Source organism: Cryptomeria japonica, chromosome 1, assembly GCF_030272615.1.
Source record: "Cryptomeria japonica chromosome 1, Sugi_1.0, whole genome shotgun sequence".
Classification (NCBI taxonomy): domain Eukaryota; kingdom Viridiplantae; phylum Streptophyta; class Pinopsida; order Cupressales; family Cupressaceae; genus Cryptomeria; species Cryptomeria japonica.
The window spans coordinates 105,880,641-105,952,729 of NC_081405.1; the positions used below are offsets into that span (position 1 = coordinate 105,880,641).

Below are 72,089 nucleotides of genomic sequence, written 5' to 3' on the forward strand. Positions count from 1 at the left end.
TGATTCACAACTCCACAATCACCGGAAACCATCTAGACCCAAATTCCTTTGTTCATCCTGAAATATCGGTTAACTGGCTACCAATTGACATCCTCTTCTAGAAATCAAGATCCATGATTATCGAATGGGAATCTCATGAAGAGTTGCCATCAATGACAACCCTAAACCAATAATCAATCATCAGAAGCCATCAAATGAGTGTCAATTGCCAACACATTGCGGAATCATCTTTGTTGCACATATTGAATCAATCGCGCGACTCTTATGACTGTTGACATGGGCATAGTTGCATGGTGAATATGGATCCCATGGCAAAGATAAATTTGGATGGCTAACATCAAGGGGTCAGTCACTGACACGACACAAAAGGCTTCAAGAAACAACTTAAGTGACTGAAAACATGCAATCGACAGTCACCGCCATAATAGAACAAAAAGAACACATAGGAAAAAGGACCCAGGGTTTACGATTTTAAACCTGAAAGGCTTGAAAAAGCAAAAGATAAACCCTAGACTCTTCAACAAGAAAAATAAAAAAGGTGCTCCAATACAGACCATTTGTCCTTACATTGTCGAAGTTTGATTAATCCTTTGAGGGTCTCCACTATGATAACAAAGAGGGAAGGCGATATAGGCTCCCCCTAATGTAATCCTCCAAAGGAAGTGAAAAAACCACAAAGGAATCTATTGATTATAATTGCAAATCGGACTATCGAGATACAATGCAAGATCCTATCCAACCACATCCTACAAAACCCAAACTTCTTCATGACGAGCATAAAAAGAAATCCAACTTACCCTGTTATATGTGTTGCTAATGTATAGCTTGAAAAACATGCTTCTTTGCTTCAACATAATGATGGAATGCATGACTTCATTGGCAAGGATAATACTATCCATGATTTCTCTTCGTAGAGCAAAACCATTCTAATATTTCAATATTACTTGATCGAGTAATATTTTGAGTCTATTAGCCATCGCTTTTGATATAATCTTGTAAATCAATATGCATAGATAAATGTTTATAGTCAACAAATGAATAGATTTCATTTTTTTTATATTAAATTTATCACCATGTTATTTAGGTCCTTACAAAACTTATTCTTATCCTAAATTCCTTTGCCACTTCCCAAGTCTCTCAACCCAAAAAATTGCAAGCATTTTTGAAAAAATAAAGTTGAAAAGTCGTTAGGATCGAATGCTTTATTGGGACGCAACCCAAATATTACCTTTCTTATCTCATCTTTTGATAAAGATCCATTAACATCTTATTGTCCTCCTTGAACACCACCAAATTAATGGCATTCAAAATCTCCCAATTATTCATCTTACCTACATTGTCCCTAGGAGCAAGGAGCTTAGAAAAAGAAACTAAATATTACGCCCTCCACATTTGATGTATTCGTTATCTCCCTACCATTTTAATTTGCTATCTTGTTAATTCTATTCAGAATTCACCTTGTTTTTATTGAGTTATAAAAAAAATTGCATTGTAATCCCTTGCCTCAAGCCAAAATTCCTAGGACTTTGCCTTCCAAAATTCCTATTCTCTTGCTAAAAGTTATGATTGTTCCAACAAGAAGTGTTTTTCCATATTGTAATCCTCCTAGAACATTTTGAATCTAATGATTTTTTTGTTGAGCACCCCCAATTCCTCTTTCAAACACTATTTCTCCTTGAATATATTTTTGGAGTACGCATTTGATTCCCTCAGTTTTTTCTTTGAATGTGCACATCATCTTTCTACAAAGAATAAAGCTCGTCATTCCCCTATCCTTGAGATATCTTTCCACCATTCCTCCAAAAGGCCAATAAGTTCCTCACTCATGAGCTGGATGCAGTTGAACTTAAAATGTTTTTTCCTTGGCTTCTCATCTATGCTAATTTTTGTAGCGTCATAAATTATATGTGTATACAATTTTGTCCTCACCTAGATCTCACCTTGGTGTTTTGTCTTTTGATGCCCGACGTCTGCATTGATTCTACTCATACACCCTTCACAGTCTATATTTTCACCTTCTCTCATGTCTCTGCCTAAAAGTTGAGTCTTGTTTCTCAAGACCATGATACTACAATGCCCTGATCCTCTCAATTAGAACCCAAATTTGGTCCTCACAACGGTCACATCAAGTGAGTAGGAATTTAGATCCTATGTTGGCCTACTCTAAAAATTCAAATAGTTTTTGGATAGTCAAGTATAAAAGGAGGCATACCCCTCTCATTTGAAAGATAAGGAAACCTAAGTCGTCTATGTGATCTATGATCTATCTTTCAATTCAAGTGAGAAATAAATCAAGCATTAGAGGAAGAAGTGAATTCACAAGCATTCAAGATGGAATCCATGATCAACATTCTAAAAAGACATTCTATGTGACATCCTAAAACTCTTGTGTGAGGATTCAAGTAAGCTTCATCAAGGTATACATTTCAATTACAAGAATTCAATTTCAAATTTAGTCATTCCCTCAAAAGGAAAGCATCTTGCTACAATTTAGTACTATTTCCATTACAATTATCATTTCAATTTTGAGGTTAATTCCCAAACTACGGTTTGACCCAAGGCAAACCCCTATCCACAACCCCTTTTTCCTCTCTTTCTATGTGGAGGACATTGACTCGGGAGTTGAGGTTAAGGATTTCAACTCAAGTGACGATAACAAACAGGTTCAACTTTTGATGGAGTGAAAAGTAGAGGACTAGGGTGACCTACAATCTCAATCTCGACAATCCTGCCCAAGCTTTCAACAATGGATCTAATGCGTCTGATCCAGAAAAGATCCCACTTTCCCATCTCAAAGTTACAGGACTAGGATGACCTACCATCCCGATCCCAACAATTCAGCCCAAAATTTCATGAATAGGTTCTAATCTTATTCCTCTACTTATATCCCTATCTGATATCTGTAGCAATCTATTATTATTGTTTCACTTCAATTGCCCATTGTTTTACCTTAATTTCACAATCTACATCCAAATTTCAACTCAAAAGAGGGATACATCAAATTGCAAATTTAATTAGTGTTTCAGCCCCTTTCCTAATTAAATTATGGCTAGATCTATTTAATTTGCCCACCTCTTTTAATGTTCTGGTCCATTAGTATTATTAGTGATTTTATTATCTTAATTGGTGAAACCCTGATTTTATAACCAACACATTTTGGTGAACCCAATTTTTTCCATGCTTATCTCTTATTTAATGTCTCAAATTTGATTTGTATACACTTTAACATTCAAATTTGCACTCACGGATCATATTTGCAATTGAATTACATAAATTTAGAGGTTAATTTCATAAAAAACTTTAATTTATTCTTGTAAAATTGACTTGTGGGTTGCATGATAGTTCGATTGTATTTTCAGATATGATTGTCATGACATGTTATGTTTAGATTTAGATGCATCTAGTGTTCAAATTCATTATTCATATTGTTTATTTCATTGGTTAATCAATCATTTTACAAAGAAATTGCATTGTTTAATCGTAGTTTCAATCTTTGCCTTCAATTTTCCTCCTTTGTGCATGAGTTTTGTTACCCTTAGTCCTACATACAATATTCCATTGAGAAGAAGTTATAGACTTAGGGCTTCCCAAGGTTTAAATATTAAGGATATGGAGCCTCAGTTGGATAACTTATTCCATGTGTATGTTGGTGCTTCCTCTAATCCAACAAATAACATCACATATCCCCATTCACCTCATATTTCTCATGATGAGGATGAATCACTAACTAGGGTTACTAGTGACCAATTGGAGAAGATTGATAATGATTTTGGAAATCTTTGAACAATGGATGGGTAAAAAATACTCGGACAGTAAGGCAATCCCCTTGATTCAAGGATTGAAAATAATGGTGCAAAGTGATAAGATAGGTGTGGATTTTTTGTGTGGCCTTTCTCATATTGTTATACTAATATTATTTCAATCAAAAGTTGTGGTGACGTCCTTGGTTACCCTCAACCTCCTAACCAAGTCAACCATTTCATTACTATGCCTACATCCTTGCCTAGTGTGCCTATGTTCACATCTTTTAACATGATTACTTCCACACAAAATATCAATCTTACATATGTTAGTGATGGGGGCAATCCTATTAATCATTTTTTTTATATACCTCCTTCTATGAGTCTTCCATTTGTTTCACAACCATCTCCCATACCATAATGTCCCCCCTCCTTATTCCCAACCTCCACCTATGTACAACATTGTTACTACTCCATCACAATACAATGTATCCTATTTGAATCCATCCACTGAAGAAACTATCAATAACCTAGCCCAAACTGTTACATCCCTACAACACCAGTTGGCTCCTATAACTCAATCCAAATTCAATGTTCCCACATTTGCTGTAGTGGGCCCACTATTTGATGACATTGTTCGAGTGATTCCTCATAAGTATATGGAAATTCTCCAATTGGAGCTATACAATGGAAAAGGTGACCCCATGACTCATATGAAGACATTGCAAACTTTGTGTAGTGATTTCTCTCATGATCAAAGACATGGTAAAATTGTTTACTCAAACCTTTAGAGATAAATCCTTGCAAAATGGTATTGTTATTTGTCTCCTTATTATATTACTTCTTTCCAACAATTGGCTAATAATTTCATTCAACAATTTTAAAATAACATTGTTCATAAGATTACTTTGACTAATTTGATTCATTGTAAGCAAGGAGTTAAAGAAAAAGTGTCTGATTTTATTGGTAGATATAAACATTTGCTTCACAAAATGCTTATCATATGCTTGATCACAATGTTCAAAGAATTTTTATTGCTAATTTACAAAAGGATATTAGAGACAATCTTTTGTTTTCTGAGTTTACTTCTTTTATGCAATTGTGCACATTACTTCATAATTATTAGCTTCAAGTGAGTCAATTTGAACCATCCTCTTCAATGGCTCTGGCTGATAATAATGAGAGTGCTCAACAATCGTTTATGAAGTTCAAACACAAAAAAGGTTTCATCAAAATAAATGATAACATACTTTAGAATAGAATCAACTCCTCCTTCTAAGTCTTTGCATAGTATAATGTCAAGGTTGATGAATGCTAATGTGTTGCAACTTCCTCCCATCAAGCCAATTGACCATTCTAAATCATTGCCAGCTTCCCATGATCCTAAATCTTTTTGTCAATATCATCATCAACTAGGTCATGATACTGAGAAGTGCTACCAGTTGAGAAACAAGATTCAATACTTTATTGATAATAATACTATATCCATATCCGGTGTGAATGACAAATGGAATAAATCTATAGCTCCTCCTAACCAAAGCCTCCAAATATTCACCAGCCTATTGCCTTCTCATTCTACCAATGTTGTTGAGTTTGAGCCACTTGCTTTTTCTCCTAATGATCTTGGTATATAATCTAATAATATTGTGAACTTCATTGACAAACATCAACCTACAAATGACTTGCGCATTACATTTGGTCCTAGTGAAACTATTGTTGCACCTGATGGCCCATTATATATTACTGCGAAGATTAAAGATAAACTCTCATGACGAGTGCTCATTGATCCAGTATGTAGGTGAATGTGATGACTGAAGAATAACTTTTTACTCAACAATTTCATCAAGTAACATATGATAAATCTGATCTTATGGTTAAGGTGTATGATGGTTTCTCTTGCCCTACTTTTGGTTCTATTACTCTCCCCATTGAGGTTGGTACTAAGTTCTATTACTCTCCCCATTGAGATTGGTACTAAGTTCTTAGATGCCACCTTTGTTATTATTCCTACATTAGATTAATTTTGTGTCAATTTGTGACATCCTTGGCTCTCTTCCATGAAAGCTATCCCTTCTAAAATTCACAAATGTTTGAAATTCACTCATAATGGCACTATTGTAACAATTAATTGTGGCCTTTATCAACCCATAACAAAGTGTGGATTTTTCACTCTTGATTAATTTTGGCCTAGACAACCTAAGCCCTTAAAGCCTCAAAATGACATCATTTTCTTATCCTATCAAAAATTTAAAAAATGAGATGATAATGGCCTTGAGTAAACCTAAAGACCCTTCACCCATGGATATTCCTCCTCCTCACAATGGACCTGGTGTTCTTCCTACTGCTATTCCTGCTATATATGCCATAGTCCCACCTCCTATGTCCTACAAAGGAAAGCATTTGTAATCATCCTATATCTCTCAACCTATTGGGGTTTCTTTCGTTCCTCCCTTATAAGGGAAGAAAAAAAGCCTATGTCAATTAATCCTCAACCTTCACAAGTCTCGACTAAAACTAAAAGAAATTATTGCACGAGAGAACACTAACAAAGACATTGAGCTAAGGCTCATGAGCTTGATTCCCAAACCATTTCCTCCCTAAAGACACCAAATGTTTACTTGGTCCCATTTGTCCAGCCTTCGGATAACCCTAGGGAGGAAGTTCAACTCAAATCACCTAAATTAAAAATGCTTAAGAAAAATGATGGTTCGACTTTGTTTTGTGTTAAAGATCCTATTTTTATTTATTTAGATAATGATGTTGTTCATTCTAACTCTGATGATCCTAATGATTTTGATGATATGTATGAGCTTGTTGAGATTAACCATGAGTTATCTTCACAGTTTTCAAAAGTATTAACCCTAGCTCCTAGCAACAAACAAAGTGATTCATCATTAGAGCATGTTCCTTGTTTAGAACTTGCAGTAGCTCCATCTACTATGCATGATGTGGATCCTCTTGCATCTTGTTTACCATCCCTAAATGATGTTAAGCAATATTGGGAGGTGGATGATTTGCTTGACTAGCTTCATTCGTGATGTAGATTCTTTTTTGTGTGTTTGCTTGTTCGTAATGTCTTCCATGATGATGTTTTTTGTGTTGTGTTAGGTTCTCTTTAGATGACCCTTGTTACTCTATTTGTGCAAGGTAATAAAAGGTCAAATCTATTGTGACATTCCTATCTATTTGTATCTCAATTATTTTATATGTCATATCTATGTTATGTCGTACATGTGCTATTGTTTGTAAATGTGTCTTATGTTGTCTAGGGGATGATGCAAAGCATTGGGATCTCTTTTTGGTCTCTTCCATGTTGACTCAAAAATACATTTGTTTGTTATCTCTTGTGGTCTTCTTCCATTGTGTTCATAGTTCCACTACCTTTGGGTGATGAGGTCAATTCAATGCAATTATTTTTTATATATATTATTTTATCACAAATGCATATTGAACCCAAAGTTAGTGGATCTTTTGTGTGCTTTTTCCTATATGTTTTGTCACCGTTATCCTTTGATTTATCCTTTCTCGAGTGAATATTATTTTGGTAACATGCTTGTCTTTTGGATGAATGCTACCTTAAAGTTATTACTTCTGATAAGACATACACTTGCTTTAACGTGGGGTATACACTCTGCTCAATGTTACACTTTACGCACACACCATGATGTGTTCAATATTCAAGTTACTTTACAAATTGAGCCTTTTGCTTTGTAATTTGGTATTTTTTCATGACTCTTAAGCAAATCTTATTAGGCCAGTATAGTCATGCTCTCCCTTTCCCTTTCATGTGTTGTTCCTTCTATCTCGATATTAGAGTAATGAGATCCTAAAGTCCCTGGGAGCTTGGTGTGTCTTGTCTCTTTGGTATCTTAGTGAAAGTTTTTCAATGCAACTTTGTACTTTACCGAGAGTATGGGTGTAGTCTCATACTCCCACTAAAGTGGGGGCTAAATTTAGCATTGTAAATTGTATCTATATACAATTTTATCCTCACTTATACCTCACCTTGGTGTTCCATCTTTCAATGCTTGATGCCTGCTTTGATTTTGCTCACACCCTTCACACATCTGCATTTTCAACTTCTCTGGAATATCTCTACCCCAAAGTTGAGTCTCGATTCTCAAGACCAAGGTGCTAGGGCACCTTGGTCCTAGCTCATCATGGTGCCACAACGCCCTAGTCCTCTCATATAGGACCCAAATTTGGTACTCACAATGGTCACATCAAGTGAGCAGGAATTTAAATCTTGTGTCGACCTACTTTGAAAATTCAAATAGTTTTTGGATAATCAAGTGTAAAAGAATGCCTACCCCTCTCATTTGAAAGCTAACAAAACCTAATCCATCTATGTGATCTATGATCTCTCTTTCAATTCAAGTGAGCAATCAATCAAAAATTCATCAAGCCTTGGAGAAGAAGTGACGTCGAGTTCAAGCATTCAAGATGGTATCCATGATCAACATTCTATAAAGACATTCTACATTGCATCCTAAAACTCTTGTGCGAGGATTCAAACAAGCTTCATAAAGGTATACATTTCAATTACAAGGCATTCAATTAAATTAGATCTAGCCTTTCCCTCAAAATGAAAGCATCTTGTTGCAATTTAATACTATTTCAATTTGAAAGTTAATTCCTAACCTTGGGTCAAACCCCTATCCACAACCCCTTTTCCTCCCTTTTTGTGTGGAGGAAATTGACTCAAGAATTGTGGTTAAGGATTCCAACAGAGGTAACAACAATAAATAGGTTCAGATTTCAACGAAGCAAAAAGCAGAGGATTAGGGCGACCTACTATCCTGGTCTTGACAATTCTGCGTGAGCATTCGACAGTGGATCCAGTGCATCTCCCTGATCTTGAAAAGATCCCATTTGCATGTCTCAGAGTTACAGGACCATGGCGACCTACCATCCCAACCCTAAAAATTCAGCCAAACTTTTAGGAACAGGTTCTAATCTTATTCCTTTGCTCAAATTCTCATTTGTGGCTCTGTCTGATATCTGTAGCAATCTAGAACTATTGTTTCGCTTCAATTGTCCATTGTTTTACCTTAATTTCACAATCTACATCCATTTTTCAACTCAAAAAAGGGAGACATCAAATTGGCAAATTTAATTAGTGTTTCAACCCCTTTTCCTAATTGAATTATGGCTAGATCTATGGAATTTCCCCCCCTCTTTTAATGTTTTTGTCCTTTAGTAAGATTAGTGGTTTTATTATCTTAATTGGTGAAACCCTAATTTTACAACCAACACAATTTCAAACATCATCAAGAAGTGGTCCAAAAGCGACATGAGTAATATACAACACTCCAACCTAAAATGTTACTTGGTCCAATCTAAGGATACTAAAAATTGATCCAATCTATCATTAATATTGGTAAATCCTTCTCTTCTATTCTCCAAGTAAAAGATCTCAGCTTTTATGGGATGTCGCCCAAGAAATTAGATTCCACAAACCAATGAAATGCCACATTTTCCTTTTTTAGAACCCCACTTTTCTCATTCAAACATAGATTTACATTAAGATCTCCTCTCAACACAATCTTGTTTTCTTTTAATCACTTGATAACTAAGGATAGTTCCTCCCATACCTTTTGTTTTTCCTCTATTTTAGTGAAACCATATATATTGATAATGAAAAAAGAAAGATCAACATTTAAACATCTAACCTTGCACATTATCCATTGTTGGTTAAAAGTGTTATTCTCCATTTTGATCACTAGTTGTTCCGAATGATTTTGAGTCCCCCTGCATTACCTCTTGGGTCGTAAAAGGTCTAATTCCATCTTCTACAATGACCTAAAAATTGGTTTGCTTCTATTGATTCCAATTTGGTTTCTTGCAACAAAATAACGTCAACTGGCATTTTTTCCAAATGGTGCTTGGTCATGTGCCTCTTGTCGGGAGTTTGAGCCCTTAACATTCCACATGAAAAGATTCATTGCCCCTCCATGAAAGGGTTTAATTCCCCTGGATCTTAGCATGTATTATTTAATATTGGGTAAGCCTTTTTTTATTACCACTTCCTCTCTCTTTTGTTTGTTGGTTTTCCTTCCCTTTGGCTTCTTACCAACCCCATCAAGCCACAAATCCTTAGCCACCAATTGGCTTATACATATAAGTTCCTATCTCATCTTATTCCTCCATTCCATCTCTAGCCATTGATCCTCCTTAGATCCAAGAGTTGATTCATCTCCAATCTCTGCATTGTCCTTGAGGGAATTCAAACGGAGGCCCAAAGGAGCATCATTATTTAGGCCCATCATTGGGGAGGTTGTACCTACCCCACTTGACTCAGGTTCTAAAGCCCTTGAAACTGTAGCTTTTCTTGGAAGTTGATTAGTATTTCCCTCGATAAATCCCTCCTTTGCCAAGAGAGCCGGCACAATGACCAATATTGTACCACAATTTGATCTATCTTTCATTTGAGTAGAAGATATTCCTTGATCATTTTTATTAAAGTTTCTTTTGCTTGCCATATAATGATTGGAGGTTGCATACATTTTTCTTCACAATGATTTCTACTTCTGCACCTAAGGTAAAAAAACAATTGTTCTTCAATTTCCACTTCTTGGATCCACCCCCCCATCAAGGTGTATAGACATAGTTGAGAAGATCCTTTTTATAGAAATCAAATTGATTCTAATGAAAAAGATCGAATCTCCATCCCCCATGTCTAGATCAAGGGCATACATACATACATACATATATGTGTATATATACATATATATTGACCATTATTGTTCCCTCCACCTTGTTTCCTTCCCCCCCCGCTTTCACTCTATCCTCTTCCTATTTTCCCTACAAAACACAATCAACCAAAATAATAGTATGTCCTTCTCTTCTTCCAAAATTTCCTTTTTGAATGCCTTTCCAAGCCTTCTCTCCTCAACTTTATCTTCATATGCAAAAGTGCCTTCTTCTTCCACTCCTTTCGATTTATATCCTCTAGTTCAAATTTATTTTTCCATCAATGCTACTTGAGTAGTTAGTGGACTGACAACGACCTCAAAGGAGTTCATTAAATTCTAGATATTTTACATTGAAATTCCCACATTTCTATGCATGTGGAGCTTTTTAACTTTTAAGTTATTTTCAGTTTAAAATATTCTCAAACAATTAAAGACTTAATTTTAATTTATCTTTACATAAAAACAATTTTTCACTTAGAGAACAAATGTCTCTCCTACTACCAAGTAAGTAACCAAGAGACATGGTGAACATGAATTAATGTCAAGAAAATACAATCAAATCAACAACATACTAATTTTGTAACAAAAAAGGAAACAAAAAAAAAAGATGACTTTTGACACTCAAAACATTAATGCCAACATAACTAACTTTGCATATTCTAATATAGACAAACAACTCTTACACAAAATACCATCTCTAAAAATATATGAAATATTATTGTGTGTGAGAGAGAGTAACTTGTCTTGAAAAAAACAATATATTTTTTTCCAACCACCTTGATCTACAACCCTCTCCTTAATGATGCTCTCCCTCCTCAACATGAAGGGGGAACTAAACTATCTCGCATCACCCTCATTCAACCCAATAGTTAACCCATTACAATCGTAATCATATTTATACTTAATTTTATCATATTTCAAATTAATTACCAATTCACCATAATTATTGACAAGATAAGATCTTATCAATTTTTCAAGAACATCATTTAAAAACTGATTTTTATTTTCCACATGTATTTGAATATATATCAAAATAGTCATATCATAGAAACCATTTGCTATTCCAAGATTCTAATGGAACACTCATTAAAGGGAGAATTCAAGAATGATTAACCACATTATTATCCTTTTTATCATGTCAATATCTTTTGATTATTTAAAAGATGTTTAGTTTACATGTTTACTGCTTACTTTACTTTAGCATGCACCTTCATAATAGTTTGCATGCATGTAAAAGTGGAGAATAATATAATGAAAACAATTGTATACCATGTACCCATTTTGATTAGAGTTTAGTTTATGTAACGACAAGTCTACAAGTGGCATGTTATTGTGTGATTTTGGCTCAATGACATGATTCTATGTTGATCCCATCATTATTCACCCCCATGAATTAATATTGGTACCCAAATCCCCATCACCAAACTTGATTAGATCCATGATTCTCGAATTGATCTAGGTCGTTTCATTTTTCATACATCTAAGCCTCAAAATTATAAATTCAATTTTTAAATTTAAACCTTGCCAACTTCTTCCTACTAGCCATTGTAAGATGACCTAGTGCACATTTGTGTGTTATATTGTGTTATTTAAAGAGGCTCATAAATTCATTTTGAAATGGTGCTAGATTAACCTAAGAATCATTAGAAGAACATTAATAAGAGAACATCATAGCAAAATTATTACATCAACATTTACATCGTCATCCTAACCATCCTTACATGCTCATTGGCTATCTTTAATAATTGTTCAAAAACTATTGAAATTCCATTTATATGAATTTGATTGAGGAGAAAACAAACCTCATGATTGAATATCTTCCCTAAAGGTGTTTGTAAACATTACAAATTTCTTTTTGAGAATTAGAGCGTAGACACCAAGGTGAGTAATTTTCAAGAATTGGATTTTTTATTATTCATTCTTATAGTTACAAATTTAGGTTTACATGCCAATTCATTTACGTGAACACAAAGTTTGGGTCTATGGACATGAACCTAGAACAGAATAAACTACAACTAATTTATAGATTTAAAGGTAATTGTTTGATTGTGACCTAAACTTCTAGCATTGTGACACATTGATTATCAACACCTTCAACATCATGTTCTTCCATCTTAAAACATCAACCAAGTATTTATATAATTTCATTTAAATAGGACATTTGATTTTAGTATTAGTCCCAAACCATTTATCTAGACTCATTATTAATACATAGTTGATTTGATTAATTTATCATATTATATTATTTATGTAAGTGGTGGTTTATTCTCTACATTGTAAGTTAGATTAATTATTTTATTACCTTGTTTAAATCAATTAATGATATTTTTACCTTAGTTCTTTTCTTTCAAACAAAAAATAAACAAAAACATTACAAAACATAAACAATCAAACAAAGTTAGCCCATTGACACCATTCAACATTATCAACACATTTAACACGTTAGTCACATTCTTAACATAAACAACTCCTTACACATTCAAAATGCACTTATCCATTCATAAGCATCCATGCACCATCCTCATAACTTTCTTGCTTTAGAACAATTGGGTTTTATGGTCCTGGTTGGATATCATATAGGGTTGCAAGAGGAGGAATTTGCTCCTGCTCCTATCTTATCCCTCAACACTAACTAATTGAACATCATAAACAAACAAGAAATGATTTTGATGTAGTTATAGATCAGGTAGCGTAGTCATGCAAACAATGTAACCATTTTAATTGAAAATAACATTCATGCTAAAATAATTCTAAATTCTTTATTATTTGAAGACATTCATTACAAGTGTACAAATATTTCTTATTACATTTTTATTTATGATCTTCTCAAATACTCTCTTTTAACATTTAATTAGACACCTCAAAATATTTAAAAATTTAACACTTTAAATACTTTGGAATTTTTTAGTTATCATAAACAAATTGTCAGTAGAAGTTGAATGGTTTAATGATTGGAAATGCCATAAAAAATAATAGTTTCAACGAACATGAAAGTTTTGATAGCCTTGTTGGAAGTTGACATAGTTGTGGAACCTCATTGAAAGCTAGCAAGGTTGTGGAAACTTTATTAGAAGTTGGTGGGGTTGTGAGAACCATTCAAAGCACCAACAAACATCAACAACTTTAACACTTTTCTCCCTTCATCCCCATTTTAGTGACTTTTCTAACTTCCAAACCTTTGTCATACATTCAAGATTTTTTTACTTTTGAACTTGTCTTCAATTTTACTTTTTGAAAATCCATGCGAGTTATGAAAACCCCTTTAGAGGTTAATGGGATTTTGAGAACACTATTGACATTCTATTTGATTTTGAGTAACTCTCCAAACCTCGTTGAGAAGTACTTTTGAACTTGTTAGCGAAAGGAAACTTTGAAGTTGGCGGCAAAAATAAAGGTTATGAAACCCCTTCAAATATCTAGCTTGCTCTAGAATTTGCCATTTTTCTCCAAATTTACAAGTTGAAAATATAGATACCCATTTGGCCCTTCTATAAGATGATTCCTTCAACTTGACTAGAAATTGAATTCGAGAATTTCTCTTGAAATAAGCTACTAAAAACCTAAAAAAATATAATAAAATAGTTTAAAGCATGAGATGCTCTTGCATCATACATGTTGAGTAAGTGAAAAATTTCATGATTTAAAAAACTCATAAACATTTGAATGAGTTTGGAATATGAATTCCACACTTTATACACTTTGAGGTAGTTTTTTTTTTTTTTTGAATAAAAGGGTAAAAACTTTATTGAAAAACAGAATCCAAAATTACAAAGAGATCCAAAGCCCCAAGGCCCCAGAAGAGGACCACCAAAACAACCCCAAATTAACCTACTTCATAACCATCTATGTCCTCAGTACATATCTTCTGCAGGTCTTGACAGTAATCCCCGGAAAGATGCTCCCAACCTTCAACTTTCTAGTCCCTACCATGTTCTGAGGTCCACTTGGCCAAACAATCAACTACTCTATTCCATTCCCGAGGTATGTGTACAAAAGACACTTGCTCCATTAAAGAGCTAATTTGGAAAATCTGTTGAACCATCCCTGCCAATTGCCACTGAATCCCACTCACCCTCTGCTCAGTCAATAAGTTAACCACAATTTGTGAGTCTGATTCACGAATCACCTTCCTTCAACCCAACTCCCAAGCACGCTCAAGGGCATAGAGAATCGCTAGTCCCTCCATAAAGTTGTTAGACTGCCACCCTTTATGCACCGAAAAGAAGAAAACAACCTCCCCTCTGCTATTCCTGCCAACACCGCCAACTACAGCAGGGCCTGGGTTGCCCCTAGACGAGCCATCAGTGTTAATCTTTATAAACTCATCCTGAGGGGGTATCCACCTTCCCCCCTTTGCACCTTCTTCATGGCCCATCTACCTCTCTTGACACAAGCTGAGGCCGGAGACAACTCCTGCATACCAAGCCTACTCACAATGTCAGCCTCCTCTCTACCCAAAGGAAAATTCACCTCACATTTCGCTTCCATAGTCTCCCGGATCATTGCAATGATCCTATTCCAAACTTGTTGAACAAACAACCTGACCTCACGAAAAATCCTCTTGTTCCTCTCGAGCCAGATCTGCCACAGAATGAAGATGGGCCCAATATACCATACAGTCTGAAGGAAGGAGGACAGGATAGGAGGTCTACCCGAACTGCTCCAGAACTCCACCAAAGAATCCGCGTGAATACAAGGATGCTTCCAAACCCCCCACCAATAATGCCAAATAAGTAGAGAGAAGGGGCATATGAAGAATAGGTGCGAGGAATCTTCCTCCCCATTACCACACAAAACACAGATAGAGGGCCCCAAAAATCCACGTTTGCGGATATTGTCCCAAGTAAGACATCTATTCAAAGCCAAAGTCCAAACAAAGCAATTACACTTCGGCCAAGACACATTACTCCATACCTACTTCCACCAGTTCACCTCTCTTCCCTAAAATCTTCGGTATAACAATTCCCGGTATCCACTAGCCACCGTGAACACTCCCTTAGGATTTGGAGACCAAGCCAGCCCATCCCCACCCTTTAGAGAGCTACAGTGTCTACTTGCCAAAATGCCCTGCAGCTTCGCACATTCTTCCTCCGTCCCAACAACCGGCCACTCATCAGGAGTCTTCCACCTCTCCAAATCCAGCCGCCCACACCTATAAACAACCTTGAAGTCACTCACCCTTGACCGTCCAGCTTCCAAAAACCTTTGGCACAAGTTCCCAAGGTTAGGGAATTGATCAAGAATGGGAGGATATCCATCCCAAGAGTCATTCCAGAAAAGTACCTCTTCCCCCTCCTGCAAATCCAAAAGAGACCTGCCTTAATAAGAGAAGCCCCTCTCTTGAGAGTATACCAGATCGAAGAGCCCTTTCCCTCGAGTGGATATCTAGGGATTTCCTCCATCAGGACCCTTTGCATATATTTGTTGGCCAAAATTCTAGCCCAGTTTCGATCTTGCTCCACACACCACCTCCAATACAATTTAGCTGCCAGCGCCTCCCCAAAAAGAATAGACTGTCTTAACCCAAGCTCCCCCGACTTCTTCGGGCTACAAACCAAGTCCCAATTGACAAGGCTCCATTTTGAAGAGGAGAGATTGCCTGCCCATAAGAATTGCCTAGCCAGAGAATCCAAACCCTTCAAGAACCACTTAGGAGCCACTTGAAGCATACAACGATAGATCGGAAGAGCTTGTACCCCCGACTGAATCAACTGAGCCCTCCCAACAAAGGATAGCCATCTATGAGTCTAGTGTTCAACCTTCGAGTGAAATTTATCCAAGATACCCTGCCAAGAATCCCTAGGAGGTTTACCAGGGGATATAGGAATACCCAAATAGTTCAAGAACAAGGAGCCAACTTGGAATCTCAGGATAAGAGAAATCCTCCTTTGAATAAATTCAGGAGTGTTGAAGAAGAGGATAGAAGATTTGTCCTCGTTGATCAGTAGGCCCGAAGCCACAAGATAAACATCCAGGACCATATGCAGATTATTAGCTTCTTTGATTCGAGCGAGCCCCATAAGAGTCGTGTCATCCACAAATTGCAAATGGGACTGCAGTTGCAAGTCATTACCCCATCTCCAACCCTGAATAATACCCTGACCCACATTATGTTTAATCAGCCTCCCCAGACCCTCAGCCATGAGAATGAATAAATAAGGGGAGAGGGGGTCTCCTCGACGAAGACCTCTAGATGCACCAAAAAGCTCAGTATGATCTCCATTGATAAGCACCGAGAAAGAAGTAGTCGTAACACAGCTCATAACCCACTGGATCCACTCGTCCGCAAAACCAAACGCCTTTAGGATCTTCTGAAGGAAGGACCATCTGACTTTGTCGTATGCCTTAGCCATATGCAGCTTGATAAACATAGCTTTTCCTTGGAGGTTGCCATAAAGTGAATGGTCTCCGTCGCAATAGCCACCCCGTCCAAGATTTGATGCCCTTCCACAAACCCACTATGTTCCTCAGAGATAACCTTCCCCAAGCACTTCTTCAATCTATCTGCTATCAGCTTAGAGATGATTTTATAAATCACATTGCAGAGAGAGATGGGGCGGAACTGGCCTAACCGGTCAACCCCCTCACACTTGGGGATAAGAGCAATAAAGGTCGCATTCAGCGCCCTAAGCATTTGCTTGTTCCTCTGTGATTCCTGAACCACCTCCAGCAAATCCAACTTGATAATGTCCCAGAATTCTTAAAAGAATTCAACTGGGAACCCATCCGGTCTTGGAGCTTTTCCTTTTCTCATCTGAAAGACAATCCTCTCAAGTTCATCCAACAAAATAGGACACAAAAGCTGTTCATTCATCTCCCCCGAGACAAGAGAAGGAATGCAAGTGAGAACCTGGTTCTCCTCCCACGTTTCCCCTTGGGGATCCTCCTTGAAGAGGGACCGGAAAAACTGAGACGCCTCCCTAGATATCTCTGGCAAGGATAAGCACTACTCTCCTCTATCATTAATCAGAGCAGGGATGGAGTTTCCATGCCTTCTAGCTTTCACTAAGTTGAAGAAGAAAGTTGTGTTCTTGTCCCCCTCCTTCAGGCAGTCAATATGAGCTCTCTGCTTCCAGTAAATTTCTTCCCTAAGCTCCCATTCCTCTACCACCTTGACCGCCCTGTCTTCCTCCTTGAGCAATTCCTCTGACAAACCTTGCTCTCTGATTACGCTGGTGATGCCATTCAGCACCATGTGAGCAGCTTTTTTGGCATGAAAGATGTTCCCGAAACCCTATCGGTTCCACTGTTTGAGTTGAAACTTAACATATTGCAGCTGCTTGGCAAAAGAGTACATGGCAGTGCCAAAGGTCGGCCTCCCTTTCCTCCACCACTCCGCTACAAGAGCCTGCAAAGAGGGATCTCGAAGCCACATAAGTTGGAATTTGAATGAAGGTGAGCGAGCAACCCGAGCCAAAGAAGATACCAGCTTGATGGGCCAGTGATCTGACCCTCTCCAATCAAGAATCTCCGAGTTGGTGGACCACCCCCCACCAATCCAAAAATTGGAAACCAGAAAATGATCCAACCTCTCTGCAATCCAATCCTCTCCCACCCTCCTATTGTTCCAAGTGAAAAAACCATTACCAGGCTTAATGTCAACAAGCTGCGGCGCTAAAATATTATCCTGAAAGAGGAAGGAAGAAGGTTCCAACCTCATCACCCCCCCCTTCTTCTCACTCAGCTCAAGGATGGCATTGAAGTCTCCTGCCATAATCCAAGGATGAAAAGGGGCCAGCCTTTGCATACCGGAAATATGAGACCATAAGTTTTGCTTACCCAAAAGATCCATGGGGGCATAAATGTTAGAAAACAAAATGAGTTCCCCAGTCTCAAGACTGGAGAACACCCCGGATAATGACGATCGGGAGGCAACCCACCAGATAGGGCAAAACCTTAAGGGGTTCCAAAGACAGGCTACCCCTCTAGAGGATCCTACTGCCCCAACACGCTGACATTCTCCTCGATTCCACATCTTCAGCACCGGGCCCATCATACTCTCCACTAGAAGTTTAGTTTCTTGCAAAAAAATGACTTCAGGCGAATGATTCCTAATCAAGTCCCGAACAACTTTTTGTCTAGGGCCACTGTTCAAGCCCCTCACATTCCAAGAGATCACAAACATTTCGAAGGATTGGAAAAGTGAGAATCCAAAGTCTTTATCGACCCTGACTCAACCAAATTCTCCCCCATCAATATAATCTTGTCCAAATCCTTCTCTCTGCCTACCTTTGAGCTCCTCTCTGATGCATTTTTCTTAATATCTTTCTGATGTAAACCCAGATGAGCAACAGACTTATTGCTTTTGACCCCAGCCAGTTCCAACTTTGACGCTATCGAAGAACCCTCCCCTTCAGCCACAATCACCTCAAACCCAGGAGTGAGTCCCAAATGAACCCCTACTTGTTGATCCATCTCCATCTGCTGGCTTCCAACCCCTAGTAGGGCCTGGGTAGGGACCTCAGCTACTCTTTCTAGGGCCCCTCCTGACGCTCCTTGATCCAAAGGGGTTAGCCCCGGATTAACTTCCTGATGCCCAAGATCATCCAAAACATAAAATCTGTTGAAGGTATCCTCCTCCTGTCTCTCCTGCAAAGGCCTCTTTTGTCCTTGGTTCTTATTCTTTGTCCTAGCTGGGACAAAACCATCAGTACCCCCAGCCTCGACAGACATAGGAGCTTTCCCTTTTTCAGTTCTATCTAGGCTCGGTTTCGACTGCTGAGGTTGACGCATCACCGGTTTATATCTAGGGCACTTACGTTGTAGATGACCATACTCATGACATAATTGACAGCGGAAAGTTAAAGTCTCATAATCTAACCGTTGAACCTAAGAGTAAGATCCTACGCACATATCTATAACATCTGGCAAGGGTTTACTAAGATCAATTTCAACATAGATACGCGCAAAGGTCATTACCTTTCTCCCCAGGGTTTGCATAGAGGATCCCACTGGCTTCCCAAGTAGAGTGGCAAGCATCTGGAGCACATCTTCTCGATAGCATTCCACAGGGAAACATGGTAAACGAACCCACACAGGCACCCTATTCGGAAGCTCCTCCGAAGGGTTAAACCCCGCATGCCAAGGTTTGATAAACAACCCCACCTGGTTGTAAAAATATAGACCGCCTTCGAAGACCCTATTGTGATCCTCCATGCAGTTCAAGGTAACCATGAAGTAGTTGTTTGCCAGTAGAATAATCTCCATTTCCCCCTCCGGGGCCCAAGTCCTTTGCGCCTAGTTTTCCAAGAACTGCAAAGAAACCCTCATTCCCAAAAATTGGCAATATAGCGAGTGTTTTGAAAAATATTCGATGTCCTCCGCTATCATCTCAAGAGGAACTATCAACTTTGGCCTCTCGTTGCATCTCTCCAAGCAACCATTAATCTTCAAAATGCGCAAACTCCCCGCACTACCAGATCCCACGTCTAAGGAATAAAGGTTATTATTGAATGTCTTCATGCCCTGCGGTGGGGGTTTTGATCCCATCGCCGCCCGAAAATCCAAGGCTGGCTGGTCCTTCGAAACATCCCCACCAATACTCGTCATAAGACACACAAGGACAAAGACCTAAAACCCAAAGGGGCCCGAAAGAGGAAACCCCCCCCCCCCCCCCCAAAAAAAAAAAAAAAAACCCCACCCCTCCCCAACACTCCCGGGATGGAGGTCCCCCGTGGTCCCCAACCCCACGGGAGCTCATTTTTTGTTTGGAAAGGCGGCTGAGCCGCTCAGCTTGCACCCACACGCAGATCACCACACTTCTCCCCTCCGCCCTTTGCTGCTCCCCGCACCACCCAGACCCCCCCGCACTGCACCCCCTTTGCCGCTCACCCTGGACACCCTGCGGAAGCCCCCAATCACGAGCTAGGGCATCAGAACCCTAGCTCGACCCTCTGCAAAAACCACCCGCGTGACATCCTCGGGTCCTTCCAAATCATATTATTACGCTTTGAGGTAGTTACCAAGGTAGCCTCATCTGCTATTTTATTCTTTCATTGGAATATATACCCCTTATACTCATTTCTCCTTGTTCTCTTGATCACTCAATAATCCACCACTTTGTCCAATTCTTCTAATTTATTTTTAAGCAATTGGTGTTGGGCATATGTTCCCTTGTACACTTGTTTCTCCTGCATAATATCTATGTAAATCAACAACATTAAGATTGGAGAATTATCTATCCCTTCTAGAATAACAATTTTATATTTTTTGGATGAAAACTTCCTCAACACTTTGCATGGTCCCTATATTCTTCCAATTTAATTTATTATATGTTCCTTGAGGGAACCTTTCCTTTTTTCGTATGTACCATGACTAGATGACCCACTTGAAACTCTTTCCCTCTCCTATTCTCATATGCATACTCCTTAGATTTTATGATACTCTTCTTTGATTTATTCTTCACCTCTTCATGAGACTCTTACAAATAGTCAATAATTTTTTCTACAACTACACTCTTCCTTCTCAAATAAATAATATCTCTTAATACATATACTCTATTCAAGCTACACCCATAAACAACTTAAAATGGGCTCTTTCCTAAAACCCTGTTAACTAAATTATTGTAAGAAAATTCAGCTTGAGATGGTATTAGATCCCATTAATGTGGTTTGTCCCCTACCAAACATCTCAACAAATCACCGAGATTTCTATTTACAAATTATGTTCTCCTATCATTTTAAGGATGCTAGGTCAAACTAAGTCCAAGATTTGTTCCCAAATTACTCCATAATGTATTCCAAAAGTGGCCAACAAAATTGTTATCCCTATCAGAGAGACAATACTTTTTGGCAACCCATGCAATCTAACTACTTTATTAAAAAATAATGTATATATATGGGATAAACGATTAGATGTGTTGTAGGGAATGAAATGAACGACTTTTTAAAATCTATCAGCCAGAACAAATAATGAATCGTTACCTATAAGAACAAAATTCATGAACATATAAGAACAAAATCCATTCTTATATGTTCCCAAGGTTTCTCTGGTATAAGTAATGGTTGATATAACCATGTGTTTTGTCTTACTCCTTGGCATGTTGGCAAATTTTGTAACCTTGCACCATATTCTTTACATCTACATTCATCTCAATCAATAATACCCTTCATTTAATATAACCAATGTTTTTTCCACTCCAAAGTATCCACTCAAATCATCACTATGATTTCCTCTTATCAAATTACCCCTTATTAATCCTTGAAGGTATACACAATCTCTTCCCTTTGAATAATAATCCTTCTTGAATAAAATAATCCAACCACAACGTTCTATCTATCTCTACTAGAGTTTTACTCATGCTTCTTTGAAATCAACATCTTCTTCATTTAACTCCCACATAAAATCAAAATCAACAACATTAAATCTCATTTCATTCAACAATAAGAATCTCCCACTTAATGCATCAACTATCTGATGAAATCTTACAATTATGTGCTTCAAAATAAAAGAATAACTTCACAAAAAATTGACCCATTCACTATAATTTTTCTTTAACTTACCTCAAGTGGATATTTATGAACTATAATACATGATGATCAATATACAACACAAACTCCTTAGGTAGCAAACATCACCATTTATTGAGTTCCCGTACAATTGCATAAAAATCTCGATTATATATACAATATTTCATTTTTCCTCATTCATCTCCTCATTAAATTAGGTTATTGGTCTTCCATCTTGACTTAGGAATCCTCCAATTGCTATCCCATTTTCATCATATTCTACTTCGAATAATTTTCCAAGATTAGGCAATGCCAACATTGATGGTTTATTCACTTTCTTCTTCAACAATAAAAATCTCTCTCCGCACTACAATTGTCCAAACAAATTTCTTCCTATTATCCTTCATTGTATTTATAATAGGTGCACAAATTCCACTAAATTTTTTTATGAACTTCCTAGAGAAACTCACCAATCCACGAAAACTTCTAGCTTAAAATTTAGTCCTTGGCAAAGGTCAATCTACATTTTCTTTTATTTTTTGGGGGGTCCATTTTCAGTCCTTCCTTAGAAATAACAAATCGTAAATATACCAACTCTTTCTTCATAAAACTATACTTATTTAGATTTACCATCAAAATTTCTTCCTTTAACCTTTGCAAAACTACCTCGAAATGCCACAAATGTTCTTCTTTTGTTCTACTATACATTAACATATCATCTAAATACACAATGAAAAAATTACCCAAATATGGCTTCAACAATTCATTCATCAACCTCGTGAAGGTATTGGGGCTTTTATCAATTTGAATGGCACTACTAGCCACTCATACAAACCATTATTTTTCTTGAATATTTCCTTTCTACTCATCTCCTCTAATCCTTATTTGATGATATCCATTCTTTAGACATATCTTGGTGAAGTACTTGGATCAACTCAAAAAATCTCAACTATATAGGGTAATAGAAATTTATACTTTAAATTTATCTTATTTATAGCTCTTGAATTTGTACACATTCACCATTCTCGATCCTTCTTTGGTCTCAACACTACTAGTACAACACATGAGCTCCAAATTTATCTTATCAAACTCTTATCTAATAACTCCTACACTTATTTATTTATCTTCTTATTCTCCACTGGGGTCATTGTATATGGTGCTTTAATAAAAAAACTCACAATAGGTATTAAGTCCATACAATGACTTATACTCCTCATGGACGACAACCCATCTAATAATTCCTCATCGGTATTCCTATAAATTCATTTAAGTTCTCTTGGATCTTCACATGGATTTATTCCTTCTTCTATGTTATTCTAACCTTTGTAGGCTTAGAAATAGAAGAAAAACATGTCTTCTCCTTCTCCAAATCCTTCAAAAATTATTTCTTGCTTACCAAACAAACTCAAAGATTATTTTCTACTTCCTCATCTCTATATTTCATAGGATTTAAAATATATTCTTTCCCATCCTTCTTTATCTTATAACAATTTATTTTACCATTATGAATAACTTGTGTATCATATTGACAATGTTTGTCCAATACAATGTGGCATGCATCCATTAGAATAATATCAGTTTATAATTTGTCCTTATATGACTACCAATTCAATTAATATTCTTCTTGTAGCCAAGGGACTTTGTAAGGACTCAAGTGTTTCATCCTCTTCAACTTTAACTTTTCCACCATTTTTTCTAGCGTCGAATTGTCAGTGATACCGCTATCCACAATAACTCTACAACATTTTTCTCCATACTTACAACTAGTTTTGAATAGTTTTTTGCTTTGCATTGGTTCTTATTTCTCCTTTTTGGTTTCGATAGTACTTTTTTCATCATCAATGTTTCTCCACCCTCTGGTTCTTCTCCATTCTTAGGTAAAGCTCCACTTTCTTCTTCTCCTTGTGCCACATAAACTCTCTCTTATTTTATCTCACCACTATTATATGGAACTTGAGGACATTAAATGACTTATGACCAATATCTCCACATCGATAGTTCATGTACTAGTGAATCCCCTTCATCTTCCTCTTTCAAAATATCCTTGACCTTTGGAATAATCTCTTCTACCTCCAGAATAACCTACTCTTCCTCTAATTTCTTAGGTGTAAGAACTCATTTGAGAGGTGCTAGCTTATTTTTGCCTCATTCAATATCATCTTCCACCACTATAATATCCTCTACCACATGAGTTTCTTCCCCTTCTTCTTGAATTACTTAGTTGCTTTCTCACTGATTTCTCTTCTACCTTCAAGGCATATTGGTAAGCTTCTTCCACACTCTATATTCTAATTAGACTAATCTCATCTTGAATTGATAAATGTTGTCCATTCACATACCTTGAGATCTTATCAACATCATCAACATATCCTACTTGAATACTTAATTTGTATAGTTCTCCCGTATATTCTTTGACACTTAATTCTTTTTGTTTCAAATTTTGCAACTTGTTGAATGAACTAAGTTGATAATCAATTGGCAAGAATTTGGCCTTTAGTATAGCCATAATTCTATCCCATGATTTTATATTTTCCTCACCTCTTCTTTGTCACTTTGTTTGTAAATGATCCCAACACAGGTATGTATGATCCTTTAGTTATGTGCAAGAAAACTTCACCTTCTTTAGGTCTTCAATTATTTTAAAATCAAAATATTTCTCCATATCTGAAATCCAATATACAAGCTCTTCAAGATTCAAGATACCATTATAATTGGGATGGTCTAATCTCGATTTATTGTTATCTTGGAGATTTCTTTAAAAATTCTCTCTTCTCCTTGGTCCACTTCACCTTTAGATTCATTGTCAACTCTACATACCATTTCTACTTCATCTTCATTAACATCCTCAACATGTACCCCTATTCTTTATGTTGTTTCCATCACGTCTAATCTTCCCATAAAACCTCTCAATATGTCCATAGTTGTCACATCACCAACTTGTGGTGCTCCTCTTCACCCACATCATCTTTGTGCCATGTTACCATTTAGTTCTTTGTAGTTGTAGGTCTTCTTCAGGTTACACTTACCCACAACAAAATTCTCAGAACCCTTTTACTAACACAACCATGATAACCTACTTTGATACCATTTGATGCAATCTTAGATTAGGTATCCTAATCAATCAACCAATATGACTACCAATTAAAATTAATATTCACAATAAAATGATTTCAAATTCCTTATTCAATAATATTCATTATAGGAGTATATATATTTTTATTACATTTTTTATGGGACTCTTCTTCTCAAATATTCTCCTTTATCCTTCAATTGTCCACCCCCAATAATTTGAACTTTTAATACTTTAAATATTTTGGAAGTTTTTAGGTTATTATAACTAAATTATTGCTAAAAGTTGAATGGCTTCGAGAATGAAAACACAATCATACATAACAGTTTCAACAAGCATGAAAGTTGTGACATCCTTGTTGAAAGCTGACATGGTTGTGGGAACCTTATTGAAAGTTGATTAGGTTGTGCTAACTCTATCAAAAGTCGATGGAGTTGTGAGAACCACTCTAGGCATAGACAAACATCAACGCATTTAACATCTTTCTCCATTTGTCACCATTTTAGGGATTTTTCTAACCTCCAAACCTTTGTCATGCATTCAAGAAATTTTTTACTTTCAAACTTGTCTTCAAAATACCTTTCAAAAAATCCATGGGTTGTGATAACCCTGTCGAAGGTCAATGGGGTTTTGAGAACCTCGTTGGCATCTGATGTGGTTTTTAGTACCTCTCCAAACCCCATTAAGAAGTACTTTTGAGCTTGTTAGCAAAAGGGAACTTTGAACTTGGTGGCTAAACCAAAGGTTTTTGAAACCTTATCATGGGCTCATGAAGATATGAAAACCTAGTTGGAGGCTAATGAAGGCTATGAAACCCCTCTAAATTTTTGACTTACTCTGGAATTTGCCATTTTCTCCAAATTTTACCAAATTGAAGTTGTAAAACCCATTTTGCCCTTGTACGAGATGATTCCTTCAACTTAACCAAAAATTAAATTTGAGATTTTTTTTCTTCATGAAACAAGCTATTAAAAACCCAAACAATAGAAAACAAAATAGACCAAAGCATGAGAAATATTTTTGGGTGACGCATGATTGCTCTTGAACTCGAATGCTCTTGCATCATATTGCTCAAGGCCAACAAGTCTTGAGGGCACTTTCTTAACCTAAGGGAGGGCATAAGTTATCCCCTCCATTTAGTCTTCCTTTTGACATTAGTCAACCACATCCACGTCTCCAAAGAAACTTACCAAGTTTCCTAATTCTAGTGCAATCCATGTGCCCCTTTTCTATTAGATCTATTTAGACCATACACCAACCAATAACCTTCGATCAATTTCCCACTTTGTTCTACCTTCATTTTTCGCTACCTCACCCTCATCATCCGTCCTCATTTCAATAGTAAACACAAATATATCATCCATGAAGCAACTTGACTAAACACACCCCTAAGAAGTCACGTGTGCCATATTTTTGTACATACCATCCTAGGACAAGATTGCTAGTGCAATTCTATCCTCTTATTTCAAAATCCAAAATTTAACATTTCAAGGCTAATGATGCTAGTAATTGGCTATTACCTATCAGTGTGGGCACCAACATTTGAATTTCATGTGCTTAGGGTCATGTATTTAAAGTCATTAAACCAAGTTATTTTCACATCATCAAATCATGGACTAATCAAGAGCATACCATCAAAAACATACATTTCCTCCTTCTTTCCTAGGCACATTTTCCATTGTCACATATCAAAAGATCAACTTCTTTTTTCTCAATTGACATTCATTATTAAGGACACACTTTAGAGCATGCTTCCTCATAAAGTACACATTCACTCACCTTATTAAAATCAACAATCAATGAAAATCCCACAATATTCATTGTCATCAATACTAAGGCATTCATTGCCTACCCCATTTATTCTCTTTATAATTATTGTTAATTCAATTTTAGGGCTTGACTAAAACGCAAGGGAGAATTTAATGCACTTCCAACCCCTAACTTATCGGACGCGTCTATTTTGGCTCCAAAATGATAGTACGGATTGATTAGCACGCGTGTTACTCATGCATTTTATATCGTCGATTTTGCAATTAACGACTGCGATTGACTACCCTGTCACTAACACGCTGTACAAAAGGTCTGTTTTGGAGCCAGAATAGACACAACCTAACTTATCAAGCTCCAAAATGCTCCTTAACATCACAAGATTTTCCTTACTTTTCATACACCACCAAGTAAACAAATCTTATAATTACTAAAGACAATCGACCACTCTAAACAAGATCACAAATATAATTATATCTATTCCACCTCAAAATTCAATGATCTCAAACCTCAAATCCACAATCCAATCAAACTTCAAATCCCCCAAAAATCAATTTCCTATCACATCTCATCACATATATTCCCAACACAAAGCATAAAACCCTAATCCTTTAATTCTATTAAACACATGCCTATTTCTATTTTTATTAGTTAATTCACTTTTGTGCATTCACGAAACTAGTGTCATCATTCAATGAAGAAATAACCAGAATTTAACCCTAGCAGTGAAAAAGATTAAAACTAGCCATTGAAATAAACTAATGTACTGAGAGCGGTTGGTTGAATAGTCTGGAGCAATCGGAGAAGAGAAAATATATTCGCGCTTTCTACAGGGACAACCCAACAGAAACGCCTATTTTAAAGCAACAAAATAACAAACTTCCAGAAATAAAATGGCGAATTGAAAAATCAAAGATTACTGTTCTGAATCCGACAAAATTTCGTTCTTCGGACATGGGAATTCGCTTTTAACAGCGATTAATAAATTTTATGGTTTCCTTAACAAGGGTGACCAATCTATTTTATATCAGCTCACAACACCCATTTTATGGAATCAAGTTTGAGTGAGCATTTGCAGACGGCAATGAATAAAACGGCAGATGCAGGAATGGGCAGCAGTAAAACAGCACAAACTGGGAGTCAAAGCGAGAGCAGCGACTACAGCTTGTCAGAGGACGAGGGTATTGATGATTACAGGCGGGGGGGATATCATGCTGTCAGAATTGGGGATTCCTTCAATGGAGGCCGCTATGTCGTGCAGTCCAAGCTGGGTTGGGGCCATTTTTCCACCGTCTGGCTTGCCTGGGATACAAAAGACAATGTATGTTGCAAAACCCTCTTTTTTACTCGCAAATTTAGCCTAGGTTTTTTTTCCTGTTTTTTATTTTAGGGATTTGTTGGGAAAACTCGGCAACAGATTAGCTTCTATTTGGCGGTTGTTTCATTTTTTGGAAAAAATGTGTACCTTTTTGGCAATAATGTATATCCTTGGCCGATATTTGGGGACCTTATATGGGTTTTTGTTTGTTTTAGGTCTATTTTCAGGCGCTGGTTTTTCTAATTGATTAAATTTACTTCTTTTTTTGTAAGGGTAACTTTCGGCTTAGCTGCCACAGTTTAGGGGTATCATTTCCATCAAAATGACCCTGGTCTTGCACATGGCCTTGGCTTTGTCTGTTGGGGTATGGTGCTGGTTGCCAGGATGCTGCACCCAGAGCTGGATATGGTAATTTAATCAATTCCATCTTGCCTGTTGGGGTATGATTCCAAATGCCATATCCTCCAATCAGATTTGGATGCCATAATTTCTCCAGTTTCAACATTTTACATATCTTCCAAGGATTTGTTCTAGGAATTGCATTCCAGAGGTGGATGCCGAAGGATACCCAATATCAATGTACAATCCATCTCATGGTTATTTGATCCCGGGGCTCAGCTATGAAAGCGTCAGTGATTTCGCTCTCAAGCTCATCTGATCTAACAGGCATAATGTTTTGGCTAGATGAAAAATTAATATTTTAACCTGACACATAGGGTCAAGAGTTCCAAAGTTGGCATCAGAAACGAATAGAATGAGCCTTTATACTGAAAGCTACAGATCTTTGTGTTGGCTGTGAATTTTAAGGCATCAGGATGGGAAGGGTTTGAGCCTAGAGATTTGTTTTAAAAATGAGCCTAGAGGTTTCTTTTAAAAATTTAATATGATGTATGAAGGGTCGATTACTTGTTTTTTGTGGCACAATTGATGGAGGTTAGATATGGGATCCCTGCTCAAAAAACGAAACAGTTCAAGCCTTGTAAATTACTTCAAGAGTTTTTGACAAACATTAAGAAGCTTAAAGAAAGTCACTGTCACAAAATATCAAGTTGCTAAAACTAAGTAAGCATTTAGAGTAGACTTGAAAGAGGTTGTATAATCATGCCTGTCTGATATAATAAGTTAGCAAACTAACAGAACCGTTAAGAGCAAGAAGTATAGCAGAATGGGATGATTGTACCAAAACAAGTTGGCACTTCAAAGAAATCAAAGTCCTGGAGTAACTCTGCTACAGGCATTCACATTCAGAACATGATCATTTGCTCACAACTCGTCTAATTTGAAAATTGAGTCTGGAACAGTTATATCAGCTAATGCCACCTTCACCTGTGCCCCAAAGTGCTGATGCAGAATTAGTAGAACAACTCCTGCCTTCCTTAGCTCGAAAGGAAATGGCCAGAGGGGAGCTCATTCTTGCACCAGAAATGTTAAACTGGAAGGATTAGGGTTTAAGTGCAACAGGATCACCTTTTGCACATGGCCTCCAAGATATACAACTTTCTTTTACACTTCCATGTGCATCCCCACTGTGTGCTAAGAGCTGAAGATCTGTCCCAATAAAAACATATTGAAGTTAAAAGCTTGGGTGTCAAATGCTTCGATTTTTTTACTGACTGACCTGAAGCATCGCTTAGTCTTCTTGAAAATGCTTTAGCACATCAACTTCTGTAAAGCCAACACAGAGAGACTAGAAAAATAGGAACAAGGAAGCATAATGCCCTTATATATCCTTAAGAGGCAGAGGATGAGCACAGGGAAGAGTCTTGTTATTTGTCATGGCTCAGCATGAAAGGAGCCACCAGTCACATGGACTAAACAGTGATTGCTGTGCATGGGAACATGGTGGCAGTTCTCTGAGTGAGTGATAAACAGGGTCAAACGAAGATCTGTTTGATGTATGTTTGTAACAAGCCAAGGACATGTTAATAAGAGATGAAGGCATATGCCTCACGTAATAGAATGACTTCTAAACCCTCCCAGGTTGATGGGTCACGGGCTATATTTAATCTTAAGCAATCCATTCCATGATTGGCTGGATTGTCTTCTGCTTTGTTAGCAGTGCTTGCATTTGATGACACTAAAGTCCCTGTATGCTGCTTTTGCTTCGCAAAGTTTACTTTCAGAGATGAGTCAATGCTGTTACAAGGAGTTACTTCATTGGGAGAAACTATACATATTTGTTGCAAGAGGCCCAGAGGGTTATTGTCTCTGTATCAAAAACTGTATTGAAATATGAAACTCAAATTTTCAGTTGACACTTCTGTAACCATCATCAAGATGAATGATTCATTGGATTGTAAATTAGATTACCTTATGTATACAAATCTTTAGAAGTACATGTTTATTTTGTGTCATGCTCTTTTATCTTTAAATCCTGTTCTGTCTCGGTTACAAGAGTTATAGATTGGATCCCTTGCAATTCATCTATATCCTCTACTTTTCAAGCAGTGCCAAATTTTAGGTCCTTTTTGGAGATCTTTCAAGCAGGGCTGCATTTTATGCCCATTTTGGATATTTTGTTTCTTTTAAATGATTTTATTATAATCAATTTTTCTATAATTTCAGGTTTATTTTCTTGCTTTTTTGTTTGGAATGTTATGAATTGTGGCCTTTCTTAATTTCTTGGTAAATTGGTAACATTCACCCGTTCATATTTTAATGTATAAGTAATGTGCCACAAAGTTTAAGGAACGTTCATCTTAGGAGTGGTCTCATTCAGGTCATCATAATGGTAATTTCTTTGCCTTGCCACTAGACAATGCCCCCCTTTCTTTTTGGCTAATTGGAAGGAAATAATTTAATAATTCATTTTAGGAGTGGTCTCCATTCAGGTTATCATAATGATAATTTCTCTGCCTTGCCACTGGACAATATCCCATTCAACTGGACTTTCTTTATGGTTAAAAAGATAGCTTACATTAGGTTTCTAGAGGAACATGGAAGGGTTATGCTGCTATAAGGCAGAACGATATGAGCATGAAGCCTCTAGCAGATGTCACACAGAAAAGATAGATTTCGTAGCAAGTTTCTGAGGAATCAAGAGTTGGTTACTTGCATCAGCTATGTTGTTTACATATTTTTGCAAAACAACATCATTTGCCACACTCTCATACTCTGGCTTTGTAATGACAAAAGACTAAAGAGTTGTAAAATTGAGCTCAATGAATAGAGATCACCGATTTTTGGCATCCTTGTAGTGATCCTCCCGATTGTTAGGATTATCATTATGAGTGAACCATGTCGATCATTATTTTAATAGATTAAGTTTTATCTTCTTTTTGAGTAGACATGATAACAATCTCTTTTCTTTTTGTTTAGATTTCCCTGATTATTGTTTTCTTCCCACTGCTTTTCTTTTTACAAGTTTGAAACTGAGGGTTATTATTGTAAACCATGTTATCAGAAATGTTGTACTTACATTGCAACAGAAAGACAAACTGAAAGTGTAAATGGAATTCAATTACATGGGTTTTTCAAATGGGAAAAACATGGGAAATTAATAAAAAAAGTTAATAGCCACAAAAAACAAAAAATGAACAAAGAATGTGAATTTTGAGGGGTTTTTAAGGAAAAAACCATGGCTGTTTCGAAAATTCTGGTGGTTTTTTCAATAAAATGTGTTTGAACTGCCTATTTTTCCACATCTGCCCAGTTTTGGCTGTTGTCGACTGATTTATTGATTAAACTAGGCATTTTGGTTCTGATTTGCATGGCAAAGTTGGTGGATGCCATATATCCATGGTTAAATTCCAGGTTTTTCTCGTGTTCTGCATTGATGGTAACTTTGTGGCCTTCCACAGATGGTTGGTCAGATTTGCCCAAAAAGCGTAAAAATAAATCAAAAGCTAATTTTTCCTTAATATGGTAATCATTTCAATTTTCAACATTTGTTGTAGTAAACAGTGTATGCGATCTGTATTGAGATACACATTTGTTCAACTAGTATAATTTTTGTATTCTATGTTTTTCTATTTTATAATCGACTTGAAGGATGTAATCTGGTGAAACTGAAAGTATATGTAAGTAAGATTTTTTCTTGCAAATATTGTTTATCGTATTAATATATTAGCTCTCAACAGTGGATCATTTTTCTAGACGAAAATGATATTATCATATTTCTGTAAACTAGTGTGATTTAAAAATCTTTCTGTGTGATGGTAATGAATCTTTATTTGTTGTTGCGTAGCTATTAAAAGAGTCCAGAACTGTTCCTTTTACCCAAAGAGTCCAGAACTGTTCCTTCTACCCAAAGCCTTGTAAACCTTGCTTCTTGGTTGAAAACATGAAACCCTTTTCCTGTTTATGGTAATCTATGGTAGGTTTTATTTGGCAAAATCTGTGTACTCCCTTTTGATGTCCAATACATGTGTACATCGTCAAAGAAAATGTCATATTTATTTTTGGCTTTGGTAAGGTGAATTTATTTATTATTCTAAAATGTCTGCAGCCCATTGTTGTGGGTCACATATTAACCGCGGCAAAAAACTTCCTAGCATTGCTGCTGTAAACTTTTAGCTGACATAATTTGCTTCACACCTCCTCTGGGTCCAAATGCTCCGAGCTCATCATTTTTGGAGAATTAACGGATGCAGTGCCTTCTGACTTTTCTCTTCCTCTTGCATTGAAAAAACAATACCTTCCACCTCCTTCTCCAGCTCCATATCTCCAAAGTGGTCTGGGAGAAACTACCGCAGCAACCAAAGCCACATTTCTACAATTGGAACTACCGTTACCAGATTTGACACAAACCTTTGATAAATCTTATCACCACATCATTGTTACAGGTGAAAATCACCTAGAATCTCCTATCCGCCACTCTTCCTATTCACATAGGATGTCTGCCTTTCCCCAAGCTCTTCTTGCAGGGAATAACTGAAAGACATTACATTGAAAACAAAGCTAGATGCCAAAACTCCAGACGTCATTGTTGTCTAACTGCAATCCCAATCAATCTCCTCATCTGATGAAATATCTATTGAGCCATTCTTGAACATATCATAGCAAGTAATGACAATAAATTCCCATGAGCCTCAAATTTCCTAATCAAAATAATAAAATATTTGATGTACCATCTGTTGAGGAAATAAACTTCTTGTACCACCACTGTTAAATGATCCATAAAAATATATGCAGCTACAAATTCATGGAGGGAGAAAATTTAAAAATGTCTAAGTTCACCCCATGCAGAAGTATCACTGCAATAAGGTGCGTATTAGAGGATTCTGATCAACTCCACATTTAAAAGTAATCCGCTGTAGATTTTACCAACCTTGTCCAACAGGAGAACATAATCTCCTTGAAATGTAATTTGATGTAATTTGCCTCATTAGAATATCGTCCAAGCTTCCAATTGGGACAACTACCCTTTTCTATGCGTTGTTTACAATAAGTGAATGCCCTTTATTTTTAACTATGTCATTCTGAATGCCAATTGAGGACACTACCTCCATTCTGCTTCATTATTTACCTTGTGACCTAAGAATAAAGAGCTTTCATGAACAAAATCTCCTATTTAATTCTTCAAAGCCACTCCCACTCCAGCAGCCTTGGGATATCTATGAATCCATGATGTTCCTTCAAAATTTAACTTTACAAAGTCTAGGGGAATAGGTTTCCAAGGCTTCTCATCTGATCCAGCTATATTTTTTTCTTATTAATGCCTCTTAACTAGATAAATTAGAATTATGTAATTGCAGTAAACGTGGATTTTTGTTTTGTTTGGTGATTCATTTGTTCTTTTGTATCAGAGATATGTGGCATTGAAGGTGCAGAAGAGTGCACAGCATTACACAGAGGCAGCCATTGACGAGATTAAAATCTTACAACAAATCGCAGAAAATGATGGAGATGACAAGAAATGTGTGGTCAAATTGCTTGATCATTTTAAGCACACTGGACCAAATGGGCAGCATATTTGCATGGTTTTTGAATTTTTAGGAGACAATTTATTGACTCTTATAAAGCATTACGATTACAAAGGCATGCCTTTGCACATGGTAAAGGAGATTTGCTTTCATGTTTTGGTAGGACTGGACTATTTACATCGCCAGCTTTCGATTATTCATACGGATCTGAAGCCAGAAAACATTCTTCTGTTGTCTACGATTGACCCAATTAAAGACCCGAGGAGGTCTGGTGCTCCACCCCTACTTCATGCCAACAAAGATAAATCCATTTTCCCTATAAACTCTTCAGCAGTTAAGGATGCCAAGAGTAATGGGGGGTTAACAAGGAATCAGAAGAAAAAATTAAGGCGAAAGGCCAAAAGAGTAGCACAGGATTGTGTGGATAGTGTTGATGCAGCAGAGGATGAACTTGAACATGAGGTAGGGAAAGGAACTACTGACGATCAAGAGGGGAAAGCGGATGTTAAAATCCAAGGGAACCCAATTAAGATTTCTGGAAGCAAAAAGAGCTTGGATGATTCTGCAACACATGATTCAAAGAATAATAGACATATCAGAAAAAGCAGTCGATCTACAAGGCAGAAATTGTTGGAATCCCTTGATCTTAAATGCAAGCTAGTTGATTTTGGTAATGCTTGCTGGACCTACAAACAGTTTACAAGTGATATTCAAACAAGGCAATACAGGTGTCCAGAAGTTCTGCTGGGATCTAAATATTCGACTTCAGCAGACATATGGTCCTTTGCATGCATTGCTTTTGAACTTGCAACTGGGGATGTATTGTTCGATCCTCACAGCGGAGACAACTTTGACCGGGATGAGGTGCGCATATCTATTATAAAATATTTGTCTGTTACAATTATGCTTACTTTAATCAAATCTTGCTTCCTTGGAAACTTTGGTACAGGACATTGTCAGCTTGTGTTATGTAACTGGGGGATACAAGTCGAGTTGCGATAAAAATAATATGTGACAGTGATCACCCTTCTAGGAATACATGACATATGAACTATCAAATAATTTATTAAATGTTAACAGTCACTGGCACAGCCTTAGCGACCTTCCTGCTGTACCATATAATAGCCATTTTGGGTTCAGATAAATGTTGCATTTGTAAATTAAAATTAGTGCTTCGCTTGTTTCTCTGTTACATGAATCCTTGTTTCACGTAATATTAAATAATAGTTTAATACAATATTTTTCTGCATTTATTAAATACTTAAAAATGCAAATATGTATCCACTATCATCCATAGTTCGGTCACAAAATTGTCATAGTTCAAAAGATCCAAAGAAATGAAAACCATCGAGCTTATAAATGAAAAGGCAAGTTGGCTAAGACATGGATAACTTGCACTCAAAGGATACACTAATCGATAAATTGTATAGGGAAAAATTTATTTTCTGATGAAGCAGAAGTGTTATGTTAAATGGAATTCAACATTTGCCAATTTGTACAGACTAGGTTGTTTTAATAGCAGATATTAGCCACTGATTTTTATTTTGTAATTTTTTTCAATAAAGGCATAATCTTACTTTTAGTGCAAGGATATGCCAATTAAACTGTAGATCTTTAACGTTGTCAGCTTAGTATTGATGTCAAACGATAAGCATCAGCATCAAGTGGTCTCATTTGATTTGCTTATCTTAACTTTATGCTGATTGATATATATTGTTGAGATTATCAAGTCTCAATCCTGATTGGTTATTTTGGCTGTATCAATATTTTAGGATCACTTGGCCTTGATGATGGAGCTTCTTGGTATGATGCCCCGGAGAGTGAGTATATAAATCCACATATATTTGTTTGTCTATGAGTAGCTAAAGTGTTATTTGAAGTATCTGCTTTGCCTTTCCAGCATTCCTGTGTTCTAATGTGCTTTTATGTTTTCCATAATCTTAGATTGCTTTAGGTGGACGTTATTCCCGTGAATTTTTCAACAGGCATGGTGATCTGCGACATATTCGGCGGCTACGGTTTTGGCCATTAGAGAAAGTGCTTCAAGAGAAGTATGAATTTTCTGAAAAAGATGCAAAAGATTTAAATGATTTTCTTGTTCCCCTCTTAGACTTCATACCAGAGAAGAGACCCACTGCAGCACAAGCCCTTCTTCATCCATGGCTTAATTCTGGGCCTCGACTTCTTGAACCATCATTGCCATCTGAAAAAGTCCAGAATAGTGACAAGGTTAGCCCAGAAAAAGGAAAAACTGAAAACAGTGCAAGGGATGCTATGGAGCGTGCAGAGATGGCTATGGGAAATATTGCCATTGAATGCAATTTATCAGATGGGTCTATGAAGTCTCTCAAAGGTTCATGGGACAGAAGTAAGGCTCCACAAACTCAAAACAACTGACCTAAAAATAAATTTAGTCTCACTGGGAGTATATGCTACAAAGTTATATGCAAAGTAAATTGCATTACTTAATAGCTAAATCCTGAGAGTAAACTGTGAGTTATTGCAAAGCTATCTGGGAGAGCTGAGAATTCAAAACTCTTTATCATTTTTGAAGTCAAGTTGGAAGGAGCTAAGCAAGAATGGGCATTTTTTCATGAAGGGATGGCACAATTCAGGGTAAGATATGTCTTTGGGAGCATATTGGAACTTCCATGAGTGTAACAAATTGTTTGAAGGCTGTGGATGTTGCTTCAGATGTCATCGTTTGTGCTCCTTGTAAACTGGTGAATCAAACATGAACAAGCAGTTAGTACTCTGCTTGTACGGGGGTTTCCATTTGGCCCCTTGATAGGTTTTTGTTTCTTAATCTTTTAAAAAACTTTTTTCAAGGCTGTTGAGAGTAGTTTCAGGTGAGGTCTAAGTGAATTTTATAAGTAGATGAAACCAGCTTGAAAGCTGATACTCCATATTAGTTTCAAGTTGGATTTATGATGGACATTCATTATGCAAATGCTATTGTATTATTGGTTGGCTTCAGGATTCGGAACATATATTCCTTTTGACTTTTGTTGTTCTCTATCAGAAGAGGTGTAGATTGTAACCGGGACTGAAATTCCCCAAATCTGTAAGTTGGAAAAAATGGCCTAACCATTGAGACGAGTGTCGACATTGCTTGCTGCAAGTAACCATGCTTTAATGAGCAAACAGGATGAGGGGTTTTGCCAATTTGTTTTGGTGAAACAAGCTTTGTAGCATACAGCCTACCCCTTTCTTTTACACATGCTATGGGAATCTGGTATTTGTTTTCTAGATTGATGATTTACTTAATTCATTTGTCATACCCATTTCTTTTGTCTGTTTTAGATTTGGTAGGAATGTATGGTATAACAAATACAAATGACCTCGAGAAGGTGGTATTGTTTTCAAGCTAAGTTGCTAAATAATATTTTATCAATTTTTGTTGTCATTGGTGGATGGAGCACAAATCTTGTATGAAGCGTTAGTCACTAAACGATGAAAGAATCATTGAAGTAACTGTCTTCAAAATTGAAAATACGCTGTACAGAAAATGAGCAAAAATTTGTTAATGAACATATCAACTATTGCAAACAATGACAATTTATGATGCATCGATCATATTGCATAGGGAGGGAACATACATTAAAATAGTTGTATACCTTATTGAAAATATGCTCTACAGAAAATGAGCGAAAATTGGATGAGAGGCAGCATGAGGGAACATATAAACAGATTATGTTTTTTAATTTATTTAATTATATGGGTTTTATCCGACTCATTCCCGTTACAACATTTTAATTGGTAGCCTAAAGCTAGACTATCTTTTCTCCACCACTCCCATTGGAGTTCATGGGGTTTGTTACTTAATGGCCACATTCCATTTCCTCACAACTCTCCATTGGAGAGCTTGGGGAGTTTATTTTGTAATGGCTGCCTTTATGAAACTCTCTGGATGGCCTAGGGGGCTTATTCCTTAATGGTCGCTGCTCCACAAGCACACACTCTGGCTTTAATGCTCATCACCTCTAGCTTGTGTTTGGTATGGTATTACCCAACATGAGAATCAAAATGACCCTACTATTTGAACACAACCCCTTTGACACATAACAGATAATGCGGAAAAAGGTAAACCGTTTCTTATCAATACCGAAAGACATTCCCAAAAATAATAAATACAACCGTCAATATTATCATCTTATTCTACTATGTCTGAGTGACAGTTTTTTGTTTTCTGAAAATCTATATAAGAAATTATGTATTTTAGCAAAGATTGTGTCAAAGGTAAGGGATGCTATTGTTTTAAAGCAAAAGTTTGAAGGAATCTTGTCTCGTTTAAAAAAGATGTTAACTATATGTAAAGAAAATCTTGTCGATTCATTAATGAATGAAGAAATTTTAATGATGTCCATGAGACCTAGTGGTCTAAGGGATCAAAAGCCATAACATTAACACGTTATCAGATTTCTTTCTATGGCTGCTTTTCTATTATGAATCTTGACCAAGAAGCTTGCTAACTTGTGAAGAGTTGTCTCCTCAAAGAGTTCATTTAGATTGTCCACTTTCAAAGTATCTTCAAACTGCTCATGCATATCTTCATATGCTGTACACTCTATGATGAAGTGCCACTTGGGTTCAACTACATCTTTGTTACAGTAGACGCAAGTTATTTCCTCCCACTTTTCTTTGGGGGTAGTCCATCTATTCGTTTCACATCTAAGGTGATGAGAGCCAGCCTTCAGCTGTGCTATCAAACTTTTTGCTTTCACTTTTATTAGTCCTCAAATAGACTTTTTCATCATGCTTCAACGTGGGGTTGAATTCTTTGACGTAATGTGCTTTTTTTATCATTTTGTTTTGTACACATGGCAGATCTAAAGTTTGGTAACACAATTTTTTTTATTTCAATGTTAGTGTTGGGACATTCATATCAATTAGTGTACCACTTGTTCATCCATTTGTTGGTTTGTTTCCTCCAAGTCTTCTTCCTACAGTTTAGCTCCTCTTCAACAACCATATTGGGCCAATGGTGCTTATCCATGCTCTTAACCTTTTTTAAGTAACTTAGCAAACAAATTATCTTTGATACTTCCATTAGGGATGTACCAGCCTCAGCCAAAAGGATTTCATATGGTAATGTTGACTTGACTTTGAGATTGCTGGTGATTAAGTGTTTTTGAATTCTTTTTTTATTGCCTCCACTTGTGGTTTGATATGCTACTCCCCTAAACTTCACACCATAGAGGACAACTGATATGACCTCTTGGTTTTTCAATCCCATTACTCCACTTTCTTGCCCCTGTTCTAAAGAAGGTAAGAAACTCTTTATCCCTCTTGGATCCCTTTTGTCTTGCATGTCTCCTAATTGAGTCAATTGTGAAAATCAATTCGTAGGTGCTTGTATTCTTCCACTATCTCCAAAGAACTTCCCTTGAAGATAAAATTATTTTGCTACTTTTTCCTTTTCAAGGAAAAGATCACGACTTCGGTTTTGTAGGCATTGACTTGCATCCCAATCTTTTGATAAAAGAGCTCTAAAGCCTTAAAGTGTTGTTTCAATCCTTGGATAGAGTTTTTTCAAATAGAATAAAAATCATCCACTTTTAACAACTTCACCACGTATACTACTAGTTGAATACCCTCTCCCATGTTGTTTAACCATTCTTCTAGTTTACCAATGTACAAACCAAACAGTGCAAGGGAAAGAGGACACCAATGCTTGACTTCAATGTTGCTTCCAAAGCACTCAAATGTACCCTCTTTAGTTTTGATTTTAGCTCTAACTTGCTCATAAAGCTTATGGACAACCACTCTATGCTCATTTGATTGCTAACGATACTCCACCTTTAAATCGTGGTTTTTTCGGATTCTCTAAAACCCCAATCCATGTGGCAAGGGATTTTGTTTTGCTTGAGGTAGTCTCAACGAGCTCTAACGTAGCTAATTTGGTTTGGCTAGTGTGTCAAGTGAGGATGAAAGTTGGGTGGTGATAGTGCATGTAAAAGGAATACCCAACTATATTGCTCTTGAATGTGCATTGGATTATAAAATCACCACCAAAACTGACATTTTTAGCTATGAAATGGTGGTTTTGGAAATCGTGAGCGGACATTGGTTTGTGGATAAGTCATAGATTTGAATGAATGAATGAAGTTTTTAATAAGGTCCACGAGGCCAAACAACCTATAGGAGCCATGGTTAGCCAACATCACTTATAAGTCACAGATTTGTGAGAAATGATATTTGCCTTCTATTGCCTTGGAAAAGATAAAATAGGAGGAATTGGTAGATCTGTTAAAATAATTGTGCTTAGAATAATTGTGTGTTGCGGTCGAGTCTAGCTAGTGGTCTATTTGGTTATGTTGGGAGTGTTCTAATTAGCTAAAATTAATTTGATTTATGTAGGCAATAAAGGCTAGTTGATTTAAGATAATTGAATTGATATGGCTCAACTAGAATCAAATTTATTTGAACTTTTTAATTGACTTCTTTCTACTATTATATTTGTTACAAATATCCAGTTTTAATTGTGAGATCCTCCATGACTTAATCTTATGGACATATTCATCATATGTTTCTTAAAAAATTACTCGTGTGATGATAATGTACTTATATTTGCATATGCATTTTCATGTGTCACTTAATGACAAACATTTCAATAGAATGTTTCCAATTCTTTGAAGCACCTCTAATGTGAAAATGCATAAGGAGACATCACATCATGGGTTGTGGGATATTTGATTATTTTCTACAAGGTGTTCTTTCTTTTCGCATCAATGGATTTGTGTATTCACAAATTGATAACTATTTTTTTACTTTAACTCTTTAATAGATGTCTGAGAAAGATCTCTCTCCACATTCTTTATATAATTTTTTTAAAGATTTATATGTTAGTGTTAGTATAGTGCTACTATACTATTAGAATTGCTAACTTCGTAATTATTAGGTGGGTGAGGGGAGTCACAACATCAGATAAGTAGGTAGTGTATGATGAAATCTTTTATTAAGGAAAAACTTCTTTAAACATTTGTAATCTTTTTAAGATGAGTCGTTGCTTATTAGTTGCACAATTAACAAGTGGCCCCTTTTGAGATATCTAGCTTGACGTTTTCAAAGACAATTTAGAATAATTGCAAATCTTGGTCTCACCTTAATATATTTTTAGATGGCTTATTTATTATTTTTTATAACTGTCGTTGGGGTATGTGGTGAGAGGGGGAGAGAAAGCTTTACACTATTCTTTTATTAGGTGAGGTGGATAATCAATTCACTCAAGGCAGAGTTCAAAGTTTCTTTTCAAGGAGAGAGGAAAAAACTTAGTAGTTGAATATTATTATGAAGAATGAGTGAAAGAAAAGTAAATATATGATGGTTATTATGTGTTGATGTGATTTAAAAAAGAATATTGCTTTATAAAAGTGAGTAGAAGGAAAGTGAATATATGATGTTTATGACATAGATGTAATTTGAAAAATAGGATTGCATTTTAGAGAAATAATTTGTGATGTGGATGTGATTTGGAAAATAGATTTTCACTTTAAAGAAGACATCTCTTTCATATATAATATTAAAAAGAGGAAAGTGTAGCATACAAATTATAATACGATTGAAAAGAATTGTCTTAAAAAGAAAGCGAAATATATTGTGATGTGTAGATGTGATTTGAAAATATGTTTGTGTCTTGTAGAAGGTAACTTGTGATATCTAGACATGATTTGGAAAATGGGTTTTCACTCTAGGAAAAACCTTCTTTCATATATGTTAGTAGAAAGTGTAGTATACAAATGATAACATGGTTAAAAAGATCTTTTATTTTTAGAAAGGAGTGAAAGAAAAGTAAATGTGTGTGATGTGTGATGTGTAGATGTGATTTGAAAAATAGGTTTGCACTCTAGAGAATATGACTTCTATAACATGTACTATTATAACGAGGATATTGTAGTATACACATGATAATATGGTTAAAAAACTTTAGAAAAAGTGAAAAAAAAAAGTGAAATATATGATGTTCATGATATGTAGATATGATTTGAAAAATAGGTTTGCATTGAGAGATGGTATCTTGTGATATGTGAATATGATTTGGAAAATAAGTTTGCACTTTATGGAAGATAATTTTCTTTCATATATACTATTAGAAAGAGAGAAATGTAGTATACAAATGATAATATAACAAAAAAAAAATTTGCTTTATAAAAAGTGAGTAAAAGAAAATTAAAATATATGATGTTCATGATGTCGAGACGTGATTTCAAAAATAAGTTTGAGTACTAGAAAACATAATGAATAATATGTGAACATAATTTAAAAAAATAAATTTTCATTCTGGAAAAGATTTTTTTCTTTTCTATCATCTAAATTATAGTTATTATAGAAAATAATGATAATATAAAGTATACTCACGATTTCTCTAAAATTTATTCCTCTTAATGAAAATATTTGTATATATAAGTTTTGATGATTAGCTAACTTAAGAAGTTTGATATGCATAAAAACAAGACACCCATGTGTAGAACTTCCTTCTAATTACTTTTCTTCTCTTTGATTTTTTTTGCAACTTGGACTGTAATGTATTGGCTACATGTCTCCTGCAATATTTATTGGTTTATGTGGTGAGTAAATTGGAAAAAACTTAGCTTAGGATGATGTGGTATACATGGTACTATTACATCCCACTTGTGCCCTAGTTGTTTATGTGCAGTATTTACACCCTGATACATGTTAACCCTAGTGCATTTATGATATACTTGTAAGATGTTTAATGTGCCCTAGTTTTCATGCTTTAATTGATGAATATGTTTAGATGATTATGCATATGCATGAATGATGACAATTATGCTTACAATGATGATTTGATGGGCTTTGATTGATTAATTGATGAATTTACAGTTAACAATGTGATATAATGTTTTACTTTTGTTAATAAATAACAAATTGTCAGAATTGGACAAGATTTGGATCTAACCAATTTCATTGGCCAAGTGTGTGTAGGAGACTGTCATCCTCCGCGAAGGGAGGGAAAGTATCATCAGGTTGGGAGGTAAGGGAAGAAAGAACTCAATGCCGTCTGAAAACCCTAACTTGAGTCAGGTAAACTTATGTTGACCTTCTCAGACCTTGTTAGTCATTGTGTCAGGTAACGTAGATTGTCCGCGCAGAAATTTTAGGGTTCATAACCCTAGGTTTTGTTGCTTTTCGAGGCAATACGTTATTTTATTACTAATTACTATTAATTAATTATTAATCAAATTTTGCAGTGACTAATGTTTTTTATCGTATATATATATGTATATATATATCTATATTTATATACATATATGTATATACATATATGTATATAGGCACACACACACACACACATCTTATGTGAATACCTAGGTATGAGAGCACGTATACACAACCGTATACGTGCTTCCGCAGTCAGACATACATAAGATATATAAGTCGTATATAGATATAAATATATATGAATATGTATATTTAAATCAAAATTAATTATATTGCAAAGACAAGGTTTATTTAATAAACATTAATATTTAGCCAATTTTATTTGGCAATTTTTATAAGGCAAGTAAATGGAATTAAGGTGGGATGCCATGTCATTTATAAATCTATAAGCTAATATCTAAAGCCACAAAGTGAATTTAAGTGGCACGAATATTTTACCCATTCTTGGCGCCATCTGTTTAATTCAATACTTCTTGGCAATAATATTACATTGACCAAATAAAGGACATTTATCTTTAAAAAAAAAAGAATGCATATCTACCAACTAGTATCGCATGACCCACATATATATAAAATTTGAGGCATAAAGGGAATGAAGGATATTTACACTTTTATACACGTTTTATCGGGCATATGGAGAATAATGGACTTCATAAATTTGATTAAATTTCATTTTATATCAATAGAAAAGAAATATTGGGAAGCTTCTAACATATGGAAAGATATTTTTTTCATGGGCATGATTCTTGTGTGCCGAGAAGCTTCTTCTGGAAGCCAGAATGCTGAACACGTGAGGAGAGGAAATGATTTTCGTGTGACCTCTTGGTGGTTTGGGAAGAAAACAACCTAGTATTAGGGTGTATGGTAGGAGGAAACACGTTTTTGAAAATACATAAACCGATTTTGAAAAGAAAACGATTCATTCTTCTTCTTCTTGATGATGCGAAAAAGGGTTTTGCTCTGCTATTTTGTTATTGTTCATCTCAGTCATTTCGAAATATAGAGGGTTTTGTTTGAGAAGGGCGTGGGAGTGCACTCTCTGACGGGGTTCTACATTTCTCAGGTCATGTTTAAGTTTAACCCTACACCTTAGTATCATTCCATTTTTACTTTCAGCATTGTGAAATTTGAAGTGGAGTTTCTTGCATTTTGGGCTAAGAATTTAAGAAAGTTAATTTCAACCTTCTAAATCTGTTTTTAATTGATGAGAAGGAGTTTTTATAGCGGGTTAAAATAATTCTTTTAACCTAGAAAGATGTAGAATGTATTTTTATACATATATATTTGTACAAATATGTACATGTAAATACGTATGTATCTGAGAATAATTATTTTGTTTCTGCTAATCTGAATTGGTAGGAGAGGGAATTCTAAAACCCGCACATCTGATTTTGAAAAGGGTTGAATAAATTGAAAAATATGAAGAAATTACATCTTGCTTATGCTATTCCTGCTATTATTTTTCCAGAATTAATTATGTGTGTAAAATTTAAGAAGGGTTTGAAAGATTGAACCATTCTTCTTGTTGTATGTCTTATAAACACATAAATATACATTTTCAGCTGTATATACAACTAGGGTATGCATTTCTTATGGTTATCCAAATACCTCTATGATGGAAATTCTGTTGTTATGCCATACCGGTTAGGAGGTATAATTCTTCAGCAAGTATAACTGGTATCAAACACCAAACAACAGGTCTATGTTTATAGATATATTAATACACCTTTAAGTGAGCATATATATCTCTAAATGTGGATATATTTATGTATAAACAAATTGCTGGTCTATGTGTTAGATTACATGTATTCCTTAGTTGAACTATAGACTGAAATTAAAATCCCATCCACACTCTCTCTGCTCCATCAAGAAATTTGAGATAGTATATAAATTTCCGAGTTCTTTTATGGAACTTCTGACTAAGCATTATTCACTATGTCTAGTGGTGAAATATATTCTCACTGATATGCAGCTCTTAGGCTGTAGCAACAGTACTTCACAATTTAAAACTGAATCATTCCAAAATAATTTTGAAAGACCTTATATCTTTCAAATTACCATTCCGTATTCGGGCATATATATATATATACGTATGGGGGTGATATAAAGCTTAGGGGAAGTAAGTGCATTTGTCAAGGATGCATAAGGACAACCTCAGTCTAGAAGGGGTGCTTGAAATGTGGATTTGTAATACAAGAAATTACTTCTTTAATGACCATTCTCTGATTTGCCTAAGTTTGGAAACAATATTATAACAACAGTATCAATCAAACCATTTAATAGGGAATATCGTCTCTGGATTGTGAAATGAATTAATACCCTAGCCTAGGAAGGTAGTGGGTAGAAGGGCACGTTGTACTTTGATGCAAATAGCATCACTATTGAGAGGCTACTCTCAAGACGTGAGGACAACAGAGACATGTCAGGCATGGTTATATACTCCATACTTAAGAGTTGGACATACAACTGGCGGCTCTTATGCCCCCCTATTTTCCCAAGCTAGGGATTCAGTTGAAACATCATAAATCATTGTAGTCTTAAATGAGAAAGAAATTAATGATAATATTTTAGAGTACTAAAATTGTTACAAATGAATGCTAAACACAAATTGGGTCTTAGTTCCCTTTTGAGTTCAGTTGAACTCCTCTAAACCTAGACTTATTGCCGATAAGGGTAAGATCATTGACAATGTGTTAGTTCATGCTTGCAATGTAAAACCTTGGCCAAGGTGGTGCTACGTAATGCATGCATTCGTCTGATCTTTAGTACCAGATACACCTCTAGTCAGAAGTGTCATACTAGTAGGTGTTGGCATTATGTGAACCGGTATGTGGACATAATGACATTCTATGTTGTCATTGATGTCAATATGTTGAAGAGGTGTGAACCGACATATGTGAAGAACTGGTATAACATTATGAACCGACATTTGTGCCAAAGTGAAGCGGTGTGCTTGTTCAAGGTGAACCGACATATGGTTATGGGAACCATCACATGGAAGCGTTGTATGACTACCGGTTGGTAGTTTCAACTTTAGGGTTTTCGGTTAAAGTGCTTCAAACCTGTGTGGCTCAACTGGTGACTTTGTGCGATGAGTTAGCATGATAACAAAGAACAGATCGTGCTGCCACATAAGCCTTGTGTGTGTGAAGGATCTTGCATGAAGAAGATCTTGTCTATCTATCTCGGGAATGTGCGAAGACTGTAAAACGGTGATAATGTGTGATGGGTTATCAGCCGCCATGAAATCGGTGGAAAACGAACGATGGAGATTAATGCAGTATGCTCAACGGTCAGGATTGAACTGTTTAAATTCCTTAACCTATTAGGTTTAGGGTTTAGGGTTTATGCTACCGACCTAACTGTTTTCCTATAAGGTTGATGTTGTGACTCTTTCTGAGGTTGTTGGCAAAAGTTGTGTGTGAGTATCCAAGAGAAGGGATACGTGATTCTTGCCATACCAAAAGGAGAGAAGTGATACCTATAGAAGGTAAAGAGGAGCTTAAGCGGATCTGCATTGGCATTGAGTGCTGTTACCAGATCATTGTAATACTTGTTGATCTCTAACCACCTCAACAGTTGGAAAATCCCTTAACAGGGTAGCCTCAACCGACTTGCTGTAAATCCTTTAATAGGGTAACTCAAAGCTCCTGAGTTCGAAGTCCTTTAGCTATTGAGTTCTTGAAATCCTCTAACAAGGTAACCTTTAACAGGGTTTAACTCTTAACTAGGTATTGTAGCCATTTCTTGACCGGGTGATCTCTAACAGGATCGGTTCCTAGCAGAACCTATTGTAATGTCTCTAACCGGACAAGGCTCCTAACAGAGCGGACTTCCAAAGAGTTCAAAAACAGCTTGTGGGTATTCATCCCCACCGTGGTTTTTCCCAGTTGGGTTTCCACGTGAAAAATATGTGTGTCATGTGTGATGCTTTTATCTTGTGATGCTTTGCTATTGTTTGTCAAGCATATGATGATTCTGTGTTTTATGCTTGTCAATAAAACATGTTAAACAAGTTGTTATTATGATTTGATGATAGATTACATGTTTATGCATAAGGGTGAAATGGTAGTGTAGTCTCGAGTTGAGTGAAAAGCTAAGTGAGTAGCCGGTTAATGCTTGTCTCAGACATTCTTAGCTTTATCGGTTGCACTCTGTTTCAAACCGGTATCACTGTTTGCCAGTCATTTGAAGTGTCTGTTGTCAAACCGGTTTAGGACTGTATTTTTTTCTGTACTGATTCACCCCCCCTTTTAGTACCGGTTTGGTACTATTTTCTCATCATTGAGTTATCAATTGGTATCAGAGCATCCTCCAGGTCCTCTAAGTTTTAAGCTTAACCACTTGAGGTAAAGATCCCAGTCAAATGATGAAGAGGGAAGGTCCAAAGTTTAACAGGGAAAATTTTAGTATATGGAAAGATAGGATGAAGATATACATCAGAAGCATGGGTGCTCAACACTGGAGCTATGTTGAGAACGTCTATGTTGCTCCTACCGGTACTCTCACCGATGACCAAAAGAGAGAGATACAGGAGAATGGGCAAGTCATGGAATCCCTAATTAGTAGTTTATCTGACACTGAGTTTATTGATGTTCAGGATAAAGTAAATCCCAAAGAGGTATGGGATACTCTTGAAAATATCTATGGTGGTGATGAACATGTAAAATAGGCTAAGGAAGAAATCCTTAGAGGGAAGTTTGAAGATATGCGGATGGTTGAAGGTGAGACCATTCAACAGTATGGAATAAGAATCAAAACCGTTGTTGGAGATATCAAGAGTGCAGGTGGTAAAATAGAAGATTCCACTATGGTAAGCAAAGTCCTGAGATCCCTATTGCCAGTCTATGCAATAAGGGTTGCTGCTATTCAGGAGCTGAGATCAATAGACAAGACTAAGGTATCCCTGGAATCCATCATAGCAAAGTTGACAGCCTATGAGCTAAATAGTTTTGATGGTAGTGTTCAAAAGACTGAATCAACTTTTAAAGCTTCTGTTGTACCATCCATAAAAGGAAAAGAAGCTAGCACTAGTGGTGAACCAAGACAGAGCAAAGAAATGGATGATGAGGAGATTTTGATGGAATTTGAAGCTCTCCTTGCCAGGAAACTTTCTAAAGGAACCGGAAAATACAAAGGTAAGCTACCTTTGAAATGCTTTTCTTGCAACCAGATAGGACATATTGCTGTAAACTGTCCTAATGGCGACAACAAGGACAAACTGGAAAGGTTCAAGAAATTCAAAGGAGGAAACTGGAGAAACTGTTTTGTGGCAGTTGATGAAGGTGTCACAGATGAAGAATTAGAGGATGAAGAAAATGAAGATATTGTGTTTGTTGCTGTCAAAGAGGATGTGTCAGACAAGAAGGCTCTTGTCTCCCAGTTTGATAATTCCAATGAGTGGATCATTGATAGTGGCTGTTCTCACCATATGACTGGTGACCGGAGCAAGTTTCTATCCTTGGAGGAGTATGATGGTGGTGTGGTTTGCTTTAGCAATGATGCACCATGCATGGTCAAAGGCAGAGGGTCCATCTCTATGAATGGAAAGAGTAGTGCTGACAATGTGTATTGGGTTGATGGTCTCAGACACAACCTTCTGAGTGTTGTCCAGCTGAATGATAGTGGCCTCACTCTGGAATTCAAGAATGGAGTTTACAGAATCAAAGGAAAAGATGGTGAATTGGTGGCCACCGAAATGCAGACCAAAGGTAGCCTATTTCATCTGAATGCAAGTATAAGTACATGTCTTATGGCTAAATTTGATGATAACTGGATATGGCATAGGAGACTTTGCCATGTAAATTTTGATAACATTGTGAAGGCTACTACGATAAGGTAGTTAGAGGGTCGCCGGTACTAAGCAAACCGGATAACAACTTGTGCAGAGAGTGTCAACTAGGGAAAATGTCTTCCTCAACCTTTAAAGGTAAATCTTTCACTGCTGACAACTTGCTTGATCTTGTGCATACTGATTTGTGTGGTCCCATGAAAACTAGAAGTGTGTAGGGTGATAGGTACTTCATGATTCTCACTGATGACTGCTCAAGAATGATGTGGGTCACATTTTTGAAAGACAAGTCTGAAGCCTTTGTAAAGTTCAAAGCTTTCAGAGCATTAGTGGAGAAGGAAAGCGGTAAAAGGATCAAGTGCCTGAGAACTGATCAAGGAGGGGAATTCACTTCCGGTGAATTCAACAAGTACTATGAAGAACATGGCATCAAGAGGCAATTGTCTGCCCCCCGGACTCCATAGCAGAATGGCCTGGCAGAGAGGAATAACCGGACTATGGTTGAAGCAGCTAGAACCATGTTGATCTAAGGAAAGGTAGCTCACACCTTTTGGAGAGAAGCGGTGAGCACTGTAGTCTACACAATGAACTGGGTACTCATCAAGAAAGGTAAGGATAAAACTCCTTATGAGTATTGGACCGGTAAGACACCCGTGGTTAGCTACTTTAGAGTGTTTGGTAGCAAATGGTACATCAAGAGAAGTGAACACCAGAGCAAATTTGATGCGAAATGTGATGAGAGAATATTCCTAGGATATTCCACCAAGAGCAAAGCTCTCAAGTGTTTCAACAATAGGACTCAGAGAATTGTGGAAAGCATCAATGTAAGAGTTGATGAAACCTCTGAGAAAACTGAGGAAACCGGTAGTGAGCAAGCGGTAAGGGAACCAGTTGCAACCTTCTGGGAACCGGTTGTCAGTCAATCGAGTACCAGTAACAATGTTCCTACACCGGCAAATGTAGATGCTGATACTGATGGAGATGAGGATGAAGAAGAAAAGCAAGAGGAATCTACCAAGACCATTCCTTGGTATGTCAAGCTGAATCATGATCTTAAGCAGATCATAGGAGATAAGGATGCAGGAATCCTTACAAGAAGAAAAGTCAGAGAAAACTCATGTATGATCTCTGAATTTGAGCCTAAAACATTCAAAGAGGCACATAAAGATGAAGACTGGATCAAGGCAATGGAAGAGGAACTTGACCAGATAGAGAAAAATGGTACATGGTCCTTGGTACCCAGACCAGAGCACAAAAATGTCATTGGTACCAAATGGGTCTTCAGAAATAAGCTGAATGAGGATGGCACAATGATTAGAAACAAAGCCAGACTGGTGTGCAAAGGATATGCCCAAGAAGAAGGAGAAGACTATGGAGAAACCTTTGCTCCTGTAGCCAGATTGGAAGGAGTTCGTATGCTTCTTGCATATGCAGCTTTTAAAGGCTTCAAAGTATATCAAATGGATGTAAAATCTGCATTCCTAAATGGTGTACTTGAAGAGGAGGTGTATATAGGGCAACCAGATGGGTTTGCCCTATTTGAAGACAGTGACATGGTGTGTAGGCTACATAAAGCCTTATATGGTCTAAAGAAAGCACCTAGAGCATGGTATGAATGCCTACATTCCCATCTTGTGAAGATTGGATTTGAGAGAACAAGTGAAGATAGCAATATCTACTTGAAGTCTGAAGGAGATCAAATCCTGATCTGTGAGGTATTTGTTGATGACATTATCTTTGGTGGAGATGACAAGATGAGTCATGAGTTTGCAGATGAGATGAAGAAAAGAGTTTGAGATGTCACTCATAGGGGAGATTAAGTTCTTCATTGGACTGCAGATTTAGCAGATGAGAGATGGAATCTTTATCACTCAGTCCAAGTATGTCAAAGAGGTGTTGAAGACCTTTGGCATGGAAGATAGCAAACCGGTTGGTACACCGATGGTGATCGGTTGTAAACTATCCAAAGAGGATGACTCAACATTGGTTGATGAGAAGGAATACCGATCAATGATTGGTAAATTGTATTATGTAGTGCATAGCAGACTAGATATTGCACAGGCAGTTGGCATCACTGCAAGGTTCAAGAAAAGTCCAAGAGAATCCCACTTGGTTGCAGTCAAGCAGATTCTTAGGTATCTGAAGGGAACTGTTGACTATGGATTGTGGTATCCATATAGCAAGGATTTCAACTTGAAAGTGTTCACAGATGCTGATTGGGCTGGTAATGTAGATGACCGGAAGAGCACAACCAGTGGTGCATTCTTCCTCGGTGGTAGACTAGTCTCATGGATGAGTAAGAAGCAAAGTTGTATCTCTTAGTCTACAACGGATGCAGAGTATGTTGCAACTTTCATGAACTGCACTCAGACAATTTGGATGAAGCATGTATTAAATGGCTTCAAAGTTCTTGTATCTGAACTGGTAAGTATATTTTGTGACAATACTAGTGCAATTAATATCTCCAAGAATCCGGTTTTACATTCTAGAACCAAGCACTTTGAGCTTAAGTATCATTTCTTGAGGGAAAAGGTTCAGAACAAAGAGATTGCACTGGAACATGTTTCCAGTAAGGAGCAGTTAGTAGACATATTCACCAAGCCTCTCCCAAAGACTACATTTATATACTTAAGAGGTGAATTAGGGGTACTGCCCCTTCAGGAGGTGAACTAAAGGTATATGCTCCACATCAGTCATGTATTGCATAGACAATTTTTTCTTTAGGATTGATGTGTTGAAGGATGCTACTCCTCAGGGGGAGTAGCATAATGGAACAGGGAAGCTTGTGCCTCCACTTTGGCATTGTTGTCAAAGGGGGAGAAGATGTGAAGCGGAGAAGATATCTGCAGAAATTGGGGGAGAAGATGTGAAGCTGAGAGATATCTTTGTATATTGCCATCAATGCCAAAGGGGGAGATTGCTGGCATTATGTGAACCGGTATGTGGACATAATGACATTGTATGTTGTCATTGATGTCAATATGTTGAAGAGGTGTGAACCGACATATGTGAAGAACCAGTATAACACTGTGAGCTGACATTTGTGCCAAAGTGAAGCGGTGTGCTTGTTCAAGGTGAACCGGCATATGGTTATGGGAACCGACACATGGAAGCGTTGTATGACTACCGGTTGGTAGTCTCAACTTTAGGGTTTCCGGTTGAAGTGCTTCAAACTTGTGTGGCTCAATCGGTGACTTTGTGCGATGAGTTAGCATGATAACAAAGAACAGATCGTGTTGCCATGTAAGCCTTGTTTGCGTGAAGGATCTTGCATGAAGAAGATCTTGCCTATCTATCTCGGGAATGTGCGAAGACTGTAAAATGATGATAACGTGTGATGGGTTATCAACTGCCATGAAATCGGTGGAAAACGAACGATGGAGATTAATGCAGTATGCTCAACGGTCAGGATTGAACCGTTTGAATTCCTTAACCTATTAGGTTTAGGGTTTAGGGTTTATGCTACCGGCGTAACTGTTTTCCTATAAGGTCGATGTTGTGACTCTTTCTGAGGTTGTTGGCAAAAGTTGTGTGTGAGTATCCAAGAGAAGGGATATGTGATTCTTGCCAGACCAAAAGGAGAGAAGTGATACCTGCAGAGTGTAAGTGCAGAAGGTAAAGAGGAGCTTAAGCGGATCTGCATTGGCATTGAGTGCTGTTACCAGATCATTGTAATACATGTTGATCTCTAACCACCTCAACAGTTGGAAAATCCCTTAACAGGGTAGCCTTAACCGACTTGTTGTAAATCCTTTAACAGGGTAATTCAAAGCTACTGAGTTCGAAGTCCTTTAGCTATTGAGTTCTTGAAATCCTCTAACAAGGTAACCTTTAACAGGGTTTAACTCTTAACCGGGTATTGTAGCCATCCCTTAATCGGGTGATCTCTAACAAGATCAGTTCCTAGCAGAACCTATTGTAATGTCTCTAACCGGACAAGGCTCCTAACAGAGCAGACTTCAAAAGAGTTCAAAAACAGCTCATGGGTATTCATCCCCACCGTGGTTTTTCCTAGTTGGGTTTCCACGTGAAAAATATGTGTCATGTGTGATGCTTTGCTATTGTTTGTCAAGCATATGACGGTTCTGTGTTTTATGCCTGTCAATAAAACATGTTGAACTAGCTGTTATTATGATCTGATGATAGATTACCTGTTTATGCATAAGGGTGAAATGGTAGTGTAGTCTCAAGTTGAGTGAAAAGCTAAGTGAGTAACCGGTTAATGCTTGTCTCAGACATTCTTAGCTTTACTGGTTGCACTCTGTTTCAAACCGATGTCACTGTCTGCCAGTCATTTGAAGTGTCTGCTGTCAAACCGGTTTAGGACTGTATTTTTGTCTGTACTGATTCACCCCCCCCTCTCAGTACCGATTTGGTACTATTTTTTCATCATTGAGTTATCAGTAGGGAGTTACCCTTAGTGTATGACCGACTAATGTGTGTAGGTCCTAACACCAAGTCTCAGATGGCATTGAGTTCCCTTTTTCCATTACCTCCCTGCGTAGGGCCGGGTCAATCTAGTTGGATATGGCACAGGGGACTAGATAGTCTATGATTGGGTGAAAAATCGCCCTAATGATACTTTTCCTTCTCACCAGTATCATGACAGAGTTATGAAGTTCAGAATGTTAACATCAGTTGAAAAGTACTCTCTAAACCCTTTCTCTTCTTCATTTAATGCAGTGTTGTTTATTTCTTTATCTTATGTATATGTTTGATTTTAGTTCAATGTAATTACTTCCAGTTATCATTATCCTTGTTATCAAAAAATAAATAAAAAAATTCTCTTCCTTTTATGTTACTTGTAATGATTATGTTAACGACTATATTTGCAACGGTTACATTCATTTCAATTAGTTACATTTTGAATAAATGTTTCTTTTAAATTTTTTAGCATGTTACAAGTACTAATATTAAAAAAAAATTATACGTCAATTGATATTTCTATTATCATACAATTTATCTACAAACAATGCTTTTGCATTCTAATAGGGAAGTACATCTCTTGGTTATTTTAGCTCACCAAAGTTTGGAACGTGTTTTCTCTCTATTTAAACAACTCTGTATGAGAATCCTTAATATATTTGATATCACTTAACCTTTAAATACTACCATTTTTCAGAAATTTCTTTGACATAAGATATTTAAAAAAATGCTTACTCACAATATTATTAAATCTATGATTTTGATATTTATTTTGATTGAAATTTGACATTTTGACATTAAACTTTATTTCTTTGTAATATTTTATCTCATACACAATATTTTAACCCACATTTGAAATAATTATGACATAACTTGAGTAATCAAATATTTTTACAATTCTTTAATAAAGTTAGGAATGTTCTTCTTTATGTTTCATAATTTAACAATAATTGATAATACAACATTTATACCATTGTTTAATGCTATACTAAAATATCACCTAATTTTATTCTTATTTATTAAAAATAATAATATTACATAACTAAATGAATTATTATAAATCATTTTATATAAAAAAATGTACTTAATGTTTATTAATGACATTCAATATAATACAAATTTTATAGATCTCATCCCTTATAAATAATTTTCATATAATAAAAATGTTATAAGTTCATTAAAATCAATATTAAATACAATTGAAAAGAGGATTCTACAAACATCCAAGAACATTAGCAAACCAAAAACATAGATATTGCAAAGAAAAACATGAAAAACCCTAATTAGGCATGAATACCCAACTAAACACTAAACTAATTCCCATTGTTACCTTAAAATAGGAGAAGCTAGCGTATATTCTACAATCTCCTATACCCAATACATTTGTGTTCATGTTTTTGTTTTTGTCTTCCTATGGGTAGACCAAATAGATTTCAAGGAATATATTTGAATATATATATTTTTTCTAGATGACAATGTGTAGGTTGAATGGCAACATAGAAATGGGACAATAGAACACCATCCTAATGTTTAGACCTAAGAGATCCTAAGTCTATTTTCTAGGTTCTTTGTTATTATTATGTTACATACACATATATAATTTCTTGTTTTTCTTTTCAATTCAATTAATGTAAATATAGATTTGAGATTGTAGATACCTAAAATTATCTAAATTAATATTTAATTAATTATCTAGATTAACATAATTAACACTATTAATTATGTTAATATTTTATTCTTTTTGAAATCAGTTAAATTATATTTAATTAATTTAATCCTCTCAGCCATATGGTTAATTTATCAATTAGTTATATAATTCTCCATTTCCTCTAAAAATTGATTTAATTCTCCAACCTTAGCTAAAAATTCTAAAATGCTTTTAAACCTACTGTTAATTAATTTCTAATTAATTAGCCTAATTCTATCATTCCTAACCTCGTTAGCATTTTCTCCAATTAAAAATTCTCCACTCACTCTTTCTCCACCCATCACATCCTCCTAACTTGTCCACTCGCACCATAATCCCTCATTGTCTAACGTAATCACCCTCACTAATCATTTACACATTCCTAATCTCCAAGATTAGGAACGAGTCAACCACATGCCATAAATGACTTTCCCATCTCATCTCCCAACCTTAAATTCTACCCACATTTGCCTATCCAAGGAATTTTGAATTCCTTTATTTTCCGCATGCTCCCCTTGCCAAGGTATTTTTAATTCCTTAATTCCTTTACTTTCCCCATGCTTCCCTTCCCAAGGAATTTTTAATTCCTTAATCCTTTTATTCTCCCCATGATCATCTTCCCAAGGAATTTTTAATTCCTCGTTCCTCTTCCCAATGTCCTTTATCCCCCATTTCCATGTCCTTGAGGAGTGTGGAGACAAGGAGCACCTTTATGGTAAAATCTCTTGGATCTCCCACTTGTCCTCTCCTCTCACATTCAATCTTGGCCCTTCATCATCTTTTGATCTCCATCATCCATTCAAAATTTGAAAATCTATAAATTGGAGTCCCTCCCCTTCACAAATCATCCACTTCCATTACTTTATCATGCCGTCAATTTGAATCGAAGATCCTTCCATTGCATCCACATAATGCCCAAGTTTAGTCCCAATCCATAATCATAATCCATCATCTTTGATCAAATTTTCCCCATCTCCTATAGTTGTGTAGTTGGAGAGAAATCCACATTCAATACTTCAACCATCTCCCAATCTTCATTTGTCATCCTTATAGAAATGAGATCATGGAGAGGAGGAGGACAAGGAAGAGCAAATGGCATTGGGAGCATCATGGGGAAGTAAAGTTTACATATTTGTTTATGTTTCTCATTTGCTTTTGTTGCTAATCTTCTTTGATATGCTATTAAATGGTTTGGATTCAAGTTGTGCTTATGGTTGGGCTCTTTATTGTTTAAATGAATTCATGTTGAACTAACAATATTCATTTTAACAACATTAAAGATATCATTAAAATTTATCTTACACTCTTATACCTATTACACTTGATCCTATTTCTATGTGATGACTACTTCTTTAGTGTATTTTATTAGTTTGAGTCATCCTAGGATCCATGCAATGAGTGTAATACCTTCCACACTTCTTTACACTTGGAATTGATTCATAATAATAAAATAAGTGTAATTGCAGTCAATGATATTACTTATTGATATTATTAAGTGATTGAAAAATAAAATAGCTTAATTCTTCTTATAGTCACATAAATCTGTTCATTTAATTAAATGAATGTTTACCATTTATTTGATTAATAAATCCACTAGCCAACAGTTAATTAAATTAACATTTAATTAATTCATCTTCAACCATTCTCCTATTAATTAAATAAATTATTCAATTTATTTTAATTAATTCATTAAACCAAATTCACTATCAATTAAATGAATAAATTCTATTTATTTAATTTAATCCCCTTTCCTCTTTTAAATAAATAAATAAAAACATTTATTTAAAATCATTAAATCCCCTCACTTGCATTCTCGTACAAATGCAAGTTGCAACCACAAGTTGAAATAAATTAATTTTATTTTAATTTAGATCCTATTTTCCCTCACCCACCAAACCCACTTGCAATCCTAAATCCCCTTCTAGACCCTTCTAACCACTTTCTAATCATTCCTAATTAGCCTAATCCATCCCCTAAATATTGTCACATTCCTAAGCAACTTAAAGTCACTTCTCAAAGCCTTCAAAGTCTTGAAAAATATTTAATGCTTTATGTGTTCAACAAGCTAACCCCAAAAGTTTTCCAAACCACTAATGGCTCTTACATGACCATTAATGGCTCTTACATAACCATTTATGGTTAAATCCACTTGCTCCCATGGTTAGAGACTTTACCTTTAACTCAACCCTCATTTAACCCATGGGTCTCTTCAAGCATTTATTGCTTTGACCATGGTTATCCTCACTAACTCTTGCACAAGAGTTTATCCATTGGATAAAGGCATTATTCCTTGAATAATGAATTTATTCATTCAACTCGATATTAACTTTACCTCCCAAGTTAACCCTCAAGTCATGTCAAGCATTTAATGTTTATTCCCTCTCCTCTCAACCCATATCTTGTTGGCATTTGTCATCCTGGGATTGGGTTGAATGTCCTCGCATGGATCTTAAGCCTTTCAATCCTGACCCTTGTTGAGATTACTCAATCTCAACCCTCCATTGCTCCATTTTACCTATAAATAGAGTTCACTTCTTCATAATCCAGATCCTGAAAACTTGTATGCATTTAACCTATAGTGAAATTTAGAGAGCATTTAGCATAAGCATTTACATTTACTCTTTTGGACTAAAATCAACACTAAGATTAGATAATATCTTATTTTTAGCTTGTTCATGTTTGCATTTTCATGAGCTTTTATTCACAATCTTGAACCTCCATAAGACATCCCAAAAATAGTGCAAAAAGCTACTAAGAGCTACACTCATTTGGGAACTTGGAGAGGAGAGGAACAAGGGAGGAGTCCCTATAAATGTTTTGGTCAGCATTTGGAGGAGTTTAGTTTACCTATTTTGTCTTTGCATGCTTTCCATTTCTTATTTAGCATCTCTCTTGATATGCTTGATTAGGCTATTGTTTAAATTGTGATTTCTAACACTAACAATTGGTTTCTTGCTTGTTGCTTGTGTTTGCCATCCTAACAATCTCCTTTTTGCAGAGCATCACTTCCTAATCAATAGATTAGCCCTACATAACCATTTAGAATTTCTTATCCTTTGTCTTTACCTTACATATACTAAAGATGATTAAAGTTCTCTTGATTTCACAACCTTCACACACTAAATAATATAAATTGAATGATAAAGTTTTGATTTTTCTAAAGGTTTACATTGGAATCTATTTAACCATTAAAAAGTATAATACTATTAGTTTGTAGTATTCTCTTTCTAAAGATGAGAATGCAAAGGGAACACAAAAATAAACTTTCAATCAACTTTTACAATTAATCATGATGTAGATTTATCATTTTTATGTCTTCAATTAATTTATATGGACATACTAAATCCTACTTCTTCAAATACTTTTGCTAATGAGGAATCTCTTAAAGCCTTTGTCATTTATAAGGATTTTGCTAGGTTCCATCATGATGGAGGTTTTCAATGAGCTCTTGAGGTCTATTTTTATTTTGGGAAACCTCTTCTTCACTAGAAAATTCTACATAATTATCTATAAGTTTCCTATAAAACCATTCATGGAGGATAGAAATACACTTATTGTTGGTGACACTTTTGATTTTAAAATGGATATATCAAATGAAAATAGCGGTCAAAGTTAATGAATGCTTGAACATATTTAAATGATACATTTATATGTTATTTCATGATTATATTGACTTATCTTCATGGTCTTCAATACATGCAAGGCATTTATAGTGATATTCTCATGCACACTAGCATTCTTGATTTAGATACCAGATCTATAAAACAAAAAAATTGAAACATGTGTCCTAATTTTTCCTTGATGGTTATAGATGAAAATAAAAAGTTATTAAATGTTTATTCATTAGAACCATCGACTATTCTTTGAAGATTTCCAATAGAGTGTTTGTGGCTAAACTTGATGGATATATTTGTATAGGTATTCATTTTAATAGAGATCTTAATAAAGGCATCACCTAAAGATGGTTTATCATAAATATTGATAGGATCGATGACTTCAATACGAGACATGAAATACTTTCATTTATGAATGGATTGATTGGTGTTGATGCAAATTGAACTTATTATAGATATAGATAGATGTGAACTAAATCAAATTCAGTCTTCTATTTGCAGGTTAGTATCTTTAAATCCAGTTCTTTAGCTTCTTTAGACTCAAGTAGAGAAAGACAAATCACAAGTATGTAAAGATGTCTTTAGAATCTAATATCAAAGAATGCAGTAGATGATTTGCAACTAGTATAGAATCGGTTACTTATCTGTACTTTGACTGATATGAAGCAGTGCCTGATATATAATATTGCTCAAGTCCACCTTGATCATCGATAGACCTTGCCCAGGTAAGTATACAATAATGTCTGATATGATGATTAATTCACTAATAGTGAATGCCCAACACTTGAAAACATATATTCAATTTGCAGTATAAACTGCTCTTAATAAGATGTCGATCTGCGATATAGAATGCCTTGGATATTGTTATCAATTTGCAATATCAATTGAATATATAATGTCGAACTATATCTTGTGAATATATGAGTCGCTGGGATTATCTCTACTGAAGAATACAAGTCATTTTTCAATTTTGATGATTGCATTCTTCCATCGAATGAGGCTATATATGAATTGTAGAACCGAACCATGATCGGTTGCGTCTCTTCAATATCAAACGGTATGTCTTAATGGTTAGTTAGTAATTAACCTGAATCATATGAATCTGATTAGTTAGTAAGTACTAACTAACTATTAGAATGTTAAAAATACAAACATGGATCGAACTATAATTCAATCGCATCTCCAACACTTAACATTTGATATTGATTCATATATGTCTCAAGTTCATCTTAGATGTGAAGATATTAATCCAAGTCTTACATCGGTATGGTCTATGCTTCAGTTTGTATATATATACAAATAGATCTCAGTAATCTGACCATAGCTACAATATCTTCAACACTCCCTCTTAGCTAGGGAAGATTAACTAAGTATGAACAAGTTTAGATATCACACTACTCGTGATATCAAAAAGTATATTAAATATCAAGTCAACATGATATTTAAATATCCTGGTTATGGTATGTGTACTGACCATCATGATGTCTACCAGAACTCATCATGGCATATCCATGGATATTAAGTCTGCATAATATCCACCATGATTCATCCATAATGAATATTGATACATACTCAATATCAAGTCAGCATGATATCTATCAATAATTCCAAAGGATGATAACTATCAAGACATTTCCATAAATATCAAGTCAACATGATATTCGTCATGATAGTAAGCATTGTAAAGTCGTCAACTTACAATACTGAATACACGTGTTCATTATTAGAAAGATCATCACCTTCCCATAATGTACACAGGAGGGAAGGCCCATTAAAGTCATAGAGTCAACACATATGACAACAAAGAGTTTACACATTAAACAACTTAATATATATAAGTACAAATAAAACAATTTTGAGATTGTGCCTCAATTAAATTTCAACCATACCAAGTTTCTTCCTGAAGTGCTCCACTTTAGCTCTTGAAAGAGGCTTGGTGAGTATGTTTGCCGTTTGATCGCTTGTACTAACATATTCCAATTGAATATCATGTCTCTCCACCATGTCTCTTACATAGTGATAGGGGATTCAATATGCTTGGATTGATCATGGAATACTGGATTTTTAGAAAGCTTTATACAACTTTGATTGTCACACATAAGAGTGGTAAGTTTTAGAGGCTTTCCAAATAGTCCCACAATCAACTTCCTAAGCCACAGAGGCTGCTATGTATTCTGCTTTGGTAGAGCTTTGATCTACAGAGGACCGTTTCTTTCTTTTCCAAGAGATCATGGCAGATCCTAGACTGAAACAATATCCAAAAGTACTCTTACGGTCAGTCACACTTCCAACCCAATCTGAATCTGTGTATCCATGTAAGTTGAAATCAACTTTCTCATATTTAAGGCCATATCCAATAGTGCATCATAAGTTAGTTTCCGAGGCTTCTTGCTTTCTCTGAATGTACCATCAGATGCCTTGAAGCTTCCTGCTTCCTCTACTATTTTCATAGCCCAGAGTGGTTGTTTCTTTTTGTTGATATTTGGATTTTCTTCTTGATACTTCCTCTGAATTTCAGCTTCAGGTGGGTTTTCATAAGAAGTGTCTTCAAGAACTTCTGTCTGAACTTCAAGGAAGTAACATGTTTCGTCGTTTGAGGGAGGATTTTGTATTTCCAACTCATCATAATTCTTTGCCCTTTTGAAGGCAATATCCTCCTCAAATATTACATCCCGACTTAGCTCTATTTGTCTCTGTCTAGGAATGTGGATTCTGTAAGCCTTTGTAGTATCACTGTATCCCACAAAAATACTTTTCTTTTCGGAAGGCTCCAACTTTGTTCTCTTCTCTTTCAGAACATGAATATATACAAGACAACCAAATATCTTTAAATGACTTATGTCCGGTTTCCGACCTGTAAATGCCTCCTCTGAAGTTCTATTGTTAAGATGAGAATGTGGACATCTGTTTTGGATATAAACTGTTGTTCGAGATGCTTCTACCCAGAATGAGGTATCTAAGTTCCGATCGAGCATCATTGATTTTGCAGCTTCCATAATAGCTCTATTTTTCCTCTCAGCGACTCCATTTTGTTAGGGATTATAAGGTACTGTAAACTCCCTCTTGATCTTTGCGGTTGCACAAAACTCTTTAAATAATTCTGAAGTATATTCTCTCCCATTATCTGGTCTCAGAGTCTTGATTTTCTTCTCGGATGAGTTTTCTGTCAAGGCTTTGAATTCTTTGAATCTATTTAGATTTTCTTCAGATTCTTTGCACTTTAAGAAATAGATCCAAGTCCTCCTTGAAAAATCATCCACAAAAATCACATAGTATAAGACTCCACCTATGGAGGGTTTGGACATAGGTCCACACAAGTCTGAGTGGATTAGCTCCAATGTAACTTTGGTTTTGCTTGAGCTATTTTGAAAAGAACCTTTGGTGTTCTTTCCTAGAGCACATCCTTTGCAGGTCCCACAGTGCGAGGGGTTTAACTTAGGTAATCCCATTACCATCTTGTCTAAAGAGTTTAGAGCATGAAAATGTAAATGCCCTAATCTTCTATGCCAAATTTCACTCAAGTGTGTAGTTTCATGACCAAGGGCTTGTTTAGGTTCAATGCACAGTTTGTAAAGATATCCATGCCTATAACTTGAGCTTTCTTGAATGTAGATGTTTTAGGCCATGCCGGGACTTTTCCATACATGAAGGTGACCCTATAGCCATTATCCTCGAGGGCATAAATGGATATCAAGTTCCTTTTGATTTTTGGTACATATAGTACATCCTTCAGCTGAATAGTTATGCCTGATTCTAACTTGATTGTACAGGTCCCCACTCCTTTCATTGGATGTGTGGAATCATCTCCAATGGTAACTTCCTCATCAGTTTCTTCCACCATATCTTCCATGTTTTCTCGATATCCGGCGATATGTTGGGATGATCCACTATTAATCACCTAGGTGCAGGATTTGTTGGAAACTTGATTTGAAAGTGTTGTGTAGAATGTGAGCATTTCAGATTCCTCTTGAGAGTATGTTTTTCCAACCTTGGCATACGTTGCTTGCTTCTTTGTTTGATCTGGACAGTTAGCAACATAGTGTCCATATTGGTCACATCAGAAGCATTGAATTTGAGAGACATCTTTTCTTGGTTTGCCCTTTCCATTAAATTTTCTCTTCCTCTTGGAATTCTTCTTCTTTCCCTTCTTCTTAGAGTTGGAATTAGTGTTAAGAATATGAATGTCCTCATCTAAACCCTTTTATTTGCTCCCTTTGCTGAGTAGTCTAGTTTCTTCTAGAAGACAGTCAGATCTTAGTTTGTCCAAGTTAGGAAGTTCAGGTCTTGCACTTATGCCTTGCACAAAAGGTTCCCATGAGTTAGGTAATCCACTTAAGGCAGTGTAGGTTAATTCCTTTTCATCAATTTTACATCCAACTGAAGATAGTTAATCTCGAAGTGCTGTTATCCTCATGAAGTAAGCATTTATAGTTTCATCTTTATTCATGCTTATGTTGTTTATTTGCCTCTTGAGTGTGAGTGTCATGCCGGTATTATTGATTTCAAATGCATTTTCAAGTGATTTCATCATGAGATGTGCAGTTTCTTGTCTTGCTAAGATTGGAACAATGTGATCTTGAACAACATCTATGATCAATCTCATGGCCTTCTCATTGTTTTCTATCCAATGAGATTTTTCCAGTTCATCTTTAGGTTCGGTAATTTTATCGTATACATGAGTATACTTTGTTTTCCTTTAGCAACATACTAATTCTTAGCTTCCATGATGAAAAGTTATTTGCTCCATCTAATCGATCCTCGAACTGATCATGCTTGCCATGTTTGATGAAGGAATTTGATTAGTCTTCAAATTATGTGATCTTTAGTTACTCAAGTTCAATTTAGGATCAGATTATATCCTGGCTTTGATACCATGTTGATCTAAATTGAACTTATTATAAATATAGATAGATGTGAACTAAATCAAATTCAGTCTTCTATTTGTAGGTAAGTATCTTTAAATTCAGTTCTTTAACTTCTTTAGACTCAAGTAGAGAAAGACAAATCACAGGTATGTAAAGATGTCTTTAGAATCTAATATCAAAGAATGCAGTAGATGATTTGCAACTAGTATAGAATCAATTACTTATATTTACTTTGACTGATATGAAGCAATGCCTGATATATAATATTGCTCAAGTCCACCTTGATCACCGATAGACCTTGCCCAGGTAAGTATACAATAATGTATGATATGATGATTAATTCACTAATAGTGAATGCTCAACACTTGAAAATATATATTCAATCTGTAGTATAAACTACCCTTAATATGATGTCGATCTGAGATATAGAATGCCTTGGATATTGTTATCAATCTGCAATATCAAATGAATATATAATGTCGAACTATATCTTGTGAATATATGAGTCACTGGGATTATCTCTGCTGAAGAATACAAGTCATTTTCAATTTTGATGATTGCATTCTTCCATCGAATGAGGCTATATATGAATTGTAGAACAGAGCCATGATCAATATCAAACGGTATGTTACTAACTAACCCGAATCATATGAATTTGATTATTTAGTAAGTACTAACTAACTATTAGTAAGTTACCAATAAAAATATGGATCGAACTATAATTCCATCACATCTCCAACACTTAACATTTGATATTGATTCATATATGTCTCAAGTTCATCTTAGATGTGAAGATATTAATCCAAGTCTTACATCAGTATGGTTTGTGCTTTAGTTTGTATATATATACAAATAGATCTGAGTAATCTGACCATAGCTACAATATCTTCAACAATTGGTAATAATCACATTTATATCAACCCCCAATATCAAAATACTTATTAAAGGTCTACAACTTTTATTTTTTCATGATTTTATGCACAATATCTTAGAGGATTACATAGATGTCATTTTTCGTTAAACGCAAGAAACAAAATAATCATCTCCAAGAGTTAACAACCACTTTTGAGAGGCCAAGACAATATCATTCCTAAGAAATGTATTTGGGTAGACAATGGTTGTCAATTGTGCTTGATTGTCTAGGTGAGTCAATTTCACACTCCATATTCTCCAAGGAAAAAAAGAGGTATTTGATGATTTATTTCGTAGTTAGTAGATTGTACTCAACCTTTATTTAAACCTTGAAATAAGGCTACTAAATTTTAATGGACTAAAGAATTCATAAAATCCTTTGATGATATGAAACAATATTCGATGAATCTACTAGTTCTTATGCCTATTGTTCATAGTAAAAAAATATTGCTAGATTTTTTTACTATGAGTTTTATGTTGGTGTGTTAATAGCATAAAACAATGGCTTGTCAAGAACAAGACATCTACTAAACTAGTTACACTTTATTGGATTACAAGTCACAATGCACTCTTATAGAAAATTATGTTTGGTTGTGTCTTCTTCATAAAATTTGAGACACTATATGTTACAAAAATGTACATGTTAGGAAAGGAAAATCAATTGAAATATGTGTTTTCAAAGGCCAATCTTTCAAATCAAGTTAAAGTTTTAAATCTAAACATTTATAAAAAAATCTATAAAAAATAACTCATAGTTGATTAGTTAGTTGAAACACCACATCCTATTCATACATCTATACATATACATTCTTGATGAGCATATATTGCATGCTAAACCCTTCATCACCTTAAACCATGCTCTTTTATGGTTCTAGATGTATGATTAGTTTGGAGTTGGGTGTGATATTAATACCACCTTTAGTTGATTCATCTATTGATATGCACAAGTACGAGCACAATTGGTGGGTAGACAAGTTATTAGTGATTATAAGACCAAAGGTGCTAGACTTGCTTAATATCATGAATTTCTTTTATAGTTACTTGATTCTTTCGACTCATTTATCATTAATGTTATTCACCCCAAGAATAATAGACATGTGGAAGCTATCACTAGTGATACCTCACTTATGAGTGAATATGATGGTAGTCCTCACTTTACACTTCTTATTCATATATTACACTTATTGACTATACATGTGATACTTCTTTATTGGTTTGTGCTATATTGACTAGCGATAATTGGTTTTGTGATATTTATACTTTTTTATTTCAGTCAATTTCCCCCTTATTTGTATAAAAAAAATTGTGTTTGCTGTGTTAGTTACTAATTATTTGTTTTTGTGATGGTAATTTATAACTATTAGTATAAAGGTTTATTACATAGATGCATTGGTGATCCTAAGAATTTTATTACTCTTCAAGATGCATATGGGGTCATATGTGGTGGTTATGTTAATATTGAATTGTTAGTCCAAAAATTTGTACACATGGGTTGTTACTAGAGTGATGGAGAAAGATTCATATGATTTTGTTTCAAAAGTGTTCAACATGTCAAATGCATATCAATCTAAACATGCACTTGCTCAAGAATTTCATCCAATTTACCTCACCTTAGATATTTTGTGCATGAGGGTAAGACTTCATGGGTAAGATAGTCCTAGCTTCTTCAAATTGAATGCTTTTATAATGTTTGGAAGAGATTATTTCATTGTGGATTAAGCCCATCCCATAAAAATTATCTCATCTACTATTTGTTCTTTTATTATAAACAATATTACATCTAGATTTAGTTTTTCATATACTATTTGTAGAGGATGGGATTTATCATGTTCGAGGTGATGAACCTCAAGGGACAAACCTACCTTTGATCCACCTCACTTAAACTGGCGCTAAAGGTGAGTCAGGAAATGAAAATGCAAAACTAAACTAACAAGCTATGAACAAGACCCTCAAACGACTCTATCAAGTCTCTGTCTTGGGGATGAGCACATGAAACTAGGGCACCAGCGCAGCGTGCTACCGTCCTATATGGACAAAACACAGAAGCCGTACAAAAGTGACAAGTACGATTAAACTAATAAACAAATGACAACACAACAAACCACGCGAATGACACAAAATGCGAAACACCAAAATAAAATAAGAAAAGACTAGGGAAGCTTACAATCGGTCCGCGATTGAAGCCTCCCGCAAGATGAGTGTCTACCCATAATCACAAACCTGCACACAAATAAGAAAAGAAAATGTTGGGGGTTGTGTTTATAGGTCTGCCTTAGTTAGACCCCTGTTTCGGTGTCTTCACCTCCACAAACAACCGAAATAATAGTAATGATAAAAAATAAAATGATAAAGATAAGAAATGGACAATTGAGACAATAGATAAGTTGAAATGAGAGATTATAGATATGCAAATGAACTAAGAAAGTGAATGAACTCCCCTCCAACACTTGTGAAGACGACACCACGGGTTCTCCAAGAAGCTACAACAATGGTGGTCTTCAAATGCTGGAAAATCTGTGTATGATAAGGATAATGAAAACCAAGAACTCAAGTTACTTCTCAAAACGATCAAGAATCCCTTCAAATTATAAAAAATGAATTAGATATAGCCGTGTTGGTGAACAGATTGTCCTCTTACTTAATTTCTTTTAATTTACTCTATGCCCAATGTTATGAAGAGAACATAATCATTCACTACAGTTGAGAAAGTATTAATTTTACTTTAACTTCCTCTCTGAATTTTTCTACAGGTACAGCTCCCTTATCTGATTTACAATGAATTCAACTTTTATAATTACACTTTTTCCTGAAAGTGCATAAGGTTCTCTCAACTACTCTTAGGTAGTGAGGTAATTACAAAATACAGATCGCAAATGAAAAGATTCACATACATATAATCAACAAAATCTATCTCAAAGAATGGATTTTCTGCTAGATTTTCAACATATATCAAAACAGGAAATAGATGAACTTACGACTAACCAACAGCAATAAGGAAATTTCGAATCGCCGAATTATCTCCACAAAGTGATAATAATTCAACACTCAGAACGCAAAGTTTCAAAGCATAACTCGAAATTTTTCATATATGTATATCCAACTTCAATGCACAAAGTCTTTGGAAGCTAAAACATGCATATACTATCCTTCTCTGGAAAGTAGACATGAATTCCTGCGTGGCCTGTGAGTGCGGGTTCTTTAAACTCATCAGCCGGGCTCTACATGCATCCTTCTGCCACCTGTACTCCTTCATCTTTAGGCTCTGACAAGGCATCAGCTTCTCATTGAGGCGCAACATGGATTCTATACCTGCCAACGAAGTGAAATCATCGACCTTGGGCGTTTCTTTATCTCTAATCTGTTCAACTGCTTCGGTGAAACTTTTGGTTAACACTTCAATGTCCATGCTACCTTCATCCAATTGTAAGATGCCTGTGGGGTTGACAATCTTCATGTCTTTAACCAGTTCCTTATGCATGTTTCTGATTTGATTCTTGACGCCTTGGACCTCTTTGATGGCTTCTTTGTAGATGGACTCCTTCCAGCTCATATTACTTTTCAGGATAAATAATGTGCACGGGTCCACGACTTTCATGGGGTTTTCACCTAAGAATTTGAGAACTCCAAACTTTTCAACCTCAGTTACCCGGGAAACTATGGTTTGGCACCGTGACAATTCTGTCTCCCATACTGGTATCAAAGTTTGAATCTCCCCGAGCAATGCTTCACCCTCGGAATAGATACTAGTAATTTCGGAAATAAACTTATTCCCTTGCTCTAATATGCTATTTACCCAACTAACCACAGCGTCAGACAACAATTTTCCCCTCTGCATCTGTTTCATCAATTGCTGGCTTTCGATGGAATTTGGATCGAATGGCTGAGGCAGCTGGATTATTGGGTTAGGCCCTAAATTAATCAGCGAATTGATGTATGTGGCCATCGTCACCACCATTGCTTTCAATTCTTTCTTCTCTTTAGAATCTTTTTCTGATTGAGTGAGCATGTGATCAGCAGAAAATTTAAAGAAATTATTACCAGTACTCCTATTAAGGGTACCTAGTTCAATAGAAGTGACTTTGAATCCTTCCTCATCAATTTCCCCTGATTCCCTTTTCTGTTTATAAGTAGCCACCTCCGCTATGATTTTCCCCGTCACTGGATCTTTAGAGAGACAAGCATCTGTTTTCATTTTCTTTGCTTTAGATCCTCTAGCCGCATACCTAGTGACAATATCTTTTACTGGCGAGGCCACTGGTTGTAAACTCCGTTTCTTATTGATTGAATTTGACAACCATAAAGGAACAGTGGGAGTGGTTGATATCATCTGAGTATCTTTAATCGGAGTCAAGAAATTGGGTTGATCTGTCTTTGGTGTTTCAATGAATTGGACTTCATCGTCTGCTTCATCTTGAAAAGGGGACTTATCACTTGAATCCCGCTCTGGTGATGTCATTTTCTGCTTCTGGGAACTAGGCTGCTTCAAAGCTTTGTTCCTGGAATGAGATCTCGTCCTAGGAGCCGTGACTTGGGAAGGAAACTTTATTTTCTTATCTGAGGCCAATGTATCACCTGCAACATGAGAAAGTGGAATGTCAGATTGAAGCGGTTCCGAGAGAGAAATCACCTTAGGAGAAGACTCATTGATGTTTCCATTTCTTTTCCTTTGCAACCAGTCATCCGTATAAGTTAATATGGATCTGGCTCTCAAATTAATATCGTCATCTTCCTCCTTGCTCCAATCAGCTGTCAAGAATTTTGCTTCGTTTGATCCTTCCCATCCGGGTTCAACTAAAAATGAACCATCTTCGACGATTCCCTGTGTTTTGAACTTCAATTTGAAAGAGCTAATTTGCTGCAAGGTGAGTCTAGAATGATCCCTTTTCAAGACTTCTTCTTCATTTTCACAGTCTTCCCATAGATCTTCTAGCTGCGGAGCAACTGATGAGTTGATTTCAAGGCCGAGGGTCAGAGCTGCATATCCTTTACTATCGAAGTTTCTCCTGCTGCGGTAGAAACCAAGATTGAATCCTAGCAAATTGCTTCCGATGATGGAAGCGTCATTCATGTTATTACAGACCAAAGAGTGCAGCTTAACAGGGAAAGCCGTCTCCCATTTCTCCTGAGGGAGATTATCCTTAATGACAGCAGAAAGTTGCCTGCACAATTCGGCTAAAATGAAACAATCAAGGGCATATCGAGGCAACCTCACAGGTTCTTCCTCAAACCCTCCGACTCTCAAATATGTGAACCTAGGAAACTGAATAAAAGAACTCCCATAATGTTGAACCAGCCTTAGCGATTCAGAAGAGAGTCGTGGCATCTGAACACCTTCTAGAGCCAAATAAATGTTTTCAAACAATATATCATGCACCTTACGGAAATCCTCCAGAACTCTGTCTTTTTGCAACAACGGACAATATTGGAAGATGGTCATTTCCTCATTCCATACCTCATGCGGAAGAGCGGCGAGATCACATGTGCAGGCAATACAATAAGTCAAATATGAGGCCATACGAAAATCTTCTCTAGACTCTTTGGCGCGTTTGAGCTGGCTTCTCAGGGAAGTGGCAATAATCTCCGCCCAATCCATCCATTGTTCACCTTTTAAGATAATTTCAATGTACCTATACATCCATTCTTCGAACAAACATACATCAGCTGAACCTTTCACCCTGTGTAATAATACCACCAGGTCATGTATGTGGGGTTTCATGTGGCTTCTAGTAATGACCTTCGGGAGTCTAGACCCACCTCCATAGTTAACCTTGGTCCATTTCCTGGCAAGGGTGTTTCGGTACACACTAGGGTTTTCTCGATACTCAGCTTCAGCTTGAATGGGTGAGAAAGCGGCAAAGGTACTTGCTGTTAATTTCAAAACAGAAGAAATGGTTTCCCTAGAGACAGGAAGTATGACATTACCATTTTTGCTTACTATGCTCTTGCTTCTTACATCATAATGGTCAATGCAAAGTTGTAGGAGTTCAGGGTTTACGAAGGCGGGGGGAAACGCAGCAGCTTCAATTAACCCGCTCGTTAATATTTCCATACATCCCTTAACCTCTTCCGTATTCGCAAGAAAATTTGCTTGAAGACTTTCCACATTTACCCCTTCTAAATTGATATCACAAATCACTGGTCTTTTACATTCAAGGCTAGAAACATTACCGAGAAAATGCATAACCGACTTCATTCTCAACTTAAACAAGCAAGACCTCTTTCAGACAAACCTTTGAAAATAACAGTTTTGCAGAACAGAACAAAGGTTGCTAAACTCTCACCTGTTTTCCATTGAAAAGCAAATAATCTCCTCTAGCTTCCCTAACTGCTCCTCTCCGAAATCAGACCTCCTCTCCTTTATCCTTTTTCTTTGTTTTTTGGATAACTTACCAGGCAACTGAATGAAAATTTATCATAGGGGAACTTTATACATGGGAAGATCGGATAATGATAGTTCATCACCTCACATCAGGATTGACATGCTCGAGGCGTCGATGCATAAATGCCTCGATTAATGATTTACCCTTTCGCATGAGTTAATAATAATTGATTTCATGCGATATCCAGTCATTCATAAAACGAAGGTCTACTCACACTCATAACAATGATGCCCTTTTCCTTGAAAAAGAAATAAAATCTTTTGATTTGACATGCTGACGGGACCATTGATTGCTTTGAGAGAAAGGCGGCGCATCGTAATTCCAAAAATAAACTCCCGCCGTCAATACTTGCCAAAAACCACTTTGAATACGCTTAAATCGAGCTTCAAAATGGTTCAAAGTATTTCAAAGAAGACTGCCGCGATAAAAGATACTTTCTGCCAAAGAAAGAGTATTAGTATGAAAAATTTGGTCGAACCACTTTGAACTACTTTGAACCGAGGTTCGAAATGATTCGAAGCGATTCAAAAGGGAGGGGAGGAATGACCGTGGAAGCTTGCGAACTTGACCAAATTTCTTCAAAGGACGATAGACACTTAGATGATGAAGGGGAGACCTCGAATAAGATAGGTGTGGTTTTTATAGGGGAGCCCTTGAATTAATATGGCGACTCTAAACACAACTAACAGGGGCTCTGACTGGGGACTGTGTATGCGGAATACACAGAGAACTCAGAAACAGGAGATAGGACTCAACACAGTAGACAGGAAAGAAAACAACAAGAACGAGAAAACTAGACACAAAAAAATACTATGTACATAGCAGGGGACATCAAAACTTAGAATTTGACCAGCTTCAAATCCTGCCCATTATATGTAAAAGGCAGAATTGTTCCATCTGGGTATCTCAAACGGAAAGTGTTAGGACCAACAACTTCTGAAATAAAAAACGGACCTTTCCAAAGAGATTCAAATTTTCCGTGAGCTCCTTTTGGTTCTTTCCTCTTATCCCACAGGAGTACTTCATCGTTCTTAAGGAAATTTCTTGGTCGAGCTTTCCTGTCAAAGATGCGCTTCACATTCATCTGGTGCTCTGTGATGTGATCAACTAATTTGCTCCTCTCATTTTCCAACTTGTGCAGATACATGACTCTCTTCTCCAATGAATTTTTAAAGAATTGATCTTCGATGACCGATTGCAATTTAGCAGCTGATAACTCCAGGGGTAAAGATACTTGAGCTCCAATCCCATATACTAATTCAAATGGAGCCATCCCAATAGCTCTTTTTGGTGTGATCCGGTCTGCCCACAATGCTTCATAGAGCCTTTTG

General features: G+C 36.1%; 1 protein-coding gene across 1 annotated transcript; it reads left to right on the plus strand.

Annotated features, from left to right (window-relative positions):
- Positions 1-27,395: 27,395 nt before the first annotated feature.
- LOC131040647 (uncharacterized) lies at positions 27,396-37,150 on the plus strand. Its single transcript, XM_057973603.2, has 4 exons — positions 27,396-28,040; positions 33,785-34,765; positions 35,674-35,721; positions 35,846-37,150. The coding sequence occupies exons 1-4, from the start codon at positions 27,768-27,770 to the stop codon at positions 36,296-36,298; spliced, it is 1,755 nt and encodes a 584-aa protein (XP_057829586.1). The 5' UTR covers positions 27,396-27,767; the 3' UTR covers positions 36,299-37,150.
- Positions 37,151-72,089: the final 34,939 nt, after the last annotated feature.

Coding starts and splice junctions, on each gene's coding strand:
- LOC131040647 (XM_057973603.2), top strand. CDS start 27,768: ATGGAATCAAGTTTGAGTGAGCATTTGCAGACGGCAATGAATAAAACG. Junction 28,041..33,784: donor CCTGGGATACAAAAGACAAT/GTATGTTGCAAA, acceptor CTTTTGTATCAG/AGATATGTGGCATTGAAGGT. Junction 35,722..35,845: donor TTGGTATGATGCCCCGGAGA/GTGAGTATATAA, acceptor CCATAATCTTAG/ATTGCTTTAGGTGGACGTTA.